This window comes from Topomyia yanbarensis, chromosome 3 (assembly GCF_030247195.1).
Source record: "Topomyia yanbarensis strain Yona2022 chromosome 3, ASM3024719v1, whole genome shotgun sequence".
NCBI lineage: Eukaryota > Metazoa > Arthropoda > Insecta > Diptera > Culicidae > Topomyia > Topomyia yanbarensis.
Genome location: NC_080672.1, coordinates 52,781,999 through 52,854,087, shown reverse-complemented (window position 1 = coordinate 52,854,087; position 72,089 = coordinate 52,781,999). Strand labels below are relative to the sequence as shown.

Below are 72,089 nucleotides of genomic sequence, written 5' to 3'. Positions count from 1 at the left end.
CGATGATCAAAGTCATCCCGGTTTACGGTATTAGTGGTTGTGAATTAGATCACAAAATTAACAAAGTCTTGATATTTTCTCGAAAATCATTACACGATACTCGGAATATAATTCATGGAGCCATTCTTGCTTCGTCAACTGGTTATGATTGCGAGCATATAAGTTACAATTCACCATTCGTGGAATGGTCCACAAATTCAAAAAAAAAAAAATACTTCCACTTTCAAGATATAGTTGATTCCTAATATGTTAGACACGATTCACCAGTGGAGCTCGGCTTCAAGGAACTCTGACTAATATTTATGAACTATTCACTTTACTCTTTGGTTTTGAAATTTCTATGTGAGCTATTGTGTACAACTGCTAGCAACCAGTCTCAAAAGCGCGAGAATTATATACAAAATGTAAAAAATCCGACGGTAAGCTCAAGACTAAAATATCACGATAACACGACGAGAATTTAAGAAAATCGTTGTGCATCCTAGGGACAGATCACTCTAGAAATGTATAACAAATTTGTATCAAATTAGAAATAATGCAATTAATTTCCATTTTTGCATCAACTTTGCACTCCCTCGCAGAAAAGTTTGTTTAACAAACGTCCTACGCTGATTCACTTTGTTCGACGTTTTGTTGAACGTAGGGCTAATTTTTTGTAGGGTTTTGACGTCTTACATGCAACACAAAATACATTATCAATTTCTATTTTGATGGAAAGAAATGCATTTAATTTAGCTGATTTTTAAAAATGTGATCTGCCCCTAGTGCATATCGTTCAATTCTGGACTTTTTTAGTCAATAAAGTTAATATAAATCAATATATCATCAAGTTATGAACTAGAATCATAAAAATATTAAACATATTCAGATACAACCACCTACTAAACATTTGAGTATAATGGATTATTTTTTTGCGTGAACTAATTTTGTAAAAACACAAAAATTATTTTCAATACGAGGTTTACTGCCGCTAGAAGCATAATTGTCCCATGTGTATAGGGATTCCCATAGCACATGGGACAGTAATGCTTCTAGCGGCAGTTTATTTATCATTGATTGAATCGTGACTTATTTTGATTTTTTTCCTTAAGAACAGTTTTCGCACGTTGGTGCACTGATGTGGCGATGTAGAGGGTAAGATTTCTGGTCTCATAAACTATTCATCGTGTGATCTAGCCCCACTCAGGAAAGATTTTCAGTGTCAGTTGCATCAGCCCGGTATCACAGACAAATAGGTCGTAACACGAGATGAATTTTCCTCACTCGTAGGAAAAACGGTCGATTTAATTACAAAAATGCGCCATATCAGCAAGCGTGGCGTTAGTGAAAAGATTTTGACACAGAGCTAAATGCGTTACTTAGTTTCTGCACCCACCCGAAAACGTTACCGTCTTTTTAATTTCATGCAAACCAAAACAAATAAAATGGGCTGGAAATGTGAAACTCATTCTTGTTGAAGTGCCCAAGGCGGGAGAAGTTTACAACCACTTCTTAAGTTACAACACGATGCCGATCTGTGAGTAAGCACATAATAGGATGTTAGTACATACTTTGATTGATTCGGTGTATCGAATCTAACTAGATGTATGCAATGGATTAGAACTTGTTGGTCCCCGGAACTGCTGGAGAAATTGGCGGGGTGCAGGTGCTACGAAAACTAGAGATATGCTCAGACCATTTTCAATCAGGCTTGTGTTTAGTGACCAGTTTCAACCCAACAGGAGCTAAAACATTAAGTCGTGGAATTATGAATGATAGTAACTGTATATTTAGGTTTCGCATGGTGTAGATCTGTATGATTCCAGCACATCGAGCATACTTTGCATTCAAGATAGAAGCAAATTTTACGTTGGTTTTTGTTAATGTAGTGTCATGGAATCGTATATGCTTTATCATCGCGGCGATTTTGTACTTACAAGAAGTAAAAGTAAACGCCAGCCTGGAAAATGAAGAAATCCCAGTAAAGTTCAGCCGGAATTGAACTGGAAATCTGGCTGGTTCCAGTTCGTACACGGGATCCAGTGGCACAACCGATTCTAACTACAATCGGTTGTGTCACTGGAGCAGGAATACGAACTGGAACCAGCCAGAATCCCGGTTCATTTCCGGCTGAGCTTAAATGGGATGTCTTGAAAGGTGTCCTTACACGATTATTAAAAGTGACATTTCTGCGCAGTAATGCTATTAATAACGCATCGTGTTAGGGTACCTGATATATGCGGGATTCTAAAAGAGCGACGGTAAAGAAGACTAAATAGAAACAAAAAACAATGAAACGACAACAAGGATTAATTTCCTCAAACAAAACAAAAACTGTTTCACCGTTGCTTAATTTCCCAAATATAGAACAATAAATAATAATTCATTCTTCAAATTTGTCCATTGCAATCATTATTTCATGCGAAGTCGTAGTATGTAACCTCGACAATTTTTCTATTTCGTTCTTCAAATTTAACAACTAAAAATAGTTCCACCTTTCATTTATTATCTTGCATTTCGCAAGCAGGGTGGGCACTATTAGAGCTTCAGTTTAAAAAAAAATGATGTGGTTGCGAGAATTACATTTTGTGCAATGTGTTCAACAGATGTCGCTAGTACATTGTGGGCAATGATTTTTTTAGAATTTTCTTCAAACTGTAACGTCTGCTTGTATGTGCCTGATACAATAGAAACCAAAAATTTGGGAAAGGAATTGTACTGCCAAGAATTTTTTTTAGTTACATAGGTGTCAATATTCGTCACGCCGACACACGCCGGCGCGCCGCCGCCGATAGGGTCCAACGGCGTGACGCCGCCAACGCCGCCGCCGCCGGCCAAATATGTCGCTTACGCCGCCGCCGATTAAAAATGCATCGGCGCACACCTCTACAAATTATACGAAATTTCACAAAATTTCACAAATTTTTACCAATTTCACGAAATTTTACAAACTTTTCGGAATTTTCGCAGATTTCACAAAATTTTACAAAAATTAACGAAACTTTACTAGTTTTACAAAATTCTACGAAATTTTACGAAATTTCACGAAATTCTAAGAAATTTTACGAAATTTTGCCAAATTTTACGAAATATTTCCAAATTTCACGAAATTTTACGAAATTTTACAACATTTTTCGAAATTTTGCAAAAATTTGCGAAATTTCACAAATTTTATAAAATTTTACAAACTTTACGAAATTTTCGCAAATTTCACCAAATTTTACGAAAATTAACGAAATGTTACACATTTTACTAATTTTTACAAATATTACGAAATTTTACGATACTTTTGGACGCTTCCATGTGGGTTTGTCCGTTGACAGACTCAGATGTAACGATGGTATATAATTAATATTTTGCCACATCCACAGATCGCTAGCCAAACAAGATTTTCTGGTTGGGTGGCTAAGGTCCGGTGCCTTCCAAACTTTGTATAGAGGGTGTACTGCCGTGATACGCATAACAGTCCCACCTGCATAGGAAATCCATAGCAAATGGGACTGTTATGCGGGTCATGGCAGTGTACTAAACGTTTAATTGCTGTAGTTGAAAATAAATTGAAACTTGAACCGAAATATTGGGTTGACGTTTGTATTGGTTCAATAGTCATGCAGTGCCTCGTTTCCTGCTGCTCTGATGCTTTTTAAACATCTTGATAACCTGGGATACAGTGCAAATGTGCGATTCCGAGTTGCTACTGATCTATTGTTACCCACACATTAAAAATGAATAAACTTTTCTTTGAAATATAGTCTACAGAAGGATTTTATGTTCACCCTAAGTGCGGGGCCCTTGGCCCTGGCCCAGTGTGCCCGTGCGTAAAAACGGCTATAATGCTAAATTGTAAACATTATTATTAGCATTGTCTGTCCATCTGAACAGAAACATGTCGAAGTTTCTCCGCTGTTGCAAGTTACCTCGTTTGACAGCAATGCTAATTAGGCTAATTAAGGTTGGACAGAGAATGCGCAAAATTCGCAAACGAAAAAAGCAGTCTTTTTCCACACCGTATGTCAGATTCATAAAAATCAATCAGCGTATGTAGAATGTTGTTACAGTACTGCTGATTGATTTTTAAAGATCTGACATACGGTGTGGAAAAAAACTGCTTTTTACGCTCGCGAATTTTACCCTTTCTCTGTCCAACCTTAAGTATGACATTTTTTGTTGATCAAGTTTGTGGCTGGTGAGCCATTGCGTATCCAAGATGTACTGAGAATGTAATAGTATTTCCCCAATTTTATAGAACATGGAATCATAGTTTGGTGAAATGAGAAATGCACATTTGTACCACTAGTTGGATTAAAAAAGGTTTTTTTTATTAAAACATCTACACATGTCTATGCCGCCAGATTTGAAAGAAGAGCACAACACGTTCTTTTTTCCATTTTCCATATGTTCCTCTCATCGGCTATGCCTTCCGTTGCGGATAGCACCGACCGGTAAATTGCCTCTTTCACTCTCTCTCTCACCTCTCGTTTTGATAATAGTTGCACCACAGACAACTGGTTGTACTACATAAATATTTGACCTTGTCTGTTTTATTCGATATCATTTGATTTTTCAAATAGATTTCTTTTTGCAATCGATCAAATTATTGCAAGTTTGATTAATATTATTTGTCTGTAATCAACAGCAATAAATTTAGTCGTAAAGGGTACAGTCGGTCACTCTCAGTTTGCTCTGCTTTTGGGAGCGCGATAACGGTTAGGGAAAAAGGTCGATTGTGTTGGTGAGAGCAGACGGTATAAAAGATCATGGATAAAAATCGCTCTTTCTCACTTCCTGTCAAAGTATCAGCTGCAGTGTAACGTCGCAATTGTTTTTGTCCTGGAACCGGGGTGAAGATTCTGATTTGCGCTTCATTTTAAAATGGAGTTATTTTCTGTGAACTGTAAGTGTTTAGTGATTCTGTTGTTAAAACGTTAGTTATAACAAGCTAAATAAGTGCAAGGCTCTACTCAAGAGGGACCCTTACATGATTCAATACCATTTTCAATGCTGCAAGTATTGGCATGGTATAATGAAAAAAATAATCGATCCTATCTATAGTGCGGGCAATAATCGTTCAATATATTGGCTTATTGACGGGTTGATGGAATTTTCATCAATCATGGAACCAACTCGTCGATCTAATTTTTTCCACCACAAATGGTTTGTCAATATCCACTTGTAATATTTTCACTATAGTTGCAACGCAGGTTTAATTGCAGCTAGATTCAGTAACCGTTGTTCGCGCGAATTTTGATATCATGGCAGCAAAAATGGATGGTTAACATCAGATAAGTTCGAACGTATTTTCCTTATGTACAGCCATCGGCTTGTGTGTGAATATGACGCTATCTAAACCTAGAAAATATTTTTAGTACTAAATAATTCATAAGTTATTTCAGTTTTTTGTGCAATGCTTCCATATATAATATCGATTTCAATTCCTACTGTTTTCATTTCAGCATTCTGGTACACTGTACCCATGCAGCAGCTGGTCGAGGACGAACTTGAGCTTCATTTCGCCGGTCCCCCTGGTAGCCATGTGCCGGCGCTATAAGCCTAGCGTTTCTGGTAACAAATTTAATAGAAATTACAGTGGTTGGTATCTTTGCCGAAGAGATGTGTGAATAATAACGTTCCGGCACGGTCAGAAACACTAGCAAAGTTCCTCTACTAATCGGTTGACGGAGACTACTGGAGAAGACAACCAATGTTTCGTTGGTGGCTTCCGGAGGCCAACACTTCTTCCTGCTGCGGTGGCTATTGCCTCCCATGGGAAGTAGTTTATATGTAAGGATAATGGATAGGGAGCATTTTGTGTGTGTGACAATAAAACAAATTAAAAGTGTATTTTTGTTTTTCTAATTATTCGAAATGCGTTGTCTACTTGTCCCTTTGATTGTTAATCTGTATTTATTTCGATGTTTGAATTTGCAGTGTTGACTTCGTTCGAATGATTCTGTAGTTCATCGAATTTTCGACCATCGAGTAGATGTACAGTCATATTCTGCTGCACGGCGTAAAAATCTGTTCGAACGAACGAATAAGTCATTCTAAATAACGACAGCAAAATGGGAAATGGATTCGATCGAACCAAGTTCGTACGAAAAATGATTCCATCGTATCGCGGAATAAGGCCAGTAATAACTTTCAGTTCCAATATGCCATCCAATAAAATATAATTTTAATATTTTTGTTGGAGACGAACCACTGCGACCAGTATTTAGATCTATTGTGGTAATTTTAATGTTTACTGCAAACATCCTAATTCTGAGTTAGGACGGATTGGACAGTGTTATGTCTAAACTTTATGAAAACTGCATATCTGAACGGATTCATTTGTTAGGCACTCATTCCATGTTATGCAGAATATCACACTATTTAGTTAATACCTCGACAGTGATTAGATTGCGCTATGAAGTATTATAATAAAAAATATGGCCCAAAAATGTTAAATTCTTGCGTGCGAGCGAAGCGAAAATTTAAGTACAATACATTAAGGGGAACATGGGTAGACTTGACCAAGCGCAGAATTCTATTATTGGCTATGACGTGTTCTATTAAGTTCATAAAAATTTTCCAAAAATATTTCTATACTTGTTTCGGTCCCTTAAGGTAATTTTAAAAGTTTGGAAAAAATTCCTTTCCTTATAGAAAATTTTTCGTAATTAATGAATTTGTGTTAAATGATGTAATTTATTATTAAACTTTGTTTGGATATATCTGCTTGACTAACAATTACTTTTAAAATACTCATACATTATTTTATTCTATATAAACTAGTGAAATGATTTAACATAAACCGAAACATTGACAATAATTTCTGAAAAGGTCGTTATAAAACAAAAGAAAATTTTTGTTATGAGAATTTTGATTTAAAATAGCGATAAGGAACATATTCAAAAAGATAATTGTATTTTTGACTGCAAATAGTATCAATTATAAAAATATTTCAAATATTTTTTTTAGGAAAACTTTTTTATTGAAAGCTTCTCCATGATACAAATGCACTGAAAAAGTTTCTTTTACATCTTTAAAACGATAAACATATGATTTTTGACATTTTATGATGGGGTAACGCGAATATCTTTTTAAAAGGTTATAATCACACGAATTAACTGTTTTTTGTTGGAACAAAATTCCAAATATCTCGAAAGCTTTCGCATTTTGGAAAATTTTTGTTTAATGATTTTTGATTTAAAATGATACTTCGAATTATATTCTGTAATAAAATTACAGTTTTATATGTCAATTAGCATGAAATTTAAAAACATGTATGAAGTTATTGTTAGAAAAACTGTTTTACCTATAGCTTCTTCATCATACAATCACATTCAAAACGTTTATTTTCTGTTTAGGTTTTTGTTGAAAAAATATACAAAATTAGAAAAAATGTTTTTTTTTGCAATTTAAATTTTTAACATAAATTTTTATTTTGGGAAAAATGACACATTTGTTTCAAATTATATTTTTTTCGTACATAAATATTTACTCCCTGAAACTCGTTCTCCGGAAGTTTTTCTGTATAAAATACAGCAATCGAACAAAAAAAACCTGTTTTAATCCACCTAGTGGTGCAATTGTGCCTTTCTCATTTCTTTAAACTATGAGTCTATGGCTGGTTATGCTCGTTTCAATTATGGAAACATCTACTACATTCTTTGTACACTTTACACCTACACACAATAGTTTGCCAGCCACGAACCCGATGAGCTATGTGTCGACAGTGAAACTCTTGAACACTTTACTCATATGAGCGATAAATGCAATGCCTGAGCTACAGTTCACTAAAGTACGTTGAAATCTAATCCGCAAGGACCGAATTGACGATAATGAAATCAGATAGTTTATTTATGTTCTCTTTCGTATTCACTATTGGCAAAACTTATATCATAAAATGTGACAAAATCAATTTATCACCATAAGATGAATTGATCTGATCTTTGCGATAACAAATTTGAGCTGAGCAACTCCAAATTCATTTATAATATATGGCTATGGGACGAAATTCTCTGAAAAGGAGGGAGAGGGCGGGTATGTAGAAAGAGATTGTGTGAGGGGAAGTTGAGAGGGGGCTGATGGAGTATGCAACACCCAACAGCCTATTATACCCTTCATTTGAGATTTGGTTTATGAAAATCGGTTCAGTCATCACCGAGTAATCGATGTGACTAATTCTGGAATATGTCCAGGAACCTGAAAATTCTGGAACTGACAATAGTGGACATTATATTCAAAGAATCTTTGATTGGCCATCAGTGATCTAGACTTGCAAATAGAAATGATGTGATCTAGACTTGCAAATAGAAATGGATTTTTATCCTTTGAAGTATTACGATTTTACCGGTTTATATGGGAAATTCCTATGTGGTCGCAATAAACAACCTGTAACTCCGGAACCAAATGTCAGATACGAATGAAATTCAATAACAGTCCATGGGAGTATTGTATCTTTCATTTAAAACCAAGTTTACGAAAATCGGTCAAGAATTCCCTGAGAAAAAGGTGTGAGATTTACTTACGAACTTGGAAAGTACCCGGGGCATCAAGAACCGTCATAGGTGGCCAATGTGGTCAAAGCTACTTAGAATGATCATTAATGATCTAGACCCGCAAATTCGAGTTATGTTGCACCCTTTTCAATATGTATTACACCATTTGGACAACATGGTGTCACCATTTTATATGGGAATCACCCAGCACTCTCCAACCCGTAACTCCGGAAACGGAAGTCCGATCGACAAAAAAATCAATAGCAGCTTATGGCAGCGTTTTACCTTTCATTTGAAATCAAGTTTGAGCGATTCGTTTCAGCCATCTCTGAGAAAAGTGAGTTTTGAAAACACGCACCCACATATACACACATACAGACATTTGTCAATTTTGACGAACTGAGTCGAATGGTATATAAAACTCGGCCCTCCGGGCCTCGTTTAGAAAGTCGGTTTTCAGAGTGATTGCATGTCCTTTCTATATGAGAAAGGCAAAAATTGAAAGTAATGCACGTAGAAACGTTCACGCCTTTTTAAAACATCACTTCTGAGTCAAAATAATCTTACTGATAGTGGAAAATGTTTAGTCTTCCATGTCGGAGAAACGCGTAAAGTTTCATAGGAATCTAAGATGGTCGGTCACGATTTTAAATATTTTCGGGCAGTACTTCGTGGAATTCCTCTATTCCATTTGAGCTAATACGTTGAACAGAGATAGAGGACTTTCTCGTGACCCCTACCTTTCTCTAAAGTGTTCACGTGGTATATGGATGGTCCCTTATCATGAGTGAATTTTTGTCAATGGTTAATGAGTACGTTTACTGTGTTGTCCTACAATATCAGATTAATCAAAATAAGGATAGAACTTATTATATTGATCATCCAAGAAAGTAATGACTCAAGACATTTATTCATTACTGTTTCAAATTTCAAGCAAATTGATTGTTTTGCAATATTATTCATTTACATTTGATGAAAGGTGAAATTGGAATCCAGAGCATGTATTTTTCTTCTTGACGAATTTCGCGCCAATTCGAACAAATGTTGGCAGCACCCTCTCAGATTTTAATGAAACTTTCTGTACATGAGAACTTTGTCACAAAAAGCCACTTTGCATACTATGTTTTTCCAAAAATGATCTAGACTGTGTTTTGAAAGGGGCCAAACTTTTTCACCAATTTTTTTTCAAATGGCTACAGTCTAAAAATGACAAATCCTACAAAAAATGTTGTAGGAGTGATTTTCACAAAATTAGTCAAATTTTTGAAAAATAATGAAAAAAAATTTCATCCACTCCTAAACTGAAAAAAATTGATTTTAAAAATTCAAAGTCAAAAAAACATTTTTGATTTGGATGTTCCAAGATAGATAATTATGTTCCCTACCTACCGTCAAAAAATCAAGTTGGGCACTTTCAAGAAAAAATAGTTATTTGAAAAAAACTTTTCCTTGTCCAACCTGAATTTTTTTTCAGTGCATTTTTATCGAAAACTAAACCAATAAAAGTCATAATCAACTCAGAATCCAATAAAACTCATTTTGTGAGAAGATATTGTCTAATTTAGCAACTAAGTATACTTTATTAATTTATTATTTATTATTTTACCTTTTCATTTTTCATCAAAACTCCTTGAGAATGTTTTCCCAACTTTTATAGAGATCTGAGAAATAGATCGCATTCAGTGCATAGTCTTACTATTTAAGTAAATACCAACTAGTGTGATGCACGATGGAAATATCTCAATCACTATCGAAACAAGCAGTAGAAACTCTAATAGGATGAACACATTTGCGGTGTTCCAATTAGCAACATGCACAACATTTAAAAACATTACAATCAATTCAAGATAGATTTTACAAACAGGGTAACCTGTTTCTACAAAAGTAAGGATGCTTCAACTGTAACCGTACAACGTAAAATTGCATCAAGTTGAAACGCACGGTTAATTGTTCCTCAATTCAATTATCTAAACTTCCTACATTTGCCTTCTGCTTGAAGGAATCACAACACTCAGCCATCAGTCACACAGATACGCAGTTAGTTTTCCTTTGCATAGGGTTATGAGCCGACTTTCGTTTGGTTTCTTTTAGCACCGTACCTATTCGAAGTCGTTAGTTAGAGCAGCGTATGTCATCTTGTACAACAAAAGAAAAGAAAGAACTACTAGAGGGAGTAAAGCGCTACTGTCTCCATGTATTCACGGACTGAAACATGGGGTCTCGTTCTAGCATATTATATCCCATTACTTTGACATGTGTGTACCCGGGGCAATATGTGTCTAACGAATGGGCCTAGAATATGTAAGAGCGAGATGATAAATTATCAATAGTAGTATAATCTCTTTTTGTAAAACGCATTGTTTCAAATGGTAGGGTGATATTTGGGGCACATGATTTGTTTTTTTTTTTCTGGTCTCAAACACGAGTATGTTTGATCATTTTTTGTTATATTGATGACTAATTTACACGCATTCCCTCGATTTCACGCCAAGTAATTAATGAAATTATGTGGCACATTCCCTAATAGGGCCAAAATGCGCCCATTTACCCTACATCGGTCGAGACATGGTCAAAGTTTGCAAAATGCAATTCACAAATATTTGTTCCTGCAACAAGCAATCTCAGAAGTTTTCCACTGCTTGACAACCCGGCTAATAAGCCACATTTATTACAACCATCCCTCGAAGGTGAAGTTCACAACAACAAACAATAGTTTGTTGTTGTGAACTTCACCTTCGAGGGATGGTTGGAATAAATGTGTAGCGTTGTAGGATGGATACTCTTTTTTCGCATTTTTGTGTTATTGCTGAGAATTAACTTGGTTTTGCTACAGTATAGCGATTGCGGCGAAGAAGGAGAAGGATAGCTTATGCCTTTCCATGCAAATAAATATTTTTCGATTAGAAAGTGCGGAATTTTATTGTATTTTCCAAAAATCTTTAATGTAAAACTGAATTATTAACACACAGATGAAGTATCTACTAAAACAATTGTTTCACTGGGTTCATGCTCACATGTCGTAGGAGCTTACAGAAAGTTATTTTACATTAAGCGAATTTCGAATGGATAGATCGAACATTAAACATTTGCAGAATCTCGACAACCGGCTGCCCAGAGGAATTGATGCATGTTAACATAAATAGCAGTCTTACTAGAAATTTTCCACATCCTGTTATTCATGTGTGAAGATGCGGAGAATTCTTTGGATAAAACAATTGTTCACTATATTCAGATTGTTTAAGTATATCGTCGCTGTTGTGCTATCTTATGACAAGCGCCATTTAGCACATTTCGAGAAAAACGATTTTTAAAGTTTAAGATTGAATATCTTGAAACTTATAAATGGTATAAACAATCCAAAGAAGAAAATTGATGCTTCTATCTACTCTGCATTAATCTCTCAAATATTACGAAGATCGGTTGACTACGTTGCGAGTTTTTACTATGAATGTAAACAAAAGTCGCACTCACACGTGTCATAGGCGTGTATTGATGACAAAATTTGTATGACGTGTCATAATCGTGCATGGAAAATTTTCCATAGAAAAAAATCATCAATTTTTAACTTTTATGCATATCTCTGCGTTCACATGGTCTATAAACAATCGGTGAAATGCATTTTGAAGGAAATGAGTCAGGGAATCTAGAAAAAATAGTTATTTTTGGTTACAGTGTTGCCAAATATCCTTTATTTCCAGTTTAAAACTAAAACTGTGTTTTTCTCACAACTCGTGTGATTTTCTTTTGAAAACGTTTATGCCATTGTGTTCCTCAGACATTTTCACACATAAAAACGCTTTTAATCCACCTAACAGTGTGATGAGACATTTCTTATAACTCTTATCACTCTCTTCTGATATTATATCGTATGAGAACATTTAAAACTTGATGCTTCGCGATGTTTTTGATAACACATACTACATGGGATTGTGGCAGGACACAGAGAATCGCTCAAATCAGCATAGGACAACATCAGTGCTAGAAATCTCAAACCAAATCAATAGGAAAGCGAAAAAATGGCCCATAAAATAGACATACAAACGAATTATTGCTAATGCTCTGTTAATAAAATATCTAAATTCCTCAATCAATGCATTGTGGTGGGAAAGCTGAATTTTCCTAAAGGGGTTATGTATATTGTACTGAGCCAAAAAATTGATTTTTTTTTGAATCGAAATGAAGTTTATTCTTTACTCAAATTTCCAACGCGACTGAGACCTAAAAATCAACGCTTTTTCTGGAAAAAAGCGACACTAGCAGTGACACCATTCAAAGAAAATCAACAGTGAATATTTCCAGACTTGGTTTTATTTCCTATTTAAGAACTATTGTGTTTTTTACATCCTAGATTGCATGATTCAGTGATCGAAACCCAAAACTTCATGAAGTATTTGAAATTATTAAATTAAAATTTGTGTTTGCTATTGAAATTGACAAAATGATAGTATCGCCCCTTTGACGATTGTTTACTTTTTCGGTCCCACCTATCAGCATTGAAGTATCGCCCTTACGTTTTTTTTTACAATACCAATTTTACAACTGGTGGGGGTTTGGTGAAAATCGATCTAACTGTCCAAACTGCATAATTCCGAAACCGTAATTTTTGAAGTTTAAAAATTATGTAGAATTAATTTTTAAGAAAATAGTAACAGAGTTCGTGTCTAGCGAATTTGTTGAGACTTTATTGTAGTCATGAATATTAACCTGAGAAAATTCACCATAAATACTTCTTGGACGATATACCGCCAAAATTATTTTATCAAATGATGCGCTGTTTAACGTTTGTAAAACTCATCGAAGATACTAAACCTCCGAAATTGGCGGTTTAAAAATGATGTTATCTTGACCTTAAATTACTGTTTTTGAACATTTGACCTATACATATAATTGGTCATACAACAAAAATCAAATTCTCATCAAAATCGATCAGGACCTGCTAGAATCGAATGGAAATCGTCATTTTTCATAAATTTCTCACTACATTCGGAAAGTGTTATCCTCGTTATTAATCATATTACGTTTGCGTCTCAACTCGACGCATTCCCAAAATATAAACCTGTTTTAATCCACCTAGTGGTGCAATTGTGCTTGTCTCACTTGTCCAGACTACGATGGTTATGTTCAATAAAATGGTGGAAATGAATATTTCATGTTCAGTACGATTTGCACATACATACAATGGATCGACAGCCACGATCTTGAGATACTATGTGATACTGAAACATCGCTTGACCGCCGCTGGTTTCAAGCGATGTTTCAGTATCACATAGTAAGATCCGGGAGGTCCGGGTCCTGCCGAAAATTTTCAACTTGTTAAGAAATTTTAAACTAGTTTTATTTTTAAAGTAGCAACCACTCACTGCATACTCCCTCCGGGCCGGTATGATTGACGATTTTTAGATTGATTGCATAACCTTTCTGTATGAGAAAGGCAAAAGGGGGTGGGCGTGGCGTAGTTGGTAAATCGATTGCCTTGTACGCAGCGCACCTGGGTTCGAGTCCCGACCCCGCACATAGGGTTCGAAATTTTTCACAAGAGATTTTTCTAACCCGAAGAGGCGAATGACCTTAAGGTTAAAACCTCTATAATCGAAATAAAAAAAAGAAAGGCAAAAATGTACCCAAAGTTCAAAAAAATCAATTTTTGTCAAACATGATTTTTTTCGAGTTTACATCAAATCTCGATGTTTCATGCATTATAAAGTCATTTGGCATCAAAAATACAAATTTGATTTTGAAAATTTTTCATTTCAGTTTATATGGGAATTTGCTGTGTGATTGCACTCTTCAACTCGTAACCCCGGAACCGGAAGTCCAATCAATAAAAAATCAATTGCAGCCGATGGGAAGGTTGTACCTTTCATTTGAAACTAACTTTGTGCAAATCGATCCAGCCATCTCTGAGAAACAGAGGTGACATATTTTTCCACATACACACATACATACACACAGACATTTTCCGATCTCGATGAACTGAGTCGATTGGCATATGACACTCGGCCCTCCCGGTCGGGATTAGATTGACGAATTTTAGAGTGAATGAGAAAGGCAAAAACATTTTTAGCAAATGTTGAAAGTTATGCATTTTTTGGTGCGCAGTTCTATGTTTCATAGACATTAAATGAATTTTTACTTCGCTTCCTATTAAATAAAGACCCTTATTACAGTACATCTCTACAAAAACGAGCTCAATTTGAAAAGAAATCTGAGGATCATGATTGAAAACAGAACTCTGGAATTTTCTATTGGAATGTTTTCAGGCAGGATTTTGATATTGATGCAATTAGACAACTGTGAAATCAAGACCAAAAGATCAGTTACATATCAGGACCCCATTCCGACAATTTATCAAAAGTCCTCATGATGTTTGCAACAACAGAATATCAATGTACGGATCAGATAATTGTTATTGTAATATTGACTTAAATCAGTCTGCATCAATAAATTTTCAACTTCAATCCAATTTTTTTTGTGGGTGTGGTGGGGGGGGGGGGGGCGTTGTATGGTGTTAAACCCCAAAACCTTCTCTTGGCTACGCCGTTGCTTGGAGTTAGTTATTTCGCTTTTCATTTTCCAATATGTTTCAGATCGATCCGATGGTCATGAATTAGAAAAAATGCAGTCAGAAGATTCGCACAAATGAACATTTTTGCACTGATAAGTTATCAAGTTCCTTCCAGACAACTTGGAAGTGTTCGGTGATTATTTCTAGCGGTTGTAGATAGAAAAATGAAATACAAAATTCGTTTTATCGAAATAATGTTTGGCTTATTTCAATGGATTATTACTATATTGAACAATAAATAAGCGACAAAGAGTAATCCACAAACAACAAGCCATAACTTTTAAAGTATTCAAAATAGATATTTGAAGTCTTCAGTAAAGTTATTTGCAAAAGTAAGAGCTACAAATTTGCTGAAGGCATCATTTCGATATAATCACTTCCAAGAAAATTTGGGAAAATATCTCACTCATAGGGGGATTAATCAGCAAAAGCACAATATCAAAAGAAAAGGCATATTGCCTCCATTAAATTCACCGAAAATACTATTGACCTAAAATAAGCCGTTTTGGCGTTAAAAATAGATTACATGTTTTTGGTCATATTTCTGGCAATGGGAAATGATAAAAATCTTTCGTCCGCATTTAATGTTAAATATCTCTTTTGATAACAGTCTGATTTCAACAATCTGTAGCTTGTTCGAAAGGTATTCGTTAAAGCTGTCTAAAAACATATAATTTGCTGTTCTATATTGTCAATTTCGGCAGATAATTCAAAAAAACTGCAAAAAACGCCATTTTTACGCATTCAAACATTCATATCTTGGAAACTAAACATCAGAATCCAAAACAAATTAATAGCGTTCATACTGTTTTTTAGTTCTTTCATTTAAAATTGGTTTGGATAAGATCGGTTCAGCCATTGCTGAGAAACACGAATGAGAATTTGTCCGTTACATACACACACACACAGACACACACACACACACACACACAGACATTGTCCCAAATCGTCGAGCTGAGTCGATTGGTATATAAGACTCGGCCCTCCGGGCCTCGGAAAAAATCTTGAAAGTTTGAGCGAATTCTATACATTTCTTTTATAAGAAATGTAAAACATCTAAAACTTCAATGTAACTTAAGGCTCAAGTTACCTCAAGGCTTGGTAGTATGCGTAAGAAAAATTGTGTTCAGCTTTGCCACCAGATTATCCATTTAAACCTTTTTAAAACTCTAAAAGAAGAATATCAGTCGATTTATAAGATCATCACGATTCAATTCATGCAAAATACCTGCTGGAAAAACCATCGGCTTAGCTGGATGGTGCTTTTGAAAAAGTGGCTGTGATTTTTTATCACACTACCACACCGAGCTGGGGTACGCAACACAACGGCGCAATGAAAAAACCACAGCCACTTTTTCAAAAGCACCATTTAGCTAAGCCGATGGTTTTTCCAGCAGGTATTTTGCATGAATTGAATCGTGATGATCTGATAAATCGACTGATATTCTTCTTTTAGTGTTTTAAAAAGGTTTAAATGGATAATTCGGTGGCAAAGCTGAACACAAATTTTCCTACGCACACTACCAAGCGTTCAATTCTAACACATGCTTAAAAAAGGTAACTTGAACCTTAAGCAAATCCCTAGATACAGTGATTTGAAGCAAAAAAATCACAATTTCTCATCACGTTTCTCGCTATATCTAAGTAACCAAGTGGAATTTCAAAATTCTGAAAACGCCACTTTGAAGAGATTTTTCAAACAAGTAATGTGGCATATCTAACTCAGTTTACTCCAAAATGGCGTTTGTCATAAGATAGCACAATAGCGACGATATTACGAACAACATGAAGGTGTACGGACAATGTTTGGCATTGATTTAGCAGTTCGTTCTTACTTTTTATTGAAAATCTTTTTTAACTTCTTAGTATGTAGCTCAAAAACTGTAAAATATTACGGGTAGGACCACAAAGTCTGTATGAAAAATTATTATCGCTCAATTATGTGAGTAAAATGATAATTTTTCCACGCGTTCTCATAAAAAAATTGGAGTACGGACAATTTCTGTGCCTAGAGTATGACTCCAAAACGTAAGAACATTCATCACATTACATAATGTAACAGTATGTCGGCCTACAAATTCTCGTAATTCAACAATAACACATCTTCTTATTTTTGAATGATTCAAAAACCATTCAGAAACTTCGCCTAGCAGGCAAAGATACAGCAAATCAAACAAACCATACAAACACTTCAATTGAACCGTGATGGTTATTTGTGCTATCATATTTCGATTAGATAACACGCTACTAGCCGGCTAGAGATACGCGTCCAAATGTACTGTAGATATTGTATATTTATTGACCAAGCTGGGCCATAGTCGCATGGTTGACCAAAAGCCCCTACTATGCCATATTCCGTTACGCCAATCTGGTGAACGTGAGCATCGTATGGTTGGTGTACATTACCATTATTGAACACTAATCACACCTGCAGTGACACTTGTTCCAGCTAAGAAACAACCAACGGAAAGTTCGCTGGAATTGAGTTTCAGAACGAGTTCTCAAATTTACACATTGAACCAGTTGGTCAGTGTTCCGGAAACAAAAAAAAACTTGGCTTAGTTCGCACCGAACAGACATACCCGCATTCTAGAAGGGTCTCATTATTAATGTACTATCTGTCGTGTGTGGACGTTTCGATGCGAAATTGTTAAATTCTTACTTTACAAGTTGAACCGTGAAGCCAAGTGAACAAGTGAAACATATTCTTTCGACCAAAAGGTTTTAAATCTTCAATAAAAAAGCTCATACCACTCGTTAAATTTTAAGAGAGAAAGCGCGAACGCAGAATTCTGGTTTTACTTCGTTATCACCACCAGCATTTTCTCACTCTCCCGGGAACAGCTGAATTGCATCACTTCACCACCAATCGTAAAGTGAACGTGAGTGTAAATTTGTTTTCGACGGCGGTGTTTACGATCCTAAAAATAATGTACTGAAATATATAGGTGTTGTAAACTGATTGTTGTTGGAAGACAAGTGCTACAAATTTAACAGTAGAAGCTATTTACATAACATCTAACTTTCCCTGTGTTGTTTCGATTGTTTCAAGTCGACGACTGAGTAAGCGGTGTTTGGTCGTGTAAACGGAGCACTGAACTGCAGCAATGAAAGAATTGTCTAGTGTCAGTGATGTGGCTGGTGCCAAAGAGGCCTCGGAATCGGGCGCTGAAATTGGTCATCCGCCACTGGTTAGGAACTGGATACTAAGGGCCATGAGTGGCGTCTACTTGGTGGCATTTGTGAGCTTCTACGTTCAAGCCGACGGTAAGTTTAATTGTTGATTGTTTTTGGGTTATATTTATTGATTTACATTTTGGTGCACCGGCGTGAACTGTCAGAATTGCAGTTGCGTGTGTGTGGGAGTGTTAGTAGAAATGCATTTGATGTTTTGGTTTTAAATACTCTCACGAGAGCGTAATTTTGCTCACAGAGCGAAAAGGTGAATGTGGGTAAAACGTTGATGAGAACGGTGATCTGAGACGGAGCATAATTGAAAAAAAATGCGAACTTTACTACAAAATTTGTTTGCTTGTTTTTTCAAATTCAGAATTGACAAATTTAATACATAAAATGTAATAGTACACGAAGATTTAAAAGGAGTAAAACATTAAATCGTTGCGCTGCTTCTCAAATTTATTAAATCTCAACCAATAGGTTTCAATGGAATTAAAACAAAACATTTAGTATAATTGCCAGAGCGGCCAAACTTCAAAAGGTTTGTTTGAGCTTGAAGGTGGAATGAATGAATCTCAAATCATGCCCTGCTGCGTTCAAACGACTGTTGTTCGTTGCATCATTCATTCAAACAACCCAGTATGCTTTAAAATGCTAAACATGTTAACATTTAATCCTAAACTGGCCACTGCAGAGAAGATGAAGGTTTTGGTTGGTGAATGAGAAAGTATCAATTTGAAATGAAGGGTAGGTGGCATTTGAAAACGAAAGTTTGTACCACCGACATTTGTAGAGTTAATGCTTTCGGGGCAATCTGTCTGGAACGTCAACAAGGACAGCAACAAATGTGTACGATACTAAATTCGGAGGAGTTGATCGATTTGGTTTGGTACCTCGTTTAGTATCATATATGAAGAGTAGTTATGAGATATCAAACCTAAAATAATTATTTGACACATCTTGACGGCACACAATTCATGTTGTCACGTAACACTTTTCATGTAATGAGTATTTCTGTAGTTCGGAGAGGTGAACTGAGGGATACCTAGCATAATCTGTTCATAAATTCATGGAAAAGGTCACGATTTCGCAAACCGAATGATTTATAAAATTCGTGACCAAGTTGCCGAAATTACGAATAATAAATCTCATATTCATCAAACTATTTGCGTTTTCAAAAAACAAGTTCGTGCCAAATATATAGATGGCGTTACATTCGAATGTTTGGTTGGGTTACAGTGGTAGTTCCTTGGACATGTTTAGTTTTTGTTATGATGCTTGTTCATAATTTGGGGATACACTGGTTTGTTGAAGCAATATTAACTAAAAGAGCCGACAGCTAATCGATGATTTCATGATTTCAGAAGGTTAGTCGCAATTTTTGTTTTTTCTATCACGTTACCGTGATATTCTATTCCTGAGTTTACTATAGGACTGGCAGACTGGTGTAATTTATGTGCATGGCCTTAGTCATGATTTGCGTAATTTCTATTCACATTTTCGTGACGTTTTAGTCACGAGTTTTGCATAGGATTTGTCTAGCAGAGCAGTGTGGTTTATGTTAATGAATCTTAGTCACAATTTTTGTTATTTTTATGCGTGTTATTGTGATATTTTAGTTTTGTGTTTACTATTGAATTTGGCATCTGAAGTATTGTGACAAAATGTTCATGATATCAGCAGTTTAATCGTGTTTTTTCTTGGCATGGCCCACCTCACACCCATACACATCTTTTGTAGTCTGGAAGATTTACGAGCAGATATCTTTCGATAATAGTTTTCACTCATGAGAGATTCCTTCAATCTTACTTCATTTCCGTGTATGCCCATCCTTCTCTCTTATAAATTTAAAGGCCTCTGCTTCACAAATATCTTGCAGGCCTGCTTAAATTCTCTTAGGTTATTAGTTCGCCTGGCGTATTGTGGTAATGCGTTGAATAAATTGTAGCTTTTATAATAGTCGCGTCACATTGTTTTGTAAGATCTGCATTCGCTTACGGTTTCTTGGATGCTAAGAACAACATAGCACAGTAATCAAAATGGGGAGCTATTATAGTCTTGTGAACAGTTATCTTTGAGTCAAATGTGAGAAACCTATTAATCCTACAAAGAATGCCAAGCTGTTCATTAAAACTTAGTTTTTCGTCCAATGTGACCCCAAGATACTTGATAGTTGCAACTCGTTCAACTATCTCTCCATCTATTTCAACTGTTGCAGTACTTTCATTCATCTGTCGCGTAGTTACAATCATATATTTGGTCTTGGAAATGTTCAGTTTAAGTTTTTTCTACTTCAATCAATCACTAAACTTAGTCAGCTCAAGGTTAATTAGCCTGTTGCACTCATCGAAACTATTACCGATGATAAACAAAACTGTGCCATCGGCAAACAGGTTTATTTCCGCATTTTTCAAAATGTTTCTCATGTCATTAATGTATAGGATAAACAAAAGTGGTCCTAGTACACTACCCTGTAGTACATCAAGATTAATTTTGGCTTCCGTTGATGTAGCGCGGTTGCACCCTGTAACTTGAGGACGTCTTTCTAAGTAACTGCGGAAACACTCAAGAGCATTTACTCTTACACCATATTTCTCCAAAACGCAAATCAGTTTACGACGATCAATTGTTTCTAATGCTCGTTTCTAGTTAACATAAACTGCCAAAACAATTTTTCCATTCTCAATGGCCTGCTTCCATTTCAACAGTAATAGATTAAGCGCTGTTTCACATGAATGATTTTTCCGGAATCCTGATTGTACACTAGACTGGCTCAATTTTTGACTTTTAGCTCCACCAGGCTCTACTGATTCCTTTTATGGTCCTTAGTAATTGTGCAAATTTTGGTACCGATTGGTTGTGTCTACGCCAAAAATTTCAAAGTTTATATGGAAGTTTGTATGGCAAATCGGTTAACATTAAAAATAAATTCGTAAAAAATCACCTTATCAATCAATTAATCAGAACACTATATATTTCTAAAGGTATTCTTCTACTGAACACATTCGGGGAACATTGCAAGTTTATGAAAATTCGTTGAGATGAGTTATTAACTAAAGAAGCAGTATGACTCCCAAACATGTGGATTTTATTAGTAACTATAGCAACCCTGTTTGAATAGCTACATCGTTATACAAGTGTAAACTGGACTTGCCACCCACCGCTCGCGTATGGCATTTTTTTAAAATTACGAAAATCATGATAAAGCTGCTGACGTCATGGACATGCGTAAGACGCATGTCCATGAGATCAGCAGTTTTATCACGATTTTCGTAATTCTTAAAAACATTTATAATAGTGCGTAAGTGTCAAATTCGATAGAAAAAAGTATCACGATAATGCACAAAGAATTTACTGAAATCGTGAAATTATGAACTTCATATAAGTATTTTAAACTGGTAAACCTGGTTTAAAAGTTGGATGAAGAAATCGGCTCTTATTTGATATGCTGCCATGATCGCATATAGGTACTTTCTACATTTTTGTCGGTTTTACCTTTATTGCTCCAATCGTCATTATTTTGGGTCTATGCAATATTTATAATATTAACGAGTTTTTAGAAATCGTGTGAAAATCACAAGTTATTGTCCTATTTTAAAAACAACTGCAAATCAGTCCCTTACAGAGAGTGGGGGACTTATCAGTCCCAAATAAATTTTTATTTGTATTCGTGAAATAACTGCAATGGCTTAGGATGTGTTTTTAGCTTGTCGGGTTTCCCTGCACCTTCTATGTCAAAATTTCGCACCAAGCGTGGCTCCCCTCTCCACCTTGGAACGGCCTATCTGATTGATGATTGGCCTGATCATATTGAAAAATACTTGTCCAATATACTTTGTAAACTGCGACATTTTCTATGTCACGAACTATCACAAACTCTAAAGAACATCTAAACCCCCTCATAATTCTTTAAGTCATGTTAAAATGGGCCTAATCATCCTGGAGAAAAATTCTTCAGTCACAACTGGGATATGAAAGTTGTTAAAACTGTTGTTACGATATTTAACACGTAATAGGACATAAATCAAGTAACCTCGTTAGCAAACATGTATGTGTGACTGCATCAACAAATCGTAAGCAACAATTCATTCACCTCAGTACATGAGTTGTCCAGCTAAAGTTGTGAGTTTCATGTCGTTAAATCATAAAACGAAAAAAAAAGTTTGGTTTTGTCGTTAATAAAAAAAGGCAAAACGATAACTAAGTACTATATTGAAATGATACATTATAATGCACACCCCGCCCTCCTTAAATGGGCGAGGGTGAAGGTACATTAAATCGAAACGATAAACCCTCCGTCTACTCCAATTCATACTACGGATATTCCCAAAATTATTCTCTCCTTGGATTCTCTCAATACTCCACCATAAAAAATATTCAGAGAGTTCCAATGGACCCTACCTAGCAACAATTGTGGTTTTATAACGCTCTTCAAGTCTCTCTTAAAACTTAGATTGCAGTTGTAGTGTGTTATAAAACCTAAATTGTAGTTTGGGCTAGGTGGTCTACTTTCGGCCCAACTCGAATTCGATGAATATTTTAGAGATCCCATTGGAGCTGATTGCTCACCATCCGGTTGTAACTCAGAGAACACACGTGTTAGAGCTAAAAGGATACGTATTATAGTGAATATTCTCGACAGACCAGATTGCTTGCTGCGAGTTTTTCTTCGAAGCAATTTGTGGTATACGTACCTGCTAAGGCAGTGGAGATCGATGGTGTCGTCGCCGAACCAAGTCTGAAGTGCGAAGACCTGTTAAAATACGGGGTTGGCTGCTTTAAGGATCCCTTATAGCAACATGTGAAGATTCTGGAATGCAAGCAATTATATTTTAAAGTTAAGATATTAAGCCTGTTCTAATGACCCTGCCACTTCTAGTTTTCTGATCTTTATACTTCACATCCTTGATCTCACTTGAGTACTATGGCCCTAATTTTCATAACTTTCCCTACCCAGTAATCTCTAGCTAACTGAATGTCGTTTTTTTTTATTCATTTCGTTTATTTGATAGGCACAAATGCGTTAGCTTGGCGGTGCCGAATTCTTTTGTTTTTACATTTTGAATATCTTAAAACTAGGAGGTTACAATGTTGAAATATTTTTTTTTATGAAAGAGAAAAAAAATTACAGCTATCTTAAGACTAGAAAAAAAAATTCTATATATAAGAGAGGGGGCAAAAGATTTTTTTTTTATGAAAAATTTTAAAACAAGGAATTCAATAGTAATAGTTTTTTAGGAAATATTTACAGTTATCTTAAAACTAACAATATTGTTTGGTACACAAAAGGGGGAACAAATATTTATGAAAAATTTCACAGATGTTTTAAAACTAGGGATACAATTCTATTTACAAGATGGGGGACAATAGTTTTAACAAAGAGTAGAAATTACAACTATCTTAAAACTAGGAATACGGAATACAAATTTGATTTTTTATCGGATACTTATGCTTGGTCATTTCCAAAATCGGTGTAGAAGTAGTTGTATCAAGGACAGGGGAGAGAAGGCGTAGATGGTGACCGGTAGAGAAGAGCAAAACTTGCAACTTTCGGGCAAACGGGAGATCAGCGAAACAAATTTGCGCCTCAGTCTACTAGGTCGGATTGGCGGATGGTATTCTTCGGACCCGCGGGGAATCCTTCAAAGGGAATCCTTCGGACCTCGAGTCGCTCTCGCTTCAGATTCCGTAGTGATAAGGGCGATGGCGGTTACATAGTGGCAGTCTGAAGCTTATCGGTTCCACACGGCAAGAGGAAACTTCTAAAAACGAGAAATAAAAAGAGAGGGGCTAAATTGGGATATTTATCGTTTTTATGAAAGTATAAATAAGGGACATATAGGGGAAATCACGATTTGCCAGTATATCTCGGACTGGGACATTGGGTGGTCTACCTCGGGCCCGAAGGGAATCCTTTAACTGACACCTGGCGTCCAAATACCCGGCGCATACCCAGACAACGTGCTCGATGTCGTGATAGCCCTCGTCACAAGCGCACAGACTACTCTCCGCAAGCCCAATACGCCGCGAATGCGCATCTAAGGTGTAGTGGTTGGACATAAGTCGGGACATTACACGAATGAAATCCCGACCCACATCCATCCCCCTGAACCAAGGCTTCGTTGATGCCTTTGGGATAATCGAATGTAGCCATCGTCCAAGTTCCCCATTGCTCCACGACGTTTGCCAACTGTTGACGACAAATACTAAAAAATTCGTTGAAGCAGATTGGTCTTTCGTATATGTCACCATTTAATGCGCCCACCTTTGCTAATGAGTCGGCCTTTTCATTGCCCGGGATAGAACAATGAGAGGGGACCCAAACAAAGGTAATCTGATAAGATTTTTCAGATAACGTACACAAGGACTCCTGTATCTTCCCCAGAAAATACGGGAATTGCTTTTTAGGCTTCACCGCACGAAGAGCCTCGATAGAGCTGAGGCTGTCCGAAATGATGAAGTAGTGATCTGTGGGCAGAGTGTCGATGATCCCAAGGGTGTACTGAATTGCAGCTAACTCTGCGACGTAAACTGAAGCGGGATCATTGAGCTTGAATGAAGCGGTGATAGTATTGTTGAAGATACCGAAGCCAGTGGACCCATCGAGATTTGATCCGTCAGTGTAGAACATTTTGTCACAGTCGACTTCTCGGAATTTATTATAAAATATATTGGGGATCACTTGAGGGCGTATATGGTCCGGGATTCCACGAATCTCTTCCTTCATGGATGTGTCGAAGAATACAGTAGAATCAGAAGTATCTAGGAAACGAACGCGGTTGGGAGTATACGTAGAAGGATTAATGCTCTGTGCCATGTAGTCGAAGTACAAGGACATAAATCGGGTTTGTGAATTAAGCTCGACGAGCCTCTCGAAGTTTTCAATCACCAACCGGTTCAGAATGTCGCATCGGATGAGCAATCGATATGAGAGTTCCCAAAATCGATTTTTTAGCGGAAGAACGCCCGCCAGCACTTCGAGACTCATCGTATGGGTCGAGTGCATGCAACCCAAGGCAATGCGCAAGCAACGATACTGGATTCTCTCCAGTTTGATGAAGTGTATGTTCGCAGCGGAGCGGAAACAGAAACACCCGTACTCCATCACCGACCATATCGTTGTTTGGTACAACCTGATCAGGTCTCCTGGGTGAGCACCCCACCATGTTCCAGTTATTGTTCGGAGAAAATTGATCCTTTGTTGGCATTTCTGTTTCAGATACCTAATGTGACATCCCCAGGTACCTTTAGAGTCGAACCAGACCCCGAGATATTTAAATGTGAAAACCTGGTTGATCGTTGCACCCATTAATAAAAGCTGGAGTTGCGCCGGCTCTCGCTTCCTAGAAAAAACAACCAACTCAGTTTTCTCCGTGGAGAACTCAATACCCAGCTGAAGAGCCCAAGCAGACAAATTGTCCAAGGTATTTTGTAATGGTCCTTGCAAGTCGGCAGCTTTGGGCCCTGTAACAGAGACCACCCCGTCGTCTGCAAGTTGCCTTAGCGTGCATGAATTGGCAAGACAATCGTCAATATCATTCACGTAAAAATTGTAGAGCAGGGGACTTAGACATGAGCCCTGGGGAAGACCCATGTAGCTAAATCGCGATGTTGTTAAATCGCCATGCGAAAAGTGCATGTGCTTTTCAGACAACAGGTTTAGCAAAAAGTTATTTAAAATTGGTGAAAGACCATGCTGGTGCAGCTTCTCTGACAGAATGTTGTTAGAAACTGAGTCAAAAGCCCCCTTAATATCCAAGAAGACTGATGCCATCTGCTCTTTGTTAGCATAGGCCATTTGGATTTCTGTAGAAAGCAACGCAAGGCAATCGTTCGTCCCTTTGCCTTTGCGGAAGCCAAATTGTGTATCTGACAGTAAGCCATTTGCTTCAACCCAATTGTCGAGGCGAAACAAGATCATTTTCTCGAACAACTTCCGAATACAGGACAGCATTGCAATCGGCCGATACGAGTTGTGGTCGGAGGCTGGTTTTCCTGGTTTTTGAATGGCGATGACCTTCACTTGCCTCCAGTCATGAGGGACAATGTTACCCTCAAGAAACTTGTTAAATAAGTTCAGCAAGCGCCTTTTTGCAGTGTCAGGCAGATTCTTCAGCTAGTTGAATTTGATTCTGTCTAACCCTGGGGCGTTATTGTTGCATGATAAGAGAGCAAGTGAAAACTCCACCATCGAAAACGGTGTTTCGTTCGCGGTATCGGGAGGAGACGCGGAGCGGCACGTTTTCTGTACCGGGACAGAGTCCGGACAGATCTTCTTGGCGAAAGCGAATATCCAACGGTTTGAATATTCCACGTTCTCGTTGGTACTATTACGGTTACGCATACGTCGAGCCGTACCCCAAAGAGTGCTCATCGCTGTTTCTCTCGTTAACCCGTCGACGAACCGGCGCCAATAACTGCGTTTTTTGGCTTTCATTAGACTCTTCATTCGCCTATCTAGCGACGCGTACTGTTGATAGCTAGCGGGTAACCCGTCTTCCCGGAAGGCCTTATATGCAGTGGACTTCTCCGCGTACAGCTCTGAGCACTCTTTATCCCACCACAGGGTGGGAGACCGTCCATGGGTATTCGCGCTGGGTACTGGTTTAGTCTGAGCTTGATTCGCACTGTCGAGAATCAAGCCAGCCAAAAACCTGTACTCTTCCTCCGGAGGAAGTTCTTGAGTGGATTCGATTTTAACGGATATCGCGGTCGCGTAACTCTTCCAATCAATGTTCCGTGTGAGGTCATACGAGGCATTGATTGTTTTCGATGGTCTTGAACCGTTAGCAATTGAAATCACGATAGGCAAATGATCGCTACCGTGGGGATCAGGGATCACCTTCCACATGCAATCTAACTGTAGCGATGTCGAGCAAAGCGATAAATCCAACGCGCTTGCGCGTGCTGGTGGTGTAGGAATCCGCGTCATTTCTCCCGTGTTTAAGATGGTCATGTTGAAATTGTCGCAAAGATCTTGGATTAATGTTGATCTATTATCATCATGAAGACAACCCCATACCGTACCGTGCGAGTTAAAGTCTCCCAGAACTAGCCGCGGTGCCGGTAAGGATTCCGTGATATTACAAAGCGTTCGGTGCAAGTGAAAACTCCACCATCGAAAACGGTGTTTCGTTCGCGGTATCGGGAGGAGACGCGGAGCGGCACGTTTTCTGTACCGGGACAGAGTCCGGACAGATCTTCTTGGCGAAAGCGAATATCCAACGGTTTGAATATTCCACGTTCTCGTTGGTACTATTACGGTTACGCATACGTCGAGCCGTACCCCAAAGAGTGCTCATCGCTGTTTCTCTCGTTAACCCGTCGACGAACCGGCGCCAATAACTGCGTTTTTTGGCTTTCATTAGACTCTTCATTCGCTTTTCTAACGACGCGTACTGTTGATAGCTAGCGGGTAACCCGTCTTCCCGGAAGGCCTTATATGCAGTGGACTTCTCCGCGTACAGCTCTGAGCACTCTTTATCCCACCACAGGGTGGGAGACCGTCCATGGGTATTCGCGCTGGGTACTGGTTTAGTCTGAGCTTGATTCGCACTGTCGAGAATCAAGCCAGCCAAAAACCTGTACTCTTCCTCCGGAGGAAGTTCTTGAGTGGATTCGATTTTAACGGATATCGCGGTCGCGTAACTCTTCCAATCAATGTTCCGTGTGAGGTCATACGAGGCATTGATTGTTTTCGATGGTCTTGAACCGTTAGCAATTGAAATCACGATAGGCAAATGATCGCTACCGTGGGGATCAGGGATCACCTTCCACATGCAATCTAACTGTAGCGATGTCGAGCAAAGCGATAAATCCAACGCGCTTGCGCGTGCTGGTGGTGTAGGAATCCGCGTCATTTCTCCCGTGTTTAAGATGGTCATGTTGAAATTGTCGCAAAGATCTTGGATTAATGTTGATCTATTATCATCATGAAGACAACCCCATACCGTACCGTGCGAGTTAAAGTCTCCCAGAACTAGCCGCGGTGCCGGTAAGGATTCCGTGATATTACAAAGCGTTCGGTGCCCTACCGAGGCTCTAGGAGGAATGTAGATGGAAGCAATGCAAAGGTCTTTACCTTTGATTAAAACTTGACAAGCGACAATTTCAATGCCTGGTGTTGAAGGGAGGTTAATTCGGTTGAAAGAATAGCACTTTTTGATCCCCAAAAGTACTCCTCCATAGGGGTTTTCTCGATCCAGACGAATTATATTAAAGTCGTGGAAGTTGAGATTTATATCGGAAGTTAACCAAGTTTCACATAATGCGAAAGCATCACATTTTAAACTATTTAGTAAAAATTTAAAGGAATCGATTTTCGGGAGGATACTTCTGCTGTTCCACTGTAGAACAGTGATCGAATCGGTGACCTCGTTCGATGACTTAGCCATCGAAGGATACGATCGCTGCAAAGAGGGGCCATTTAGTAGTCAACTGCTTCAAAAATGTTTGCACTATAGGGAGAAAACGTATCAGAAGGCTTTTAAGAGGATCAGTAACATTGAAAGCTGTGAAAATTAAGTCCACTATGTCAGAAAATTTCATTAGTCCGTTACTGGACTGAGTATCTGTTTGAAAAACGGGGACACTTGGGGTTTTTGGTGTCCCTGGAAGTGGTGGGTACTCCTTGTTAGAATTAATATTTCCAAGTCCTGGAGCAAATTGCTTCGGCTTTTGTGCATCACTTCCGTTGGATTTATTGATTGTAGTTGGCGCACTCTGAGTGGACGACACCTTGGCACCCTTACGAGGCAATCTAGGGGAAGCTTGATTTTTCCTCTTCCTGGACTCCCCTGGGTTAACCAAAGATGTTCCCTCTTGTGGGTCGTCAGATTCTTGCTCAACGCCAGCCAAAAGAGCAAAGGAATTTTCGGAAGGGACAGATGGCGAAGCATTCTTAAGAATTTCTGCATAAGAGCGCTTCGAGCGTTCCTTAAGGGAGCGCTTAATTTTATCCCCGCGCTGTTTGTACGCCGGGCATGACTTAAGAGCATGCGGAGGGCCCCCGCAGTAAATACACTTCTCAGTTTCTCCACCGCAAGCGTCATCCTCATGCTCTCCCTCGCATTTGCCGCACCGTTTTTTATTGCCACAATAAGTGGCTGTGTGGCCCAGTTGCTTGCAATTGCTGCAGTTCATTACCCGCGGTACAAACAGGCGAACGGGTAAGCGAACCCTATCCAGGAGGACATAGTTGGGAAGAGCAGACCCGGAGAAAGTCACCCGAATCGAGTCTGACGGAGAATAAGTTGTCTTATCATTTTCTGTTTTTGCGGAATACAATTGCTTGCATTCCAGAATCTTCACCTTTTGAAGTGAAGGGTCCTTAAAGCAGCCAACCCCGTACTTCAACAGGTCTTCGCACTTTAGACCCGGTTCGGCGACTATTCCATCGATCTCCACTGCCCTACAAGGCACATACACTCTGAATTGTTTCGTAAAACGCTCGCTGCGAGCAATCTGGTTTGCCTGATAGAGGTCATTTACTATAACGCGTATCTTATTAGCTCGAACACGTGTTATCTGAGCTACGGCCGGGTAGTTAGCAGTCAGCTCCCGTGATATTTCTAGAATATTGGGCGATTTCGTGTTGGGCCGGAAATACACCACCCAGGGTCCATTTGAACTGGCTGGGTATGTTTTAATACGGGGAGGACTGGGGGAATCAGGGGAGGGAGTAATATCGGGTTTATCCGGTAAATCCATGGGAATATCATTCCCATCCAATGTTCCTTCGTCCTCGGCCATTTAGGCACGAGGATAGCACATGGTGTAAACGAGGGATGAAACTTGTATTCAGGGGAAAGGGAAAAGTAGACCGATCGGGGAAAGGGAAACGAAAGAAAGAAAAATAATACTTAGCTTATATAGCGGCGTGTCCGGCAATTCTGGTATTCACTTCACCAGCCTGGGCACCGGCGAACAAAGACTGCCTCAAACAATAGTTGACCTTCACTGACAATATATATATTCTTGTTCACTTTATGCACAGCACCAGAAAACGAACTGCTTCGATCGAGAGCTCGGAGAGTTATGAACTGAATGTCGTTGAAATGTAAAGAAGAAAATGAGACTAACTTAGTCGAAATAAAAAAGGAAAATAGAACAAGCAATTATATTCAGCAAAATCTGATGAACGCTAATCTACCGTTTGCCTTGCACATTTGTGTTTCTTTCCCTGTTGTTATTGTTTGTCTTCTCTTCCCTGTCCCGGATACGATTGCTGTGATCCCGATGTTGGATTTGAACTCCCTTCTGAATGTCTTGCCCAAGAATAAGCCTCCATTACACAAAGCAAATTTGATTGTGTTTACATACTTCTAATTCATCATTTGTTTGTTAAAAATCTGAATTACCAGCACTAAAAATATTTCCTATTAGCTCGCCTCCCTCACATTCTCTTAAAAAAAAGAAAATATTCACTAAAAATTTTAAACGTTTAAATGTTTATTTCAAATTAACCGCTTTTATATTGTCTATCTATTAATCTGCAGTAGAAATTTTGATTGCTTCAGCTTTGAATACATACCACTGAAAGTATTACGATTCAAAAGAAATGTATCGTTTGAGAATTTATTACACTTTGGTTTTGGCTTTTAATACTATCACTGGTATTGGTACGGAAGGGTGGATCCGAACTCCGAATATATAACTATTCTGCGAGTTATACTCACTCACACTTATACTCAATCTATTCTAATAGATATACACCCAGGTTTTTTTTACGCGGGGGATACGTACCGCGTAAAAAAACCGCGCAAGAAAGAACCGCGTAATTAGAAAATCCGCGAAAAAAACCGCGTTAATTGGAAAATCCGCGAAAAAAAACCGCGTTAATTCGAAAATCCGCGTAAAAAAACTCTTAGCAAAAGACTTAGACTTAGAATATTTTTGGAAGTTTTTTTTTGAACGGTTTTCGCAAAAATAGTGCAAAAGACTCAGATTTTTTTCTGAATAAATTTCTAAGTCCTTTTAAATTTCAATATTGGCAGTTCTTATTTTGCGCGCATTTCGCAATTAACACAGTTTTTGCAAAAGTCCTTTTGAATGCAAAAGACTTAGAAGGTTTTCGGAAAGATGGAAGAGACGGGTCTGGAAGACTCCTTATGGCCCACACCCTGACAATATGGGTATTTTCGTAATGGTATTGAAGAGTAGGTGCCAGAAATAAATGAATGTGCACCTTCCCCGCAAGATTTTCCATGAAAAATTAATTTTTGGCGCCATTTTCAAATCCCAGATGGCGGCTTCTGGCTTAGCGAGATTCTCTAACTCTTAATCAACATGAGTATTTTCGGAATGGTTTTGACGAGTAGCAGACAAACGTCGATGTTTGGTGTCATTTTACAATTCTCAAATAGTAATGTTTCGATTATATCACTGTCGTTCTGTATTTTAGTGTGATATATTTGAAGCGTGATATATTCAAAACAAAACAAAAAATTACATTTAAGCATTAACCCATGTATTTCTATAAACAAAAAGTCATAAAAGTTAAAGTTAGTCAAAACGAATTAATCATAGTAGGGTAGTGAGCCTATTTTTGTCATGTTTCTATTATCACATTACCTATTGAAGCCGTTGGTTAGAGCAGCGTCTGCCATGTTTGTTCAACGTATTGGGTGAAATGGTAGGGCATCAGCACATAATTTTTCCCCACTCAACTTCACTTTACGTATCCCGCACCTTCTCTTAAAATTGTTGAACTACACAAAACTAATCTTGAAGGAATCTGGCACGTTATAGTTTTTGGCAAATATCTTGACTATTAAAATTAATGTATTCGAAGAGACTTCGATTCATTCCTCGTTGTATCAAAATTCATAAAAATAGTCCCACCTCCAATTCTTGATGTTGTCCTTCCAAAAGAAAAGTTTTCACATAAATTCAAGAAAAAATGCCTATCTTGGCATACCTATCTTGCGTATTTTGTTTTTCTCATTATTTTATTAGATTTTCCTGGGGATAACTAACAATTAAGCGAATAAAAAAGTGGATTTTTTTTCCGGTACACCAGGCACCCGCTTTAGGACACGGCAAATGAGTTACGAAGAATTTAAAACAAAAATTGGAATCGTTCGAAAGATATTTCGACGGTCCTAGTGATTACAGCCACGTTTTTGGTAAAACATGATTTCGAGATTATTTACGTTTAAAGTTTTCCGCCACGCCATCCGCCCACGCAAAGGAATAAGATGAACTGTGCTAGAACTTTGCTTTTACTGCTTATACCTCTATAAAAATTTAAGATACTTTCTTAAGAATTTATACTTTAAGATAAAAGAATAAAAATTTCGACTTTTTGACCGTCCTCATCATATATAAACCCCTATCGAAATAGTCCGAAACCTACTAATAGGCTCATTACCCTACATGTAAATAAGCAAATTAATTGTAAAAAAATATTAAAAGTGCTACGACACAACATGTGGCTTAACTGGATCAAAATGTAGTATCTTATCTGGTTTTTAAAAAGCGTGATATAATCGAGACGAAACCGTGATATAATCGAGGGTGATATAAACGAGTATTGATATAAACGCATAGTGATATAATCGAAACATTACTGTACAATATTTAATCATAAATCAGGAAAATGCAAAATATTTTTATGTGTTCATCCAGAAGAGTGCGATGAGAATGGAAGAGAGAGAAGAAAGAGACGTATGTGGTGTGAGTTGGGGTTTTGAATTTATTCAAATTGAACATATTGCTTAAAATTAAGTAAATTCAACTGTTTAATTTAAACTATTTGTACTAAAACTTCAACTTCCAAAAATACCCATATCGTTTGGGTTATAGCGAATTTTGCTAAATCGGAAATCGCCATCTTCAAAATGGCGCCAAAAATCAATATTTGGAACCTACTCATTAAGATCATTCCGAAAACACTCATATTGACTGGGTTATAGTGAATGTGGCTAACCCGGAAGACGCCATCTTTGAATTCAAAATGGTGTCAAACATCGACCTTTGTCTCCTACTCGTCAAGAGTATTACGAATATACCCATATTGATTGGGTTATAGCGAATTTCGCTAAACCGGAGGTTGTCATCTTTGATTTCAAAATGGCGTCAAACTCAATTTCTGGCACCTACTCTTCAAGACCACTCCGAAAATACCCATATTGATTGGGTTATAGCGAATTTCGCTAAACCGGAAGTCGCCATTTTTGATTTCAAAATGGCGCCAGAATCAATTTCTGGCACCTACTCTTCAAGTCCATTCCGAAAATACCCATATTGTTGGGGTGTGGGCCATAAGGAGTCTTCCAGACCCGTCTCTTCCATCTTTCCGAAAATCTTCTAAGTATTTTGCATTCAAAAGGACTTGCAAAAACCGTATTAGTTGCGAAATCCGCGCAAAATAAAACTGCCAAAATTCTTCTAAGTTCTTTGTATTTAATTGACTTAGAGATTTTTTAAGAACAAAAGTCTAAATCTTTTGCATTTGTCCGTGGAAGATGTGGATAATCCGCGTAAAAAAACCGCGTTAATTGGAAAATCCACGTAAAAAAACTCGTAAATAAACCGCGAAAAAAACCGCGTAAGAAAACCTGGGTGTAGCTGTGTATTTAATTTACACATTTCATAGCACATCTAGCTTATCCCGTGAGAACAAAACGACAGCAATCAGATTATGGTGGACGGTTTCTTCTCCATCAAAACGTCGATGGGTCATCTCACAATCCTACAAACTAAATTGGTCTCATTTTTCCTTTTTGCTAAGACTTATCGGATAAGTACACCCCCGCAGAAAAATGAACAAAAAAAAGTCCCAAATGCCACAATTGATGGCAATGGCCAAATTAACAGAAATCGCAGACGACCGAGAAACATCGACTGAACCATATTCCGGCTGATCCATGTAGCTGGTCGAAGGCCGAAGTATTTACAGTTTCCCATTTGTCACCTCCAGTGAAAAGCGTCTCGTCAGCAGCGGAACCTAGGTACACCGCCAGGCGGCCAACCGACAAAGGTCCAACATTAAACTGGTCTGCCCTCGGGAAATACGTTCAACGATAATGGTCGACCGTTGAATGGAACCTGAGAAGGACCAGACACTAGAGTTGATGCCAATTTTGTTACCCTGTGCTCACAAGGACGCTAGGAAAAAGATGAGTTATTTTTACCTTTTTATTGGGTGTTCTTTTTATGGACAAGATGAAAGCGCTTGACCGTGCCTAGTGGATAGGATAAGAAGGAGAAAGGAAGCTGGGCTTTGTGTAGCTACAGAGGAAACATGCAGTCTGGTGGAATAAGGGCACACAATGGTTCAGCCTGGAGATAGCTTACTTGTAAAGAGTTAGCTGGTTGAAATTGAAGCCTTTGTGGTAAGAAGTTTAGCCGGAAGACTAAATTTGTGAGTGTACTCAATTGTAATGATAGTTGAACAACATGAATAATGCACAGGACACAGTGATACTCAATTTGAGTAGAATGGTTTTTAAGAAACTATAATGTTGCCGTTCAGAACAGTGATGCTAATTGCTAAATCGAATTCGTTCATAATCAATACTCTGGGATCATAGGGTAATAAGCCTAGTTTGAACCATATTAGGGAGATTGTTGCTATACTTCGTTAATTACACGGCCAACAACCCATAGAATCGGTATAAACTAATATTAACCCTTTCATGCCCAACTTTTTTCTAGTGCATGTTGAGTTTCAAAACTATTTTTCCTTTAAAACGGTGGGGTCAAGAAACACGAAAAGCCTATTGTCATAAAGATAGGTGCTTCCATGGCAGTGCTAGAAGCTGGTCAATTTTTACCTTGTAATGCTCAATACAATTCTCCTGGAATAATTACAATAGTCCAATTACATGGAAAACGTAGCCAACGACGGTCTAAATTGATAAGTTTTATCAGTTTTCAATAATATTGCACCATAACGAAGATATATGAAAAAATCATTTTCGGTCGTCAACGTAAACTGTCCCTGGCAGCACTGCTCCATCGGAATCCAATCAGACTAATTGCAATAACTTCAGTTCTAGAGCTGATCCTTGTGACTGTTAATACTCAAATTAAAGACAACAATCACATTAATGAGCCTTACTTGTTTTTGTGAGCCAATCTCGTCTCAATCAAAAGTTATAGCTGTTTAAAAACGTTGTTATCCACAAACAACATGGGCATGAATGGGTTAATCTCTTTATCGGTCCTAAAACAGAATAGTAACAAAAAAGGCTTGAGAATTATGAAAAACTCCTGTTTAAGTGCAGTGCATATTATTCTAAAATTTTTATGACATACATAAGATCCAACTTATTGGATTGGATTGGATTATTGCTTAATAACTCTCGATCTAGTGAAGCAGACCACTCTACTAACTAATGAAGAAATCCTTTTCTTCACTCTCTTTTTCAGGCCTATTCAGCAACTCCGGTATCCTGCCAGCGAACCGTATCCTCGCCAACGGAACCCTCAACGAGCGGCTCAACTTTCTCCGGCTGGCACCACTGCTCGGACTGGACACACAATCCGCAATCGATCTCTTCTGTCTGGTTGGCTGTGCGATCGGTTTTCTCGGGTTTGTGTTTGAAAAACTTTGCCGATTGCCAAACTTCATCGTACTGTGGATCTTGTACTTTTCGATGATTCAAATTGCACAAAGCTTTCGGCAACAATCGGATGAACTCTTGCTGGAGGCAGGCTTTCTCTGCATTCTTCTAGCTCCGTCGAAGCTAAGCGATCCGCGAGGTCCTATCGAGGATTTTGCCCTATTGCTAATGAAATGGCTGCTCTTTCGATTTGTGTTCGCATCCGGATCGGTGAAACTTGCCAGTGGGTGTCCTTTGTGGTGGGATCTTACCGGGTTGAAGAAACATTTCGAAACGATGCCGCTCCCGACTTCGTACAGTTGGTATACGTACCAGCAGCCGGATGGTTTGCACAAACTTAGCACAATTTACGTGTACGTGAGCGAGTTAGTGTGTTCGTGGTTGTTTTTCGCCTCAAATCAGAAGGTTCGCATGTTCGCTCTGTGGTGGCAGGTTTTCCTGCATTTGAACATTGTGGCTAGCGGAAACTACGGATTCTTGAGCTTGATCGTGATGACTCTTTTGCTGACCTTGCTGGATGATCGAGAGTTGGCGAATAGGACGAAGGTATTGCGGACGGAAGATAAAACAGGGACGTTGGTTGTGAAGGCGATTGCTGTTGTGATGGCGTTGGGAACATGGTTGATTTTTGGAGTTGGTTTTCGGGATGGAGGACTTGTTTTCAACATACTTTTCAACCATTCGCAATACTTGAACATGATGCAGATCATGGTTCTAATAGCTCCACTGATTGTCATCGGATTCATGGGGCAGCTATTTTTGAAGCTAGTTACCACACAAACAGGCGTTACCAACGTGGTAAGTAGATATCAGATTAAAGTAAAATTTATTATGTTCCATATTTCGATTTCCAACGCATAGGGCGACGGTGTACGTAAACTGACTGAAAACTGGCAACTTCTTCTACCGATGGTAGCAGCCTTTACAATCATGTTCTCGTCAATCGTTCCACATATCCGATTAACACAGTCATCATCAATTGGGTCTACGTTATTTACGAAACCATACAACGGGCTTCACGGTCTCTACGTGGTGAATCAATACGGGCAACATCTGTTGAAAATGCGTCCGAAGCGATTGGAAATCATCCTTGAACATGCCAATGATTTGTCCGGCCCATGGCAAGAGTACGGGTTCCAGTACAAACCCTGGGACGAGCAGGGTTCCATGCCTTACGCTTGGGTCTATTTTCCCCGGTTCGATTTCAAATTCTACGATGCTTCAAACGTGAAACCAAATACCCAGAAGTGGCTGTATCCCATGGTTCAACGAATGCTGCAAAATGATCCAAGCGTGCTTAGGCTGTTCGATCAAGATAGCCTTCCAAGTAAGGCTCCAAAATTCATCCGTGCATCAATCTACCAGTTTAGCTTCACATCCTGGTTCGACGGCAACAGTACAACATTTTGGACTCGAGACCGTGTCAGCGATTATTTTCCCGCATTTTCCCTCGACGATGGATTCTTGGAAACAAAACTTCGAGATGTGGGTGTCCCCCAAATAGCCGCACCATCAGACGCATTGAATCTTCCACTTAAGTGGTTGCTGAGCGCGGTTAGAAATTTTCTCAACTTGTTCGAAGGATCCTATCTCGTGCTGGGAGTTTTAGCAGCTGCACTCGCAATTATATTCACCCAGAAGAACGATTAAGTTCGCGGTCGATTTTCTCGTGCTCGTGATGCACACACATACCGAATACTATTATAGTTAGTGTACTTAGTCGTGTTTGTCCGTAACGGATGCAGTATTGTTGTTTCACGCAAGATGTATTTTACCGCGAATAAATAAAGTCAATTAGAGCGAAACGGGGATCATCCCCAAACAGAATTGCTCAAACTGTAAACGGGAATGGTGATGTAATTATTGTTTCCGAATGTATGCAGAAGCCGCTAACTAACCACCCGGCGGTTACGGTGGGTTTTCTGATGATGGCCGATAGGTTTGGTTGAATGGAAACCCACTAACTAGTTAATCCTTAATGATGATATTCAAATTTGACGAGCTCAAGCTAGGTCTGTTAGGAAGGCTTTGTGATACTGTGATGTATATTCAAATTTCAGTTCAGTGTTGATAAATACTAGTATATAAATTTATTTGGAAAATAAAGTACTGTTATTAAACGTGATCTACTCGAATCATAAACTCCAGGTTGACGTATTTTCCAGTCCGATTATTCCTGATACATTAAGTTACATCCCAGTAAGCCGGACTTCTAGCAGGTTTTAGTTAGTACTCGGATCCAGTGACACAACCGATTCTGATAAGAATGGGTTGTCACTGGAGCCGAAATGCGGCCTAGAGCCGGCCAGAACTTCGGCTCATTTTCCGGTTGAACTTACTGGGAGCCGTTCCAATTTTCTTCGCACTTTCCCTCTTTCCAGAAACTACTTCTAATTAAACCATCTAGAGTAAAACCATGAAAAGCAAAATAGTAAGGGTAAGTTATACGAAAATGGTTCGAGTGCGTTTCAAATGATGGAATTGTTATGCCGATTTATTGCTGCATGGGAATAGCTATTTTTGAGAGGTTGTAGCCTTGCAGTTGGCGCGATAAAGAGGTTTGTAGCGCGACCACTGACTTATTTTGTTGTCTTTGTTAGAGCGAATAATTTGTTTTTAAAGAGTGGGACGATTAAAGATTGGTCAAACATAATTAAGTGTATTCTGATGATATTGGAAAATCTATATTTTTTTGAAGTTCAGTGACTACATGGGCACGAGCATGATGACCGTACAATTCGTAGTTGCTACTCCGTGATTGACCAGAACAAGCGAAATTGCACAGAGAATCATCGAATGGGGCCTGGGAGTAGCTATCCATCCACAATGTGCACGTTTCGAGAGTATAGAACTATAGAATTTTGAAATGCTAATAACCGCCGGCCGCGACCTTACAGTCATCGGGGAAGGGAAGGAATATTAGTGTAACAAACGTTGTTATGGAGACCGTGTATACTTCTACATCTCCACGTTTGCCACGGGAAGGAGTTAGTAGGATGGGGAAGTGTTACATAAATCTGGATTCACCTTGATAAGTGATATGATCTTTGCAACTTTCAGAAGTGTTATCATGTCATGTGTTTATTGCCCTGGGCAGCCAGCTGCCGAGAATTTCATGAATGCCGCTTTTGTGATGCAATAATCATAATTCTTGGCTTTCGGAAATTTTGATCTCCACAGTCAAAAAGGATACGAAACCCAAAGAAATAACTAACTGTTGAAATATTTTGTATTATAAGAAAACAATCTTCCATAAATATCACTGAACTACAATACTAACCCGATCTCATCTACTAACCCTAAATTTCTGTTGAACAAATGGGAAAATTGATAAAAGCGAAAAATATGATACTCCTATCTAAGACAGTTTCAAGGAATTTGAAAAAAAAATCAAGCTGGTTGTTTACTGAAAATTTGAACCCTGATCTCTTATAAACGTATAACTTTTTTTTTTGTAAAACCCTCCTAATACTTAAGATCTTCCTACGGGGTAAACAGATCGAAAGGGTGAGTTAAACGAAAGCAATTCTGTGAAAAAAATTCCCCCAGTGGAAGGATTCGAACCTGAAGCCCTTAGGACTTCCGCCTAATGTACAAACTCTTATGTTATCCCTCGACTGAGTTAAACCACCATTTCGATTTATTTTTCCCGTTGGATTCCATCGAAAAGTTAAATAAGATATTGGCATTTACGTCAAAACCCAAAGAAAATTAAGTAATTTCCCTAAAACTTGCTTAACTTTAAATCTTCGGATCGATCTGAAAATTTCGAAATAGGCGGGTTGTCGAGGAAATGCATTATATAAACGAATTTTAACGGGGAATCTCCCTGAAAGAAAGACTCGAAAGTTATTTTGTCAATTTAAAAGAGACAGGAAATTGTCATTTCTAACAAAAAGAGAAACTGTTATTAAAAGAAAATTTGTCGAATATACTCTACCTTGTTCAGATTTCTAAATAAACTATAAACATATTTTGAAGAAAAAGTATTCCAAGGTAGAAATTAACATATTAAAAAAAATCATATAAATTGAACGTTATTGTGACGATTCACCATTTGACCTGGTTAATACGTGAAATGAGAATAATTGATTGAATCATATTTTAAGATTTGATATATCGAATAGGTAAAAAACGATTCGATTCGAGATCATCTTCGAATAAGCTTTAAAAATCAATAAAAAGCCATAAACCCCAAATGGACAATCATTTTTGACGGAGGTTACCACAAGATCAATTTAAGATTTCCGTAAATTAGATAAAAAATGCTACCAAATGTGATAAGAGCGATCCGTTTCTGCCCCATTCCTTGCTGAAAAATTGGATTTCCGTATTATATCTTTTCCAGTGATCGATTTTATTCTCCTTTATTCATTTTATTCATTTTATTCATTTTGTTTATTCTTTTAACACCCAGCTGGCATAGCGTAATTCCTAAATCGATTGCCTTGCACGCAGTTCATTTGGGTTCGATGTCCAACACCGCACACAAGGTTAGAGTTTTTTCTAAAGAGATTTTTCTAACTTGAAAAAAATAATTCTTTCTATTTATTTTATTCAATTGCTTCATTTTATCCGCTTTATTCATTCAGTCGATTGAATACATTTTATTCATTTTGTTCGTGAAATTATTTTATTAATGTGGCTCACTTTAATCAATTTATTCATTTCCCTCGTTTTATTATTTTATTCCATTTATTTATTTTATTCAATTTATGTAAATTATTATTTTATTCTTCTTAATGGCATCCTCTTATATAATTGTGGCAAAAAGTACTTAATATTTAATAATTTTTTGGGCAGTAAAATGACGTAGACATGTACGCTATTCTGTAAAATGTTTATTAAGGTTTCATCTATAAAATTAAAATTTTCGAGTGTAGGGTGTCAAAAATGGCGTCCAAAATCGCCTTTACGGAATGCAATCTTCATGATCGTGTTGGTTTGCTGCGTGTAAACAACGAATTGCGACCTGTATCATGCCCGCAGATGAAGTCGGTTTTCAAAACACCTTTTGCTGGAGTCGCCATTTTTAACGCCATATTTGATACCTTACGCTCGAAAAGAATAGCGCACATATCTAAGTCATTTTACTTCTTAAAAAATATCAAACATTAGATACTTTTTGCACAATTAGGTAAGAGGACCTCCTTAATCATTGTTTTAATTATTATTCTGTTTTTTCCTATTTAGTTTTAGTGATGCATTCCTGAACTTTTATCGGCAGAAATTCACCGAAAACTATCAACTCTTATTATCTGATGTTTATATGTATTTCATGCGGAGAACTCGGTAATAAAATTGTTTTACTGAATTGATTTCCGAATTCCCAGAACAGTTTTACTGAACCCGGTGAATAAAACTTGGCAAGTAAATTTAGCCGCTTAAAGAAAACCAGGAAAATGTTAATAATATGATACGTCAACGAATAGTCCTACGCCAACACCGGCCATTACCCACTCCTAGTTTTTCAACGTCAATTATTGCCACTCTACTGGACGATCTGGTAGGGAATATTATAAACATTTGTGTAACAGATTCCGTAGAGGATACCATGTAAAAGCGGTCATTAGCTGTGATTTGATTGGTGGTCTACTGTTTGACTAGCGAGCATAAATTTTATTTTATTGTTAGCGCTTCCCATTTGACGATGTAGCATCTTTGATACAGTTCAAACCAGCGAAGATTCTCCAGTTTACGTTTGCTACCTGTTGATCCAATCGTTAGTTCGTAGAAGGAACGCTCCCCGCTAGCAGTATTCATTGGGAAAATGTACTTTTGCATATAAAATATTTAAAATAATCCATAAAGAATTGTAAAACGATCCATAAAAAAGTTGTCAATGTTCCATAAAACAAAACTGAAAATCCATAAAACTGTGTGAATGATCCATAAAAAAGGGTGATTTGATCCATAGATTATGTAAAATTGAACCATAAAATGGTCTCAAAAGAGCACTAAAATAGTAATAAAAGAGCAATTAAAATGAACCAATGCCCCATAAAAATACTGGAAATGTTCCATAAAATGATACATTTTGCGCCATAAATTAACTGACATTGATCCATAGAATATTAACAATGTACATTAAAACACGTCGATATGTTCCATAATATCGACAAAAATGTTCCACGGTATTACAAAATGGAGCAATAAAATGTCAGAAAAAGTTCCATAAATTTGATGAAAATGTTTGCTAAATAATTTTTCTTGGTCTATAGAAGATGTAAAAATGAACATTAGAAATGATTCATATATCGAACGAAATTATGGTTCATGGATATTTACAAAACGATCCATAAGAAAAGAAAATGTAAAACGACCCATTAATATGTGCTTATGCATTAGAAAAAATAAATTTAATGAATTCATGCGAAATTTTATGGTAAACTTAAAAAACAAGTTGTGCTTAATAATTCTCATAACAGTGACAGTGTTTTAACAAGTGAGCTTATACTGGGAGTTAGTGTAATGCGGCTTGGCCGCATATCCGAGGCCAAGGATCCGAAGCGGCGCAAAGCCGCTGAGGATCCGTTGGACGAGGCATTGATTAACCCGTAGCTGGAATTGCAGGCAAACCTGTGGTCCTCTCGTTTGCCCGGTTTACTTAAACATAGGGGCTATAGCTAGTTAAAAGCCGACTGAGCGGCAGCGAAGTCGGACAGTGCACAAGAAAGCCATGTGGCGTAGCCACATTAGTCAGTGTTCGTGTATAAAGTGTCCGTTTTCGCTTCAGATAGTTATTCAGATAGTATTTGCGACTCATGCCAGCCTGTATAGGTGGTCTAATAACACTCAGCGCTCTAATATCATAAATACCCTGACGTTTAAAGAATTGCCATAATGATTTCAGGTTAGCTAAGGTCAGTTAGCTGACTAGTTGGGTACGGAAGCTGAAGTTTAACTATAATGTATGCATTGTTTGTTGTAGTTTGACATTACAACCAAATGTAATAAACTTTATTATTAGTTCGAATAGCAAAAATTTCGCATGAATTCATTAAATTTAATTTTCTGGTGCATAAGCACATATTAATGGATCGTTTAACATTTTATTTTCTTATGGATCGTTTTGTAAATATCCATGAACCATAATTTAACGTTCGATATATGAATCATTTCTAATGTTCATTTTTACATCTTCTATGGACCAAGAAAAATTATTTAGCAAACATTTTCATCAAATTTATGGAACTTTTTCTGACATTTTATTGCTACATTTTGTAATACCGTGGAGCACTTTTGTCGATATTATGGAACATATCGACGTGTTTTAATGTACATTGTTAATATTCTATGGATCAATGTCAGTTAATTTATGGCGCAAAATGTATCATTTTATGGAACATTTCCAATATTTTTATGGGGCATTGGTTCATTTTAATTGCTCTTTTATTACTATTTTAGTGCTCTTTTGCGATTATTTTATGGTTCAATTTTACATAATCTATGGATCAAATCACCCTTTTTTATGGATCATTCACACTTTTTTATGGATTTTCAGTATTGTTTTATGGAACATTGACAACTTTTTTATGGATCGTTTTTCAATTTTTTATGGATCATTTTTGTTGTTTTAGCGGCGCAAACTTAGGGCTGCCGTATTCATTATATTCCTATGAAATTCGTTGTATTTTAGCCTGAGTGTATTCAAACTCATTCTAAGGTTTAACCGACGTGTATAAGCTGAAGTAAGTATACACTAGACTACTGTAAAACTTTGGTTTCATTTCGATAACTATAGTTGATTTAAATCAATTTAAAATGTCATAATAATTATTATGTTTATTTTGAGGTACTGGATGTGGCTTTCGCGCTCATTGCGACATGAACGAGTTTTTCTTAGTGGTGTCTGAACATGGTTTTCTGTAATGTGCCATCTGATTATAAGATTGATATAAGTTCTTACATGTTCTTACTATTACGAATTTTAGTTAAAAGGGTTAAATTTATCGCGAAAAATTTATTGCTTCTGTCAACACTGCAAATTTACCAAGTAACAGCTACATTTCAACCCCAAATATCACAGTAGAGGGTATGTTCATCGCAGAAACTTGAAATCTTCGAAAGAACTTTTCAGAATATTTTCTGAACTACATAAACGTAGTTGAGAAACCGAATAACTCATATATTTCACCTAGAGATCTAACCATTCTGATACACTTTATCACATTTGCTACTTCAATTCAATGAATCAATTGCCATGGTCTGTTGGATTGTATACTATTATTCCGAAAATCATTCCCCAGAAAGCCATTCCCCAGAATTCCACCCCCCAGAATACTATTCCCCAGAAAGTCATTTCCCAGAATGTACCATTCCCCAGAATTCTATCACCCAGAATGCGCCATTTCCCATAAAGTCGTTCCCCAGAAATGCTTTATTTTTCATTCATTTGATCTAATTTACTTGATGTTTTGTACGTGATTCGCTGGTTGGTGACTTTTGAACTGGACCGCATTTTAGTTGAACCTCTGCTAGTTGGACTATTGTCCTAATAAAAAGCATCTCAATGACAAAATCCTATGTAAATCATGACAATCAATCTGAAAATAATCAGAGATGCGAACAGAATCATTTACACTACCAACGTTGGATAGTTTTGGACGTCTGTCAGTCGCTCCAACTAATGAATCAAATTCGTCAATTGGTTATAGGCTGTGGCCCAACCAACGAATCACGACTGTACTTGTTCCTACTTCCATCAAACGATATTCTTCGCTTTCGTGCACATACCACACAAAATAAAAAATAAAATACTGAAGTGTTTTCCCCAGAAAGAACTATTGTCCAGGAAACATGCTGAACAAATTGCAGAATCCAATAAAGTGTGTTTGGAGAGACAGTGGGCAACAATTATAGGAAGCGGTAGCCCCCCTTCCTAGGATTCAAAAGAATGAAACAGTGTTATGTAAATAAGATTATATGATGAAACCAAACAGTGCATTATTGAAATAATTGAAGTGATGTGGTGTTAAGTTGCTGAGGATGAGCTGCCGAAAGCGATGGCTTCTCGCAAGTCAGCCAGTTATCCATTCGCTTAACCGATTTACCCAAATATAGGAATTGATTCCTTCTTTCAAACATGAGCAGTTCATTGAATCTTCATGAAAATGACACTATGATTAATTCCTTAAAAATATCGATCCGCCAAACACTATACACGCTTTTAACCACTCATTTACAAATGAGTTAACGCCCAGATCCAGGAACTTTTTTTTACTAGTGGTCCATCCCGTATATTTGCGCATATATCATTGGCACCATATATGGATTATAATCGTAAATGCTATCACTGTCCCAACTAAAAATATATTGAAAATGACCGTTAACATTGGTCTAGAATTGTTGTCGAGTATTATATCTGTTAGTTTATGGTATAAGTACCTTTTGGCATAAGGTATGAAAATACTTCCGAATGTATTTCGGGTAGATCGTATATATGCGTACGAAACATTTCCAATGCAAAAGAAAAATAAATCTCGACAAACATATGATTACGGCGTTAAAATGAACTGTCAAATTTCACTTTTAGCGGAAATTCTGGACAAACCGTTACTCTCCAACCACAGATGTTGGTAGTAAACAAAAGAGAAAAGTTTTTTTATCATTAAATGCTGTGAACTGTGCTGTCATATGTTTGTCGAGAAAAGCTCTAAAAACACACCGTTTGTCAAAATGATCATTCATTTCGATTTTAATATAGATTCAAGGAAAGTTCAAAAGAAGTAATTAACACCTATGTTTGAATAAACCAGTCAGACGAAAATATGACAAATTTGCGTGCAAGAGTTATTTGCAGGCATTGCATTTATCGCTCATATGAGTAAATGAGTCCGGATAATTTGCTACTGCGACAATAAAAACTCACATTTTCACACGAAAAGTTATTGGCACTCACACAACTTCTCCGGATAAATGCAACGTGTTATTTCTCCGGATAAAGAAAACAGCCGGAGAATGAGCGAATGAGTTTATCATGGTATCCTTTTTGTGCTCGCTGGCTTGCTGCCGCAATTCCAAAACACGAAAAAACAAGTCTGTCGAACTTCTTTGCCGCTTTCCTTTGAAATTAAGTTTATGTTTTGACGCTTTCCTTGATTTCAATGAAATTAAAATATTATCACCTTCTCCGGTGAGAAGGAAAAAATCAAATAATCTTTATCCGGAAAATTTATTCTCACGCAATTTTTGGAGACGGTGAATATTGCGACTCATCTTATCTCGGAAAAGTTGGACATCGGATAAGCCTCTTCTCGTGTGAGTCAGAGAGAATTACAATGCCTGGTTATTTGGCATACAAAATTAAAAAACTGCTCATGATTGAAAGAAGGAACCAATCCCTATGATCGAGTAAACCGGTTATACGAGTGGATATCAGGTTTGCTTGCGAGAGGCAGCCACATTCGGTGGCATGACTTCAGCAGCTCCAAACCGCATCAGTTCCTTGAATTAGGTAATGAGCAAACCTTAGCCTCCACCACAAAAAATGATTACGAACATTAACTTTTCTAAGGAATGGGGCATTCTGGGGTATGATTTTCTGGGGAATGGAGCATTCTGGATAATTGCTTTCTAGGGAATGGTACATTCTGGGCAATGTCTTTTTGGGGAACGGTAAATTCTGGGGGATGGAATTCTGGAGATTGGCTTTCTGTGAAATGGCTTTCTGGGGAATGGTATGCAACCGGTCTTTTGATACAAGTCCCATAAATAAGCCGTTATTTGTTGTACATTTAGAAAATTATTCATTCTGGAAAATTCCTTTGAAGGCACCAAGTCTCTACGATGAACATAAAGTTAAAAGTAATCACTACATTAATTCAAATTTCAGGATTTTTTAATTCGTTCCTATCACTGATTTTCTTAAAGACATAAATGAATATAAATATATTACAATTTTGTTTTTTCCTATGAGGTTTTTATTTTTTTTCAATTTACACCCACATCTATTTTTTATCATAGGGTGAACATGCGGACCCCTAAAATAGACCTGGGCCCCGAGACAGTTACCCCTCCTGACCACCCCTCTCGTCGGGCTTGATTCTGAGTAATCAAAATAGGCTATCAAGCTAAACATTTGAGTTCAGCTTGGATTATGCTGTAACAGCTATAAAAAGAAACTTTAACGATAATCAACTTGCCGCAATTTAATACCCAGCCCCTGTGTAACTTCTATAGTCAACCATGAAAGCCAAATTAACAATAACTCTTTTAGCGTAGATTTGCGCAAGTTTTCTTAAAGTAGACAAAAATTGCTACGAAATAAGGTTACAGTGATCAGTTTTTGCCCTTTCTTTACTATTATACTTTGGATAACTTAATTTTCGTCCGATATACTTGAAAATTGGAATTATGATTCCTGATGTGTCGTAGAACTGTGGAAAAGTAATATAGAACACTAGCTTGTATCCGTCGCGCGTTGCTGCGACTTGCAACGATATAGGAGTAAAACACAATTCGATCCGAAGTGCCATCTGGCGAGCAGATAATTCCCAACCAATAGCACACAAACACGCTCCATAACAAATGCCTACTATGTATACATTTTTACAGCAATCGGTTAAGCCGTTTCGGATACATACAAACATTGACTTTTATATATAGGTATAGAAGATGAATAAATTAAAAAAAACTTTGGCGGTTTTTGCCATCGCGGCATCATTATGCAGCGTCTTGCTGATACCCAAAGATTGAATTGTAACCTATTCTCCCATAATTCGCGGATAATAACGGTCACCTATAATTCTTATGTATATTTGTAGATGTTTTTAACTCCACAGTGGACACAAGATCTATGTTCCTACCATTCGATAATCATAGACTAAACATTTGCTCGCTGAATACTTGGAAAGAAATTCCCCTTGCACCACTCCGTAAGGAAATCTCAAATTTGTGGCGTAATCTCATTTCTCCTTGTTGTAGATTCAGTTAGGAGGTCTTCTTTCAATGTTTTAGGAACCGAAAAATAGTTCTTTGGCCATTTTTTCTCATCGAAGATTACATTGTATATTGCGCGTATTCTTCTGAGATGATATAAATTTGTTTTAGTTTACTGTCAGTTGCATCAGAGATAGGAGAATTAGACTGTGCGAAAATTACGACAGTATGTATATTAGAAATGTAGAAAAAGCTCAATTTTGCAGATTTTGCAATCTTTTACAGACATGTGGCACATTTTGTATAATCATGATTATTATCATTATTCTCAGTTACCAGTAGATATGCATTGAAAATTGCCTTCATGATAAGTATAAGGATCAACATTAACATATTGAACATTGATCAGGAGCTGCACGTGTTGTAAATGCATGAAATCCATATCAATGTTATTGATCGGGATACGTATTCGAGAGATGCATCTTAATACATCTCCTCCTAGATCACCGACGAGTAGTATGATGGAAAAAATGCAATTGTTTTATACCTGCCACTTCCAACCCAGTGACCCAAATTCACTTGTCATGAGGCCCTACAACACACTCCGCAAAGTTACCTATATGCATGCTATAACTGACAAGTAACTGACGGAAATAATTTCCTTCATTGCCGCAAACAAGGTTATAATAGTTTACAATGCATACCACAGTTTAGTTCCAGTCAGGTTGACCATAGACCGATCGTATGGCATCCAGATATGTACATACATAGAACTAAACTACGTGAATCAATAATAAAACAGCTCCTGTACTTTTCGGCCGACAAATAAAAGCCCACTGGCTGGCACAATTCACCTGTCACCAGAAATAGAAGCTAAGTGGGCTGGGATGCAAACTGTGCCAAGCTCTAGGTAGACTGGAAATAAGTTTCTAAAAGTAGCTCTACACCGAATGGAAATTTGTTTCAATTTTGAACAGATTTTTCGGTTGTTGAATGGCATCTTTTATACGGAATGAAAGTTCATTGTGAATAAAATATGCTTGTATGACTGGAGGAAGCATTTAATCTGATTTTAACGAGTTGTGCACTGTCACTTGATTGGAGATATCTTCGAAAAATTATTTTCTACTTTGCGCAATCAAAAACGTTTTGTTTTTGGAATATTTTCAATACACGAAATATAACTTAACGGAAACCTCACAGATATAAGAATTGGATCAAAAGTTGAGCCGCAACCCGTGTGTATGCTGAAATCCACACCGAACCACAGCTTCAATCAATTTAACAATGCGGTCAAATTTCAATGTAAATTACACTACGGATCAGTCACTAATCGGATACCTAGCCAACAAGGTGAACGGCAACACAAGATAATTAACTGGAATATCTCATCACCATTTCCATCAGAATATCCTTTGGCTGTACACATCCGCATTAAATCCTACACCATGGATCATGCTCAATTTCCCGCTTATGCTCTAGCGAAGGCTAAGAAGATTAGCCCCCTCCCCTCTCCCTCCTCCTCTGGCATGACTTTAACAACCTCTTTCCAACCATGAAACAAGGATGTATCTGAAAATTCCCACGATAACATGACAATCACATCTTGGAAAATGGATCCTTATGTTGTTGCTAAATCTCCTCGGCCATTACACACACACACACACCATCTTCTTACAGAGATTCACTTCTCTGCATAGAAACACTCAGCTAGCGTGACGCTGTGAATAGGATAATAGCTCAGCTAATCTAACGACGATGCGGAAAAGCTGCCCGGCCGGTAAACGATCGCTCTGCCGCGACGACCCTCTGACCATGACCGCCATGACGAGAATGATGAGCCTGATGAAGGACGCTCACGGGTGCCGTGGTGGTGCGCTTGATGACACACAAGGATAAACCGGCCATTTCAGAAATATGGATGTGACTAGCAGTTGCATATCTCCGACGTGTGAAGCTGTGCCGAGGACAAGAAAATTAATGTCTAGGTGGCATTTTACCACCTTAACCAGCGCTAGACCGGTGTCGTAAATGTCAAAAGAGTCGCGCGTGAGTGAACAATGAAAATGTAATGAAAGTAGAAGAGAAGTTACAGATACTACTGTGTAAAGTTTATAAGTGCTACTTAAAACTGTTTTTAAATATTACGTATAGCAGACTTGGTTTCTTGAATTTAGATAACGAATTATTTTTTGGCCACGGTTTCTAAGTAGTGCAATGATTCTGTGGACAACGTGTAGCTCTATACCAAAAAAATATCTAATATAATAGATGTACACATGATATACAATATCAATACCGCTCCGTTTGATGTGTTTTACTTCGGACTAAGCTAATTGAAATCAGAAGTGAATGTGCCGAGGATTTGTTTGTCTGTTCTATTCATTATAATAGAACTGACATAATACTATGACAAACTACTAAAACCAAGTAAGAAAGTTCGCAGAAAACTCGACTTTTAAAAATAAGACTTGGTTACGATTTCAACATGAAAATGTCTTTAAACAACTTCGTAAAAAAATTGTCTTTATTTTTAAACTACGGACCTTGCCAAAAAGTTAACATAAATCTTAACATAAAGAACGTGATCAGTACCACGTTCGTGAAGTGATGAAACTGGACACAGCGTTGCTTCAGAAAAAATACATTTTGTTTTTCGATAACAGAAAGCGTTGAAATCAATCATTATTTTGTTAGCGAATCCTTTCCATATGATTTAGAATCACGATGGTTCATTTTGGCGCCTCGCTTTTCTTGCTGCAAGATAAGGAATAATGATTCATTGGTTGGTCGACGTGACTCATAATTTATCTTTGCGTTTGTAATTAATCCGCTTTAACCAAAACTTAAAAGCTCAACACTAGTGATCGGTATATTAATCCAAGACTGCCCATCAAAATATTTTTCGAAGCACAACGCCCTTTTCTTTTGAAGTTTCATGTACCAGCAGTGCAGACAACTAGTAAGATTTTATGTACCTATCCTAATCATGAGCCCCCTAAAATGTCGGGGACCCAGGCCCTGGCTCGTACAGTAGGACAAGCCCGGACTTAAGTCCAGATTTGATGGTCACACGATATGTTCATCAATATTTTTCTGGTATTGGCTTATGTGTCAGAGATAATTTCGCAAGATTTTAGGCTATTTGGATGGAAAGTAAATTTTTCACAGTTTTTAGAAAGGTGTAACTCCAATGCACAGTGGTCCAGAATGTGAATATAGCAGGAATTTTGACTTTTTGCTAAAATGAAATGACTTAGCCTTACAATATGTTTGGCAAAGTTGTTGTACTTTGCAAGGCTCTTCTTTTTGTTTAAACAGATGCTAGGGTGGTTCCAATTTAGATTTTTTTAACGGTTCGAGATAGAGATTTACTGTCTTCAATGAAGTTTGTAGAGCAGCACATTTTAGATAAGTTTACTAAAGACATGCAAGCTCTAGCTTTTATACTTTCCATTGCCCGAGAAATCCAAATGTATGCTCTAGGGTGTTCCTTAAAAAACGGTTTTATTTCTATAACTTTTGTAGTTTTTTATTTTATACTAAAGTACCCTTTGGACAACTTGAAGATTAAGGCCGCATAATTTGCTTTAAAACACAAAATACAAAAAAAAAAAAAGTTTCGAAGTTATGAGAAATTTTACATAAAAAATATAACTTTTTAAAATAGCATTATTTTCGATTAGGGCACCTAACATTAAATACCGTTCTGTCATATGAAATAGCAAAACTGCAAAAGTTATGCAAAGAAAACCATTTCTTAAGAAACACCGTTATTTTTTTTTGAGAAATTTCTTGTAAAATAAAAAGTACACGACATAGAGTTTCAGTGTCTTCGACAAAGTTTTTAAAATTTTATTTTGTTCGAATATCTGGAAGACAGCGAAACTTTATCTCGAACCATTAAAAGTTAACTTTCTGATCGCAAAAAAATTAAAACCAGGCTTGCCCACTATTTAAAATATTGGAAAAGAATTTTATCATGAAAACGAAACCATATTTTTTATATTGTCCACCGTGAAAGTAATTTAAACATATTACAAATTCATGAAAAACCATATTTTTAATACACCTTTTCCGGTTTTCATTATTTTCCAACCTATCTTCACACGTTTTTCACAGTTTTTGAAGACAAACATTTTCTAACTCTAGCTTCTATTGTTCAAAAGATTTAAACACTTAAAATATCAAAACATTGTTTTTTTTTCAAATCAATTTTATGAAATTTTAGAAAATATCACATTCGACATTTTTTTCTCAGTTTTAAATTTAGTCATGACCTTTTGTATGTTAGAAAAATAATTATCTTTTGTTTGGCCCAATGAGTGATATTGTTATACAAAAAAAAACCCAAAACATTTTTGACGAAAAAGTACTCATAACTTTGCAACAAAAATAGATAGATATGTGGTGCCATGAAAAAAACTATTCGCCTTAAAGCAATCTTAAAGTTGTCCGAAGAAACTTCATTCACGAAGTAATTCGAAACCTTTCGAAAGCGCAAAAATACAGCTAGTGAAATGTTTTTCGCTCATTGCACAGTGGTCCAGAATGCGAATTTAGCAGGAATTTTAACTTTTTGCTAAAATTAAATGACTTAGCCATACAACATGTTTGGCAAAGTTGTTGTACTTTGCAAAGCCCTTCTTTTTGTTTAAACCGATGCTAGGGTGGTTCTAAATTTAGCAATATTTAAAATAGAACTTTTTAACGGTTTGAGATAGAGCTTTACTGTCTTGGATGAAGTTGTAGAGCAACACATTTTAGACAAATTTACTGAAAACATGCAAGCTCTAGCTTCTATATTTTCCATTGCACAAGAAATTCAAATGTAAGCTTTAGGGTGTTCCTTGAAAACGGTTTTATTTCTATAACTTTCGAAGTTTTTATTTTACGCTAAAATACCTTTTGGACAACTTGAAGATATTTTTAGGGGTCATAATTTGCTTTAAAACACCAACTACTTAACTTTTTTCGTTTAAAGTTATAAGAATTTTTATATAATAAATATAACTTTTTCAACTAGAATTATCTTTGATTCGGGCACTGAACATTAAATACTGTTGCTTTCATATGAAATGGCATGCTTTGTAGTATAGATCACCAAAAAATCCAAATACGATATTTTTTATGTTTTGCAATATTTACTCAAAAAATAGTTAATTTTTAGTAAAAAGTATATATAATTTTCTAACGAGCGAAGCTAGTGGTTCAATATATTAAGACAAATTGTTATCCTTCAAAATATCTGAAAGTATTTCTAAAGTGATCCTTATGAAGAATCAAAACTGCAAAAGTTATACAAAGAAAATCATTTTTCAGGAAACACCCTATTTTTTTGGTAAATTTCTTGTAAAATGAAAAGTACACGACATAGAGTTTCATTGTCTTCGACAAAGTTTATTAAAATTTCATTTTCTTCAATTTTCTGGAAGACAGCGAAACTCTATCTCGAACCATTAAAAAGGCAATTTTCTGATTTAAAAAAAATAGAACCACCCTACCCGCTATTTAAAATAAGAGAAAAGTATTGTAAAGTGCAATATTTCACCATGACATATTACAAAGAGTCAATTCATTAAAAACCAAACTTTTAATATAATTTTTTCAGTTTTCATTTTTTTCCAACCTATCCTTCAGATGTTGTTCAGAGTTTTTGAAGATGAACATTTTCTTCTAATACATCAAAACTCTAGCTTTTATCGTTCAGAATATATAAGCACTTAATATTTCAAAAATATTTAAAATATAAGATTTTTTTTAATCAATTTTATGAAATTTAAAAAAAAATATCGTGTTCGCCATTTTTTGCTCAATTATAACTCTAATTATGACCTTATTTATTGTTCAAAAAGAATTATCTTTTATTTGCCCCAAATGAGTGATATTGTTATTCCAAACAACCCAATTTTTGGCGAAAAAATGCTCATAACATTTTAACGGAAATAGCTAGATATATAGTGCCATGAAATAAATTATTCGCCTTGAAACAATCTTAAAGTTGTCTGAAGACTACTTCAGTTTTAAATGAATACAGTAAAAGTTATTGGAATAAAACTGTATCTCGAAGAAACACCCTAAGCCGACTTTAAATTTGTTGTAAAATAAAAAGTATGACAGATAGAGCTTACCTGTCTTCAGCAAACTTTTCCAAAATTTGTCGTTCTACAACTTCGCCGAAGGTCGTTTGGCTCTAGCTAGAATGATTATATAGTTTATTTTTTGATTTTGGTAAAATTAGAACCACCCTAACTGTTGTTTTAACAAAAGATGGGGCTAATAAACTACGAAAACTTCTCCAAAGACTTAAAAAGGCTAAGTTGTTTAGTTTTAGTAAAATCTCAAAATTCCTGCTAAATTTGCATTAAGGAAACTGTGCATTGGAAGCACTGCCCTGAAGAGGGTAACCAGGAATCTTTTCTGGAGATGAACAAATTTGAGCAGACATCAAGGTAACCGAAATATATTGAAGCAAGATTCAAAGGCTGGCTTGAAGGCTACTAAATCGTTTCCGAATCGCGAACATGCAATTGTTGCATGAAGCCACGATTTTCTCAAGACTTCTACAGTGGATTCTTGCCCCGAAATACTTTATCTTAAAACATTCATTTAATTCTTGTTTCCAATAAATCAATTTGAAGCAGTCACATGAGCAAAAAAATCGAACCATGACGAATAATAAAATAATGCGAGAATCAAACTACTGATTAGTGAAGTTATTTTTGTTTATCAATTTACGTTAAAATAAAGTCAACGTTCAAAAGTTATTCAAAATCATCTTATTTGAATCGTTAAAACCTAAAAATCCTTTTAAAGTACCTTAATGAGATGGAAACTAACTCTTTTGAGTATCAAACATAAATGCGGGGTACCAAAATTAACAAAAAAAAATGGTGGATCTTAACGAAAAAAAAAATTGTTAGCCTCGCTAATGAGTGTCTTTTTACTTATATGTTTTAATATCAAAAAGGAATGTAGTGCACAAATATAACTACTAAAAATATTAAACGCCACGACAAAATAATTATTTTTGAGCCACCCTAATGAGAAGCGAATTTTTTTTCTAATAGGTTTTAATATTTAAACCAAATTCATCACACGAACATTACAATTAAACAATTTTATGGACGATTGCCTCAAAATAATTATATTTTGCGCCACCCTAATGAATGAAAATATCTTTTTCTGACATGTTTTAATAGTGCACAACAGATACTTTCAAAATCATTTTTGAACCGCTTCATCAAAAAACTTTTTGAGCCATCCTAATGAACAGCAAATATTTATTTTTAATGTATTTTAATATCAAAATCGAATTGAACGTACCAAAATTACATAAAACCGTCTTATTTGATCTGATACGACAATGGTTTGACTTTAGCTCACCTTTTGCTCTAAGCCGAGCCACTGTGGCTCGATGTGCCCATATGTAAAGACGGTACTGAACACCGTTAGTTATTTTAGAAAATCTCCACAACTGCATATCATTTAAATGATGTGTGCAAGTAGCTGAAATATCTTCAAAATGATAATTAAAGATTGCGTTAAGGGTTAAGAGATCTTTCACAACTTAATAAACTTGTGACTTATTAGGCATCAAATCTTACTAACTCCGTCTAAATCGACCGCCCGCCTCATCACACTACTGCAGAACTGTTAGCTTTGTGGTCCATGTGAATGTGCAGTTTTCCTGGTACTTACTAATTTTAGTTTCAGTTATTAACGAAATGTACTGTTGAAAATTTAATTGTCAAAAAAAAAATATTATTTATGGAAATGTGTGCTATGCATAGGATTTTGGGTGTATGCAACGATGATCACTGTATCATGCAACAATTACATTTGTTTCATATGGTAATACTTTACACGGAAAGAGGTTTTGTTTTTATTATGAATTTGTTTTTCAAGAGCACTCCATCTTCCAGAACGAGGTTTGATGAACAAAAAAATCCTGCTTCATAATTGCACCCATCATCCAACCGTCTGGGGAAATTAATGGCACTTGAAATCTTCGTTTGCTTTCCGCAGTCTCCCAATTGCCAAGCAACCAGCCAGGCTGGGTCCCGATCCAGACAATCATTGTTCCCGGGGCTCAGCAGACTGGAACGCAGCAAAGGGGAGCGAAAGATGCATTTGCGTTGCAACAGCAACAAAGTAATGCATATCCCTTGTATCGGGTTGAGGGATAAATGAGAGATAAAAAGGCTTCTTTGGCGCGACTGAGTTGCACTTATTTCGCCAGCTGCCGACCACCATCCTTCTGTTGAGTTTCTTGCGCGAGGGAAAACCGTGCGGCGCGTGTCGACAACAGAATAATAGCAGAAATGCATTATGTTGCCCTGGTTGCTCGATTGTACACTGCACTCAAAGAAGAGCTGGCTGGGGCTTAGAGCAACGCTCAGGGTAGAATTTCCTAACAGCCGGGACCGCGCGGTTGACAACCATTAACTGATTATCGCCCTGGATATCGCTTCGGGTTGGATCTTTTGAGGGTCCTCCAAGCTACTTTCATATTGCAGCATCTCATCTCAGCAGATGTGGCGAGGACAAGTGATCATAGAAAGTGCAACTCACTCCCTCCAGCATCCTGTTCTCGAAAGACAAGTACAAGCAGAGCGGAAGTTTTTTTTGCCTTAGGATCTCGGCTGCGCCCGGCTCGACACGGCGAAAGGATCTGACTCACTTCATCATTGTCTGGGGAGCGGCGCTCTCGCTGCAAATCGGCTGAAATTAATGGATGTGCAAGTCAGAGCGTACGGCCGTGCATGCCGGCGGGAAAGTATCTTGCTGAGTGTCACTTTCATCCCGGACGCCTTCGGGGCCTGACCGGAGGATCGCGGGTAAAAGGGATAAAATATGCTAATCTGTGCTTTATAATCTTTGATAAATTTCAAATTTTACACTGTCTGCGCGCCCTTTTATGTCGCGTGGTGCCATAAAATCTGCCGCTAAAAGCCCCAGGAAACTGGATGGGATGGGGTGCGAAGAGGTGAAAATCGCTTAAAATCTTCATTATCGAACGCGGCTCTTATGCCGTAGAAATTGAATCTTCTATCGCGTAGCACTTACTCACTTGCCCCAGAGAACAATGTCAGCGAGACTATCGGGTTTTGCTCTGCAAGTGCATCGCAAGATAATCGCAAATTTAGGTAGAAGTAATTTTTGTCATAAATTTGCTGTCGTTTCGTGCGAAATTCAGGAAGCAAAATTGCGAATAAAGATAGTCATCAATATCGTGAGTTGACACTTGTTAGTAACGATGCTTTAAGTTCGAAGGTGAAGCTCCCTTTAATAGAATATAGTCTATTTGACAAAATAAAGGTACACGGTAATACTCCAGACAAAAACAAGTACTTCGACTGATACGCTGGATTGAGAACAGTCACTCAGCGCAACAAGTTTTGTTTATTTCGTTTCACCTACGCTGAACAGGAATCGACCAAGTAAAGATCCCACGATTTAAAGAATTTATTTATATATCAACGCATATACACTGGAACCTCCATTTACGAAGCAAATCGGGGGTTCGTAAAGTGAATTAGTTCGTAAGAATGTTTTTGTTATTTGGGATTTAGTTCGTAAATAAGTTTGTTACACATTCTTATTAAAATTCATTGGTTGAGCATCATTCTCAATAACCATAACAATATTGATATTTTTGGAACAGACTTGGCAAGTAGATGATGAAAATGGATAATTAGAACATTTTTGAAATCCAAGATGGCGACTTCCGGTTGAGAAATATTCTCGATAACCATAATAACATAGGTATTTTTGCAACGGGCTTGACAGATATTGACTTCCGTCATGTACTCGTCAATCCCATTCCGAAAATACACATATTGTTGTGGTTATAGGGAATTTATCTAAACCGGAAGTCGCTATCTTGGATTTTGAGAATGGCTTTAAACATTGATTTCCGTCGTGTACTCATCAATCCTATATAGGGGGAACGTCCCATTTGAGCTAATATATTCTGATTCCTGATCAATCCTATTCCGAGGTTATAGAGAATTTATTTAAACCGGAAGTCGCCATCTTGGATTTCAAAATGGCTTCGGACATCGATTTCTGTCATGTACTTATCAGCCCCATTCCGAAAATACCGATATTGTTGAGAATATGCACAATTTATCTAAACCGGAAGTCGCCATCTTGGACGTCAAAATGACTCAACACATCGATTTCCATCATGTACTTCTCAACTCCATTCAAAATATACATGGGTATATATGAGGTTCTACAGAATTTATATAAACCTAATGTCGCCATTTTAGATTAGAAAATGGATTCTGACATCGATTTTCGTTCTGTACTCACCAATCCTATCCCGAAAATACCCATATTGTTGAAATTATAGAGAATTCATCTAAACCGGAAGTCACCATCTTGGATTTCAAAATGGCTTCAGACATCGATTTCCGTCATACACTCGTCAATCCCTTTCCGAAAACACCCAACTTTTATTAGTACTGTACGTACTCAAACTTATTTACGGACTTGGTTGGTAAAAAAGGAATTCATTATTTCGACCTTAGTTCGTTAAAAACCCGAATTAATCCACCTAACAGTGAGATGAGACATTTCTTACACATATCACTGTTGGATCATTCATTAGTTTGCAGAATTCATACGAAGCAGGCACCAACTAGTGGTTAATCAACAGTTTCGAGTTCTCGAGAATTTGGTAGTCAACCGTTCTCCTCGAAAGTTCACTGAGGAGCAATCAAAATTACTAAACCAGGGTCTAAATTATGCGATAGCATCCAAGCCAAATTTTGAACAAATAGCTATCGACTTCGAGACAGGAATAAATACTTGCAAGCTTCCAATTCCAGAAATTAACGATGCTAGAACTATAATAGGGGAAGTTATCGAAGAAAATACACCGGACAAACAACATACATAAGGAATAAAAACAATTAAAGAATTGAGGGAAAAGCCGTTTGTAGCAATGGCAATTTTCTTTAGACTGATATTGAACACTGAAGAAGACTAGGGTCTGATTTATAGTGTCAAAGCAACAGTTTTTTACTATTGGAATTAAACGGAATACATCTGTCTTAATTGTGACATTTCACTAAGTCGCTTAGAAAGTCTTGAATTTTGTAAGAAATTATAGCACGTCTAATGTCTGTCGAATATTTCTAAGAGATACTCAAGGATTTCCTAACACGGTACAAAATCCGTTTATAAATTCATGAACAAAAAATCACGATTGCGTGAACTGAATGATTTACAAAAATCATGACCAAGTTTCTGAAAGTGTGAATAATAAACCTCGTATTCAGGAAACTAATTGTGGCTCAAAAAATCTAGTTCACCCCGAATATATACATGGCGTTACATTCGAATTTTTGGTTGGGTTACTGTTGTTGTTCCCTGGACATGTTTAGTTTTTGTCATAATTCTTGCTCATAATTTGAGAATTCACAGCCGCCAATACCAATGATGTTCATGATTTCAGGAGCTTATTCGCGATTTTTTTTGATTTCTCATCACATTAACTAGCTATTTTATTCATCACTATCGGATTTTTCTATCAGACTTGCGGGATTTATGATCATGATTTCAAGATCTTAGTCGCAAATTTGCTAATTTCTATTCACATTATCGTCTTATTTTAGTCATGAGTAGAGTGATTCATGTTCATGATTTCAGGATCTTAGTCGCGATTTTTGACAATTTAAACACGCGTAATGTGATTTATATTCATAATTTCAAAAACTTTCTCATGATTTTCGTAATTTCTATTCACGTATCGTCATATTTCAGTCATGAGTAGAGTGACTCATGTTCGTGTTTCCAGAATCTTAGCTCGGATTTTTAACATTTTTGTGACGAGTTGCCTGATTTATGTTCATGGTTTCATGATATTTTATTCTAGAGCTTGCTTTCGAATTTGACACCCATGTTCGTGATATCAGCAGTTTTATTCCGTGAGATATACCATGAACACGATTTATGGTTTTCGTTTTCTGTCCAGACATCACAATGAATAACGACTTTCGAGGTCCTAAAAGTTTTCTCATATCTACAGCTCGTACCTATTACTGGTCACTAGCAGCTGGACATCTCTTGAAAAAGTGCCTAAAACAAAAATGATTCCACGAATAATACTTCAAATTTTGTAAAATAGTTCACGTGAAAATTTCATTACCATACTGCATGAAATTGAAAATAATTAGAAATATATTCTAAATATTACAAGTACACAAAATATATCGTAAATCATGAATCCTTGAATATTAGTTCATGATTTTATGAACTCTTTGGCGAGTACGAATGGCCAGACGTGACTATTGTACTAGGAATCATGAACCAGTTCACGAATACATGAATAACATTTTATGCTGTCGTAAACTATTTCACGATCACGAATAGTAACTCGTGGTATCATGAACCAGTTCACGAATACATGAAAAATATTGCATTAAAATAGTGTATTATTTTACGAACACTGATATTGGATCGTGACTAATATATTGGGAATCGTGAATTAGTTTACGAGGATTGAATAAATTCATTAGTAAAATTCCAAGCTTCGTCAAATAGTTCTGGGAAAATATCAATAATGTTTTGAGTTTGTGAACTAATGTTCCTAAATATATTGATAGCATCATGAGTCAACCTTTGGTTTTACTCACAAAACAAAAACCAATGTTTCTATGATTTTTATTCATGGTCCTGTTTACGTAACTTACAAACGTGAATGTTCCAGAATTCATAGCACTTTATTAACGATTTTGGGAACAATTTTTTTTTTCGTGTTACTATAGTGTATATAAACACTCTGCTGGAGCCGAATTAAATTTTCGCAGGAGCACAAATATTTTCTTTCCCAAATAGGATGTAATATTAACCGTTATGTGTCCAATGCGGTACCCGGGTATCTTTGTAGGTTTCAGTTAATTCCCATGTTTTATCCATAGCTGGGAATTGAAACTTTGTGACATCTTAGAACTTCACTAAGTCAAGCTTTTGGGTTAATAATGTTGTTGATATAGTAAGGGAGTAAGGAGAGGCACCTGAATTTTTGCACTACGTAACAGGCCGATGTAGGTACCCGGGTACCCACAAAACTGAAATACCAATAACTAAGGTAATTTTCAACCGATTTTGATACTTTTTGGTGTTTCGCTTTCCATTTCAATTCCATTTTTCAAGCTGCCGTAGGACCCCGTAACAACAAATAATAGACTTCCGAGACAATTTGAAGAGTTGTGATACTCATATTGCTAGGACATAATTAAAATTTTTAAATCATACCCTAGTACGGGAATATTACTCCTGAAAATCCGGATTACCAAGAACCAGATCCATTCATCCGGTTTAATTTTGCAGAATCAAAAAGTTTACGAATTCCTGAATCCAAAACATCTAAAAGTGTTCAAATCGGTTAAAGGAAGCCGTAGTTATGAGCTTTTCAATTTGTGGTTTTGACGTTTCTAGTTTTAATCGCATTATGGGTTGAATCAACAATAAAATAGTTGAAATGATTGACATTATGTTATTGTTATTGATATTGATCGAATGATGTGAGCACGATTGTTTCAACAATATTTTGTAATTGAAGTAACAAATAATACAGTAAACAATTACTATTGAAACGTTTGTTTTCAATAAAAATAAAACAAAATATTTTTAATGGCTTAATTTTTATTTATAATAAAACGTTTCAAAATCGTACAGGTTCACTTGCCAGATACAACTATCCTCATTCCAGATTTGTTCTGAAAATTAGAAAAATAATGTTACTTTCAATATGTAAATTATTTTAATATTATCACTTACGGTTATGTAGATTACGACTGGTATATGGTGCTGGAAGAACGAAGTCGGCTGTCTCAGTCTAGATAATCAAAACAAGGGTTTCTTACTACCCGTAGTACGAAACCCTTGTTTTGATTATCTAGACTGAGACAGCCGACTTCGTTCTTCCATTATCACTTACCCAAAGAGTATCTTTTACGCCACTATGATTGTTACACTAGCCCAGTAACTGTCTTGTATGTTGGGACTGGGTTGCGAAGTCTGTGGAAACAGAAATTTTATATTTGGTAAAGAAATTGTGATGGTACCACCGTTTTGCATTAGTTTTCTTACTTACATGTATGTAGACGAAAAATACTTGCATAGAATACACAGAAAAACGCAACACACGCTGATCTGCTACTATGCAAAAACAACACAAAATAAAATTTTGTTGAAGTAACAATAATATTGTTAGTCCAACAATAAAACTTTGTATACTTAACAATGAATGAATTTTGAATCAATAATAGATTGACTAATTAAATCAAAATGGAATTTTGTTGGTTCAAGCCTTTGAAATTTCGCTGTGTAGGGAAACAGCAATCAAAAAATTATATTGGATTCCTAAACCTTGCACATTAACAAATAATTACAGATCACTAGAAGGTCTTATGCCTCAAATTAGTAATGGATAGAGAAGTAGCAAGATTAATATAAGTCGTGACAGTTGCTACGAACACGATAAGTAAGAGATAGAGAAGGAGAGGCGGGGAGAAGGGGAGGCGTGTGAGAAATGGTAGCTAATGGTTAGTACCGTGGCTTTATTTTTATATATTATACGATATTTGATTCCCTGCATCCTTATTATAAATAATACAGCTGGTATTTTTTCACCATGATCAGTATAATTTAAATCTTTCAAAAGAAGTCAAATTTTCACTAGAGTTTTGGGATTGAAAAATAAAGTTGCTCTCGGTGTTCCACGATTATAAAATGCATAAGTATTATATGACAAATATATTATCACACTATTAGGTGGATTACTTTGTGATCTGTCTTTTAATACACCATCCAACGTCTACCTCACAGCTGAACGCAATGCTTAATCCAAGGGGTAAATACATCAACTCTGAAAGAATTTTAAATTTGAGGTGTAATTACACATTATTTTGTCTTTGTAATGAACTTACGTATGAAATTTTGAGAAATAGTTCATTATATATTGAAAAAAATCACAAAATGTTTTCGGAATCGATTTCCTTGAATCACGTAGATGTGTATTTATACCCCAATATTCAAAATCGGTTTGCTTTGGCCCCTAAAACATCAGTTAACCAGTTTATAGACATTGTCCCAATTTGTCGCGCTGAGTCGATTGGTATATGAGATTCGGCCCTCCGGGCCTCGGAAAAAGTTTGCTTTAACGAACTCTATACATTTCTTTTGCAAGAAATGTGAAAAGCGTTCGTGAATGGAGGTTTCAGTGTACTCAGGTTAGGGTTCGTCGCGGTTGCGGTAATTACCGCAACCGCGCGGTATTTACCGCACCCGCACCGCAAAATCTGCGGTGCGGTGAGACACTTTTTCCCGCAGATGCGGTCCGGGAAAAGCTTTTACCGCGCTGTTTTACCGCAACCGCACCGCAAAAAAAATTGATAATGTGATAATTTTGATTATTCTAAATTGATAAACAGACTGCTATTACAAAAGAAAATCTAGCTGTGCCCGAAATATTTTGACGCTATTATTTTTACGACATATTTTGGACTAGTTATTTGACACTTCTAAGTAAAAATTCACAAACTAACCATTTCAAATACATAAAATGCAAGATCCAAATAGAGACAACATTATTCGATCATTTAAAAACAATAAATTTGTACTCTTAAATCCAATTTAAAAGTGCATCACTTCTTCCGATTTCTGTTGGTAATCGTGGAATTGTGAATCGTTTTCGATATCAATTTTTCAATTGCGAATTTTGACTAATTTAAAGGAATTAGAGATGAACTAATCATGCTGGGACTTAAACACAACCCAAAGAATATAATTATCTTCGCCAAACCAAACGAATTTACAATAATTGGCAGTAAAGGATACAAATGTATGAAAGCGTCCAAAATAAGGAGGGGTCCAAATATGGATGATTATTCTATCATTCGTTCATCAGCATCGTATTTCTATCTTCTTTGATTGCTGTGTAAATTCAATGTGAATTTTTCTACCGTCAATTTTAATGGACTCTTTCTGAAAAAGTATGCTACATAACATTTTTTCGCGAACTTCCATTCAAATTTACTATAATTTTCTACCAAATTAAGTCCTAATATTTTTCAGTTAAGACTATTTTGTAGCTTTTTTGAAGCTTGTTTTGCCAAATACCACATAGTTTGACTCCCGTTCACTGCAATTGAAGTTTTTGCCTTTGGCTTATTGGCAAAATATTAAAGGAAAATACATTAAATGCTAGAACTTTCGAACTAGCCTTAGGAAAATTACACTTCATACATTTTCAAAGGAAGCAATCTTAGTTGTTGGATGAGAATACATCTGTTTCTTGAAGAATGCGGAAGTTAGAGTTTTGAGATATATTGTCCGTAAAACCCCCTATTTTTAAAAATCATTTCTGCTGTATGCTACAAATCATACATTTTTTGCAGTTTTTCTAATGTTCAATAATTCTGTACCGGTTGAGACCGGACACCTGATTAGATGTAATGTATAGAGCAATTTTTTCGTCAAATATGTCGCCGTTCTTATTGATGAAATACAATATGTTTTTATTTCACTGTATTAGAATATATGCGCTACTATATAGAAGTACTGGTATTTCGACTTTAAATTTTTGTTGGTGAAATTCCTTTAAGAATGAAAGGTGGTTTTGCTACGTAAATGCGAAAATCATACATTTTATTTTCATATGTCAAAAGCATTGAAAATATGAAAATTTAAAGAAAAAAGTATGCAGCTTCATTTCTTATTACATTTTTATTCCCCTTTTTTAATTAACTGAAGGGTTGCTAAAGTAAAAGTTTTCCTATTACTGCAGTAGAACGTTTTTGAATGTATAATGTTTGCCTTAAAATGAACGGAATTTTATTAATAGAAAATGAAAAAGTTGATTTTTTCATAAACAATACATTCTGAGGAGTCTCTTAAAGTTAAATTTCGTGTGAATAAAAATAACATTTTATTATATACTGTTACACAAATGAACAATTTTCCAACACTATTTTTTAAAAATATAAAAAATTTACCGCATTTACCGCATTCCCGCGCGGTGCGGTGCGGTAAATAAAGTGCGGTTGCGGTAAGCGGTGCGGTTTTATTATTTTTTTGCGGTTGCGGTGCGGACAATCCATTTACCGCCCACATCCGCACCGCGACGAACCCTAACTCAGGTACTCTGAATTCGAAAGAGTATTGATACTCAAAGCAAATGCAGATAATTTGTGAATGTAATCCGACTATCTACGTTCTCTATTTTGAATTCAAGATTCAAACTAGGTATGATAATATGATGCCGTGCATCTTTCTACGTCACAAGTCGTTTCAAACAAAACAAAAATCTGACCCGAGATTGGAACAGAAGAATTTGCTGTCAGTGCTGAAAAAAAAACAACTTAATTTTCTGCATCATGATTTGCTGCTCATAGCTTTCCGCTTGTCCCGATGCACCGCCCATAAAATGTAAGAAAATTGCTATCTGACACGTACCGTTTTTATTTAAAATTCATATTGCATAATAATTTTATGCAACAAGCGACATATCTTGCATCGCGTTCTGTTACGCTTGCCACGGCATGGCATGGTTGGTTGGTTGGCTAGTTGCTGCTAGGCAAAGGTTTGCTCCTACGCTCGCGTTTGCTCCCATCCACCTGGGGACAATCTGCGTATTCTACATCATGCATGCATGTAAAGTCAAAGGAAGCGGCGAGAAGAGAGTGTCTAACATATAGAAATGCAAAAAAATGCATTTCTGCAACGCTGTAAGATAGAAGTAGTGTAACTCGTTACAAATCTGCTCAACTAACGAAAACACACATATGTATACCGTATGTTCGAGGACGATTCATCTTCCTGTTTGCTAGAGTTGACTTCTACCCGCTCGCAGGTAACAACGTTCGTGTATGCAGAGCTTCCGCTTAGCGGAGATTTTATTGGTGGAGCAGAGCACTGCAGTAGCGGTGCATCGAAAGATTAGGGTTCAGCAGTCGGAACCACACGAGGAATATTTGCTTGTTGGTATGATTGATTTTTTGCAAACACGCGTGCTGGAGGAAGATATGCAAAGGAGCCAATCCTTCGGTGACGGCTGCTAACCGTAGTAGAAATTTGTGAGATAAGAATGTTATATACTACGTTAGCACCCAAGTAGCGTCGTGCATACATGTTTTATTTCTGTTTTTTGAAAGTTTTATCAATGCGACTAAAAATCAGTTTGGTTTTATAGTTGAATAAAATAGTGGTTACATAATTTAATTATATAATTAATCCATTTGTTTGGGTTTTGACGTAAGTTCCAATACCTTATTTAAAACTTTTTTGGTGGTATCAAATGGGAAAAACAGATCGAAATGGTGAGTTAAACGAATGTTAGGCCAGGGATATCAGAAGGGTTTGTGCATTTGGTCGAAGTCTCAAGGGTCGCAGGTTCGAATTCTGGCTCTTAAGGAGATTAAGGAGAAGGTGCTCAGAATCCGAAAGGCATTATTGTCTGCCGTGAATTAGTAGGATATGGCAAACGCGGAGGGCTGGTGTAGCTGAGCGAGCATTGGCGTCGGCTAAGGCTACTATCTTCGTAGCCCCTCCCGAATCAAAGGAAAGAGAAGCAGATTGGAGTGGAGAACACGCCAGTTTCCGCGACTCCTAAGAGAACAAGAACCTCGCCAGGAGACGGAAGACCAGGTGGGCCCAAGAGGCTGACACTCGAAAACGTTTTTGTTGCCGACGGAAGAGATGTCACCCAACAGGGAGAAAGCTGGAATACCGTTGTAGATCGGAAGAAGAAACATGGGAAACAACAAAAGCACAAGGAGGAGCAAAAAGTAGAACAGAAGAGAAAAGGAAAGCTTTCGGCTCGTTAGAAGGCGACGTATACAGTGCTGTTTAAGAAGGTCAGAGAGGACCCGGAGCTGGAAGATTTGGAGGAAAACGTGTAAGAATCAGGCGTACCCAAAAAGGTGAGATGCTCTTCGAGTTGAAGAAGGATCTCACGACTAGTAGCTTGACCTTACAGGAGACTATTACCAAATCGATGGGTGAAAAGGCAGAAGTTAAAGCCTTAAACTCGGAGATGGTCATTGTGTGCAAAGACCTTGATGAAATCACGACAGAAGACGAGCTGAGAGGTGCATTGAAGCAGCAGTGTAACCTGGGTGATGTGCACATGACGATCCGGCTTAAGAACGGATACGGAGGAACCCAGACATCGATGATTCGTTTACCAGTAACCGCTGCCGATAAGGCGCTGGAAGCAGGTAATAGTTACGGTTGGATGGTCGAGATGCCAATTAAGAGCCGCCTCACGAGTAAATAAACAAGCGGAGATATGCTTCAAGTGTTTGAGCTTCGCACATTTGGCAGGGGTTTGCAAAGGCCCGGATAGATCCGCGATGTGCTGGAAATGCGGGGAGACGGGCCGTCTTGCGAGAGACTGCATGAAGAGGCCGAAATGCTTGCTTTGTACTCCAGTGGACGGAAACTACCATCAGACGGGTGGTTATAAATGCCCTACCTATAAGAAGGCGACTGCAGACCAACGGTAATAGGGATAATACAGATAAATCTGAATCACTATGACACCGTATAGCAACTGTTGTGGTAGTCTACGACAGAAACAATGTGTGATGTAGCTTTGATTGTAGAGCCGTACCAAATCCCCCTGATAACGGTAACTGGGTGGTGGATAGATCGCGAACAGCGAGAGCTTCGTGGTCACCGAAATCAACGGCGTCTTTGTGTGCAGCTGTTACGATCCTCCAAGGTGGACAGTAGAGCAGTTTAGCTTAATGCTGGAGCAGTTAACCGAGCAGTTCATCGGTCGGAAGCCGGTAATCATTGGTGGTGACTTCAACGCCTGGGCTGTGGAATGATGCAGTATAGTAACCAACACAAGAGGGTGTATCCTGCAGGAAGCTCTAGCAAAGTTAGACGTACGATTGTGCAATGAATGTTCTGTTAGCACATTTAGGATGGACGGGAGGGAGTCTATCGACGTCATATTCTGAAGTCCTTCATTGACAGCGAACATGGTTTGGAGAGTATGCGAAACTTATACGCATAGTGACCACAGGCGATTCGCTACCGTATTCGTCAACGGAAGCCTGCTGCAGCACGGAGGCGGATGACCGGCGAGCGAAAGTGGAAGACTAAAGCCTTAATCAAAGACCTCTTTGTTGAGGCACTTCGGCCGAACGGCGGGACCGAGAAAGTGAAAGCGGCTGATCTAACACGAAAGATTGTGGCGGCGTGTGACGCAACAATGCCGCGAAAACTGGAACCACGTAATAGACGGCGACCAGCTTACTGGTGGAACGAGATGTTTAGTGCACTACGCGCTGCTTGTCTCAGAGCCTGAAGGCGAGCTCAGAGAGCAATATCGGAGCCAGAAGCCATCGATGCAGCGCGACACAGAATGACGGTTCCCGACTATCTATGCCAGATCCTGAAGAGCTACTTCCAGAACAGAGTGCTGCTGTACGAGACGAACGAAGGGCAGAAGTCAATGCGAGTGACAGCGGGTGTTCCTCAGGGCGCCATTCTAGGCTCAACGCTTTGAAACGGGATGCACGATGGGGTCTTAGGACTGCGGCTGCCCAGAAAAGTGAAAATCGTGGGTTTTGCGGACGACTTGTCACTGACGGTGATGAGTGAGACACTTGAAGAAATGGAGCTGTCAGTGACGGAGACAATAGACTCGATCGAGAGCTGGATGAATGGGATCAAACTGCAAATAGTTCAGAAGGCGGTGGTGTTGTTGGATAGCACCTGCGAAGCGATGCAGATTGACGTCGGAGGGCAAGTGCACTGACGCCATTCGGAGTTATTATCGAGGACGATAACCATATTGACTACGCCTGCGAAAAGTTGGCGAAGGCAACGAACGCAACAGCGAGAATCATGCCTAACGTCGGCGGTCCTAGAAGCAACACATGACGTCTGATATCTACTGTTTCGTCATCGATACTCCGATATAGGATTCCTGTCTGGGGTGCTGCATTGAAAACCAAGCGGAACCGTGAAAAACTGAACAGGACATTCCGGCTGATGGCCGTACGAGTCGCGCGTGCTTACAGAACAATATCGTCGGAGGCAGTATGTGTTATCGATGGGATGATCTACGTAATGTAAGGAGACTGCTCCGAGCGGACTTGTTGGCTAAGTGGCAGCAAGAGTCGGACAACGCGGAAAAAGGAAGGTGGACCCACCGACTCATCCCAAATGTGTCGGCTTGGGTGCATAGGAAGGATGGAGAGGTGAACTTCCATTTGATGCAGTTTTTGTCTGGACGCGGATGCTTCCAGATGTACCTGCATCGGTTTGGACATGCTTCGTCAACCCTTTGCCCGGAGTGTGTGAATGTGCAAGAGACACCAGAACACATGGTCTTTGAAAGCCCTAGGTTCGAAGAAGTTCGTAGGGGTATGCCTGGTGTGACAGTGGACAATAACATTGAAAAGATGTGCCACGACGAGCATACCTGGAACGCTGTCAACAGAATGGTTACGAGTATACTCTCCGAGCTGCAGAAGAAGTGGCGAAGGAACTAACAAAGTAACGCCATTGGCTAGAAAGCCGCCGTAAAACCACAAATCTGGATTCGAGTGAAATTCCGCCGCCGATAACTCTCCGTCGGTATTGACTAAGCCCACCGCCGGCGACCAGTTGAGTAGTATGCGACGTAGACCGGGTTCGTTTCGTCTGGGTGCCGGTGAACCGGACGTCAAGCTTCACTGGAATCACCGGACATACCTCGACACCCTGCCGGGTAGCTCGTGAGTGGGCTAGATCTACTGCCAGGGATTAGACCGAGTAGACCGCGTCGAATAGCTAGCAGCGGGTCGCTAGGGCGCCAGTGAACCGGAAGATACCCTCCACCTGGAATCGCTGGATGGACTATTGGCTGGTCCGTTGAGTAGGCTAGGTCCACCGCCGGGGACTAGATCAGGACGAAGCGGGGAGCTAAATGGCTGAACTTCGGTATCGGGAGAAATCTACCGCTCGGTTTCGGGAGAACCTCTCTCGCCGGGGAATTCTCCATCAGAGTAGGCTAGATCCATTATCGGTGACTAGACCGAGTAGTTCGCGAAAAAGATTTTTGTAAATGGCTGAATGGCTAATCGGGGAAGTTGAGCGAAATGGAACGAGAGGAGAATCAGAGGGCCTAAAAGTGCTAAATGGCACCGGACAGGGAGCTAAAGGTCAAAAGAAGTTGTGGTATCGGAAGAACTTCCTTCGCCGGGGAACTCTCCGCCGGTGTAAGCTGGATTCGCCGCCGGGGACTAGACTGAGTAGACCGAGACGAGACATCACCATTGGCGGGTCGTCGGGGCACCAGCTAACCGGACGCCCTGCTCCACCGAAATCGCCAAACTGACCTTGACACCTGGAAGATGTGCTTTGGGAGAACTTTTCTCGCCGGAAAATTCTCCATCGGGGTAGGCTAAGTCCACCGCTGGGGACTAGATCGAGTAGTTCGCGAACAAGTCGAGAGCTCAAGAAGTGGACGGTGCTGAATGGCGCGAGAAGGGAGTTGCGGTGGCACAAGGCACAAGGGAGCTCGGTGAATTAGACAATCTGAAGTATAAGGTGACTTTCCCACCTGCTACAAGGAGCTGTGCAGAGAAGCTGACGCTAACTACTAGGGTAACACTTATCGTATCGTGTTGGCCAGGATCAAGGGTTCAACAACGCCATCTCAAATGTGCGCTGACAAACTGAAAATTATTGTGGAGAGTTTTTCCCGAAGCACCATCCAACCGCATGGCCGCCTACACTGCACGTTGATGCAGACGGTGTAAAAACTGGTGACAATGGAGTCCCCCAGGACGAAGACCTCTTGGTGGCTTAAGGGCTGACAGCTGTCCGGACAGTATTCCCAACGTGGCACTGAAGGCAGCGATCCTGGCGTTTTCGGACATGTTCAGAATAGTTTTTGGGTCTATATGCCTGCATGGTAATCTTGGTAAACTTCTAGTAAGGGTCATCTTTAACAGGCTGGTGAACTACCCTAAAGGTGTGAATGGACTACCACAGAGGCAGTTCTGATTCCAAAAAGCGATTTTGACGGAGGATGCCATCCGTACAGTCATTGCCAACGCTGCGAAAGCATCGAAGCAAAAGAACAAGTTACTGAGCTATGGTAACGATCGACGCGAAGAACGCGTTTTAACAGCGTCAGCTGGATTGATATCGCCGTTAGGCGGGTTCCGGATTATCTGTGCAAGATTCTGAAAACTTACTTCCAGAGCCGAGGTGAACATGTGGCAGAGGTTGATTAGGGTCGCGGCGGAAGCACCTCAAGACTCCATACTCGACCCAACGCTGTGGAATAGGATGTAAAACGGAGTGTTAACACTGAAACTGCCTAGGGGTGTTAAAATCCGCGCCTTAGGGGATGACGTCGTCCTGACGATAACCGGCGAGACTGTGGAGGAAGTAGAGATGTCGACGGCAGAGACAATAGGCATCGTTGAAACGTTGTTGGTTTATGTCAAGTTGCAGCCGGTCACCACGAGACGGAGGTAGTACTAGTCAACAACCCGTAAAAATTCAGCGTGTCGTGATGAGTGTCGGTGAACGTTCAATACTATATACGTTGAAACTCTTAAGTGTGATGATCGATGCTTGGTTAAATTACAATAGTCATGTCTACTATGTATGTGAGAGGGCTGCGAGGACAACTAACGTATTGACTAGGATCATGCCGAACATCGGAGGAGCAATACAATACTGAGGTATGGCGTACCTGCCTGGGCTAGTGCAGTGAACTCAAAGCGGAATGGAACGAAAGCTGACAAGTCATTCCAAATGTATCGGTATGGATGCATAGGAAGCGTGGAGAGGTGAACTTCCATCTGACGCAGTTTTTATAAGGGCATAGCTGCTTCAGGATGTACCTTCACTGGTTTGGACATGCTTTCTTACCCGGAGTGTGTGAATGTGTAATAGACACCAAAACACGCGATCTTCGAGTGCCCTAGGTTCGAAGAAGCCTTCGTGTACAAAACGGTTTTACCCACCCTGAATGTGCCATAAGCGGCGTTATGATGGTTTGGCTCCGTTATTTGATATGTCCAATTAGCTCGAATTCGTGTCTCCACCTAGCTATGAACTTTGAAGCAATAGTATCGACTTCATCCAGTTTTAAAAACATCATTAATCTTATTCGGTATGTATACTTTCATTGGGCGACACCCAAACGTAAACTCATCAGGTAAGTGGTGAAATATGTTTTCGGCATTTCGTCTGTACTTTGAACAATACTATGTTGCAAGTGCAGCAATAGTCAAACGGAAAAGTTTTTTTGCTCATGTGAGCGTTCTACTAATGGTTAGCAGGATCTCATTTAAGAAGCTGGCGGTGGCTCATTCATCATCTTCTAGCAGCTTGGGGCTACAGTGAAGTACGACATTTTGGGCATTAAAGCGTTTTGTTTGAGTCCAATCTTTATTGGAC

At 37.9% G+C, this 72,089-nt stretch overlaps 1 protein-coding gene and 1 long non-coding RNA gene across 2 annotated transcripts; both read left to right on the top strand.

Moving 5' to 3' along the window:
- The first annotated feature begins 4,489 nt into the window (after positions 1–4,489).
- LOC131690485 (uncharacterized) lies at positions 4,490–5,820 on the top strand. The gene is made up of 2 exons (XR_009305587.1): positions 4,490–4,873; positions 5,433–5,820. It is a non-coding gene; the product is annotated as an uncharacterized LOC131690485 (long non-coding RNA).
- An 11,801-nt stretch (positions 5,821–17,621) lies between these two features.
- LOC131689116 (lipase maturation factor 2-like) lies at positions 17,622–37,916 on the top strand. The gene is made up of 3 exons (XM_058973959.1): positions 17,622–18,294; positions 35,581–36,572; positions 36,636–37,916. Exons 1-3 carry the CDS (start codon positions 18,135–18,137, stop codon positions 37,422–37,424), a joined length of 1,941 nt encoding a protein of 646 aa, XP_058829942.1. The 5' UTR covers positions 17,622–18,134; the 3' UTR covers positions 37,425–37,916.
- Positions 37,917–72,089: the final 34,173 nt, after the last annotated feature.

Bases quoted from the DNA above. Each gene is read 5' to 3' on its own strand.
- LOC131689116 (XM_058973959.1), top strand. From the start codon at position 18,135: ATGAAAGAATTGTCTAGTGTCAGTGATGTGGCTGGTGCCAAAGAGGCC. The intron at 18,295-35,580 runs GTAAGTTTAATT...TCTCTTTTTCAG, and splicing joins CTTCTACGTTCAAGCCGACG to GCCTATTCAGCAACTCCGGT. The intron at 36,573-36,635 runs GTAAGTAGATAT...TCCAACGCATAG, and splicing joins AAACAGGCGTTACCAACGTG to GGCGACGGTGTACGTAAACT.